The sequence below is a fragment of the Rutidosis leptorrhynchoides genome, chromosome 2 (genome assembly GCF_046630445.1).
Source record: "Rutidosis leptorrhynchoides isolate AG116_Rl617_1_P2 chromosome 2, CSIRO_AGI_Rlap_v1, whole genome shotgun sequence".
Classification (NCBI taxonomy): domain Eukaryota; kingdom Viridiplantae; phylum Streptophyta; class Magnoliopsida; order Asterales; family Asteraceae; genus Rutidosis; species Rutidosis leptorrhynchoides.
In genome coordinates, this window is record NC_092334.1 from 97,353,733 (window position 1) to 97,425,821 (window position 72,089).

Genomic DNA, 72,089 nt, shown 5'->3' on the forward strand with positions numbered 1-72,089 from the left:
ACTTTTCTTCACCATTCTTGGAACTTAGAAATTTCAAAATATCATCATAAATATCTTCGATATTTTTTGAGGATATTTTCATAAATATTCTTGTCCGAAATTATCTACCTCTTCGTGCTTTCTGTATGCCATTATATTGGAAACTTCCGTAAAATCTAAGTATAAAAAAAATGAATGAATTTTGGAGAAGTGTTAGGAATTGAAGCATGGGTTAGTATAATATAATGACGCCCGGCCAACGTGATTATATTACAGTAAGTCATGCTGAGTTTCTAATGGAACGTGATGATTCACAGATCATAACGACATCATGTGCCATGTTACATAACTCTTTCATTCTACTTAATTTCTGAACATATCAAGAAAATGTATTCTTGATAGTTTATTTTCTGTAATTTTGATAAATTTGAAAATCAAATCGTGCTATCACGTTCCACCCTGCTTAGAACATTATAATCATTCGAAACTCTATATCTACGAATTCTGGACCATTATTCGTTTGACTTGAAGTCGGGAAGAGAAAACAAAAGCATAGAGCTTCGAAATATAAGGGAGAATATAAAGCCCGATAACAACGCATAAATTACAAACCGTGTATGTCAATGTTTATCGCAACATAAATACACGGGAAAATGAAAAACACTATAACCCCAAGGAAATAGTAGAAGTTAACAGATTCCTCCGGTAGTAGATGAAAAAGGAGGAAGACAGAAGCGATTGTCAGGAGAAGGACAAGGATCAGTACTGGATTAAGCATTTTTACAATCATTAGAAGTATGGTTAAAGAAGAAAGTATAGGAATGGTGAAAATAATAAAACGGAAAAGGTAAATTTATGATGGAAATATCCGACAGAGCAATCGAGGTAGATGATCACATTTAAAGCGGATCCTAATTTCCTTGATTATCGAAGAATCAAATCTTATTACTAAGATTCTCTCCAAATCTCTTGAACCTGGAAATCAATCCTATCTACTTCAAAAGATATGACGAATCTACACCTACTCACTTCACTCTTTTGTGATAGCTTCACTCGTACTCTTCACAAAATTAAATGGTTTTATCCATATTACTCAATGCTGATAAAACTCTATTTATCAACTCATATTCGTCATGAAAACATTTTTATTGTTAGTTATGACAACCTCACTCAAATTTCGGGACGAAATTTCTTTAACGGGTAGGTACTGTCACGACCCGGAAAATTTCGACTAATTTTAAACCAAACTCTCGACACGATCTAATATTTTCAACACGATATGCAAAGTCTGTAATGTTGAGTCTCAAAAGGTTTGAACTGTTTCATATATTCAATTGACCTTAGACTGCTCCCGACGATTCACGAACAATTGTGTGTAAATAAATAAATATATATATAATTAATAAAAATAAATAAATAAATAAATAAATAAATAAATAAATAAATAAATAAATAAATAAATAAATAAATAAATAATAAGCATGTATAATAATTTGAAATAATAAGATACAATATAATTATTAGTATTATTTTGATATTGTTATTATTATTAATAATATTATTATTATTTCTATTATCATTACTATTATTAGTATTTATTATTATTAATAATAATATTAACAATATTTTATCTTGTAACATAATTATATCTATTAATCAATATTAGATGTAATGAATCAAATATATATACAAATTCTGTTATCAATCACCTTTCACTTTATTTATTTTTTTAATTCTTTTCTTCACTGATTGAAACATGTCAATCAATCTTTACTACAAAACAATTGAAATCGAATATGGTACTGTGTCTAATTGAAATTGGGTGTACTAATTCTTTTGTTTCATTCACTTTCTGTTTAACATCATTTTCACCAATAAAGATTTCATATTACATATTATGTATATACAATTACATATGCTTATAGGAAAGGAAAATCCCATTGAACTCTTTCCCTTTGCTACTTTATTTGTTTCCTGCTTCTCTGGCCGATATTGAACACAAGCATACATACAACACACTATCATTCTTCCTTTTACTTCTACTCAAACGTAAATATGAAACCCAACACCATCTGATTTCCTTTTCATACTTCAACCATAAGCTATCACCACTTCTTGATTCACTTTCCTTTTCTTCTTCCCCGGAACACACAAACTTAACCCATCACTATTCAACAATCACCTTTGAGCTCTCTAAAAACCGATCAAGATTTGGTTTTGTTAGCCGAGACAACTAACAACACAAACCACCATCTTGTTTCAATCCTTATCTACGATCACCTTTATCCTTTTCACGACAACCTTCCACGACCACCTTCCTGAATCGGGTTAAAACTCCATCTTGAACAAACACCACTTCGATCACCATTAGAACCATCAAGACCCGTCACCATTTCTTCCATTATGTTTGCATTTGAACCATCAATCTTAGAACCACAAACACCATCCTCTTCATCTTGTTCGCTCAACCACCATCCTCTCTACACCACTGTAATCACAACACCCTCATAGCCACTGTTCACTATCATTTAGATAAATAGCCATTCTAGTTTCTAATCAAAACACCAACTTACTGTTCTCCTTTAAACAAACATCACCCATTCGCCATTTTTTTACGGGCCACCTTAACTTCCATCACCGCCTCTAACACCGAAAACTACCACCACCTTCTATCTCTATAGCGTCTCTCTCTTCTGTTATAATTCGAATAACCGCAACACCACCTTTCTTAATGAAACTCACAAACCATCAAAATCGATCACCACTTCACCACCTTATCACCACCACAACAATCGTTAAACGTTTGTTGAAGCTCCTGCTCGCCACCCAAGAACACCACCTGCAACCTTCAATATCATCACTTCTATTGTTACTCCTGCTGTTCCTATCCTACTGCCCAAAAACCAAAGTTAAAGCAACAAAAAAAAACGCTATTCTTTTCTGTTTCTGTTCGAAATAAACAAAGATGATGTAAGGAGAAGAACATGACATGATTTATGATTGAGAAAAAGATAAAGTAGGATATATTTAAATCCCAACCTTTAATTATATGTCGGGAATGTGGCTATTAATTAAACGACCCACTTGTGATTTCTTCTTGATATTCTTGTCATAAACGGCCCCACCATCAAATCAACCGACGATTTCTATCTAACCTATTTGTATTTCTGCTCGTCCCTTTTCGCTTTTAATATGGTTGGGCTGTAGCTAGCTGTCGAATGGGGTAAACGAAGGCCAAGCCCACTAAAGAAATAACTGGACTGACGTGTCGTTGGGCTTCCAGTGTATAATCCTGGCCTTTGATTAAATGGGCTATAATGGGGCTGCAAATAAATCGAGATGATCATGAAGTATGAAGATAATAATTAACGAAAATAATTAAGATGATGATACAAAATATGTTTTGTTAATAATAAAGGGTTATCATGATGAGAAAGACTATGGATAATTAAACAATGATGAAGATAAAATAATGGATGATGATTGTGTATTATTTCCTGCTTCTGTCGGTGTAAAACGAGAGGAAGAAAAAGACCCTAAATCCCAACTTTTGTTGTAAGCCGAGATTTTATTTATTTATTGTGGGTCGATTACTTTTATCAATTAACAACCTTGGGCCTATCAAGTATTAAACTAAGATATATGGACTGTGTGGAAAAGGATTGCATACGTCCCAATGATAAACAGACGTTGGGTTATAAGCTTTAAATCGTGACATAAAATAGAAAAATTTAACAGATCAGTTGGTTAGGTGTGTTGGGTGTGAACGAGGGGTCACGGGTTCAATCCTGGCTTTGGGCAGTTTCTTTTTAAAGAATTTCTTAAGGTAGTTTTTATTTCTAATTTTGATATTGTTATTATTATTATTATTATTATTATTATTATTATTATTATTATTATTATTATTATTATTATTATTATTATTATTATTATTGTTACTATTATTATTATTATTCATATAAATATTAGTATCATTATTTTTATAGTTATTATTATTAATATTCATTATTGTTAAAAATTAACATTTTTACTAAAAGTATCATTTTTATTAAAGTTATCATTTTTATTATTATTATTAAAAGTATCTTTATCTTTGTTTTTTTTTTAAATTTATCATTTTTATTACTATTATTATTATTTTTATCATTATTATTATTAGTATTATTAATATATCAAATAAAGATTTTCTATATAAAAATATATTATTTACATAAAACACAACTATATTAATATGTTTGTAATAAATATTAATTATCTATTTAATGTATATAAAAATAAATATAGTTAATTTACTTATTAATGAAACACATAATTAAAATAACAATTAATTCACTAATAATACATAAATTTGTTCAATTACAATTATGTGTATTAATATATATAAATGATATAGGTTCGTAAATCTAAGGCCAACCCTACATTTGTTCAATGACGTCATATGTATTTTTACTACAAAATACAGTATGGTGAGTTTCATTTGCTCCCCTTTTAATTGCTTTTGTAATATATATTTTTGGGCTGAGAATACATGCGCTGCTTTTATAAATGTTTACAAAATAGACACAAGTACTTAAAAATATATTCTACGTTGAGTTGTACCACTGGCATATTTCCCTGTAGCTTGGTAACTACTATTTACATGGGTATTGTAAACGCGAATCCTGTTGATAGATCTATCGGGCCTGACAACCCCAACCGGACTGGACGACCAGTATTCAACGGTTGCACAGTACTTCGTTTCGGTGACTACACTTGGTACGGTGTAGTGAGATTTCATAATAAAGGGAATATGCGACGTGATTAAATGTTAAGTATGGTTATCAAGTGCTCAACCACTTAGAATGCTTTACATACACTTGCGAGTGTATTATGTTTATGATTATGAAATCTTGTGGTCTATTAAAATATTTAAATGTTTGTTATGATAAACCTATGAACTCACCAACCTTTTGGTTGACACTTTAAAGCATGTTTATTCTCAGGTACGAATTAAGTCTTCCGCTGTGCATCTGCTCAATTTAAGGACATTACTTGGAGTCGATCATCGCAATGGGACCAAATGTTGATGACTTCGTCCAGGTGGATAAGGACGGGTCGTTACACCAATCATCCCGGAATAGTAGAAGAAGTCAACGAGCTTCGCGCTCGAGTGGTGGCTCTGGAGAATATGGTGTGAATTCTACAAGCATCAGCAGCACCAGCAGCATAACCAGCACCACCAGTATCAGCAATACCGCCAACATCACCAAAACCGCAAGCACTGAAAGCACCAGCAGCAACACAAGCTCCGCAAACTCTGAAACTACTAAAGACAGCAACACCATAAATACCAAGGAATATTATTAATAATGAGTTAAGATGTATTGACTCATTCTTCCTAAAGAATTATATATGTATACCTTATATATATATATATATATATATATATATATATATATATATATATATATATATATATATATATATATATATATATATATATATAGTTTGAAACAATAATAAATATTTTCGTACCAAGCTATTACGTGTAAATCTTAACTAATATATACTACTTGGTTAATTCATATCACTAATATGCTATGATGTACATCTTTTGTTAATGACTTAGCAATCGTTAATCACTGCTTCAACACAATAAACTCCATTTCATAATAAACCAAGTGTATTACTCAAATACATGATTGATTGTATTCTTTCATTTTTGATATACTCGAAACTTTCTAGAAAACATCATTCGTGCCTTACGAATTTCACAAGAATTTCACGAGCATCAACATCATATACCGAGGTATATCAACAACAATGAATGATGAAGTATTGATTCATAACTTCATTAAAGAAATATTCCGCGATGATTATGTAATCTCTCAAGATTTGAAGATTATTTATTCTCGTTCCAAACCGCAAATCAAATGAGTTTAATATTATATTAACTCGTTAAATCTATATTATAGCTGAAGAATATATATATGAACGTATATCTTCATAAAGATTGTAATTAAAAATTCTTTTGTACAAACTGTTAATTGTGAAAATATTTTAACGGGTAGGTAATACCCTAGAAATATTTAAATTTCACATTAATATATTACACTGTACATCCTTCAATTTTGATTCAACAGTCGTTAACTATCATATTCAACTCCGCAGATATACGTATCCGTTCACCGAAGAACAACTATTTTCAGTCAAATTTAATTTCATATTTGAATTTTGACCGGTCATAATTCAAGTCAAGATTGCCACTTGATTTCATCTTAAAACATCCTTTATATCTTGACAAATACAATCAGCGTTTAATCATCTAAAAAAAATAAAATTTCTTGAAACACCTCAGATTGATAATCAATGATTCAGATTCGTTGTAAAAACCCAACCCGTTATCCAACCTTAAACGCGAAATATTTTTTTTTTACACAGATAAGGTGCGCGGCGTGCACCACCCATTGTGCGCGGCGCGCACAAGGCCTGATCAGTTCTGTCCGGTTTTATCATTTTTTGATTAAAGATCTCCCACTTCCCGACACTTTTAGACAAAATGCTTTTCGCAATATTTTATAATATGTAAAACTAACACGTTTCAATAATAAAACAAGATTTATGACACCCGGCCTACATCGGCCGTTTTACGACCTTCGTACAAAATACAAGTTTTCGACTACAAGAGTTTAAGTTCCAAACATAACCACGAGCATGATGTTTGGGGATAAACTACCCAATCCTAAGTCGAAACCAAAAGTAATCCAAACAAGCATCAAAAGGGGAAATCATCTAATCCCGAGCATACTCTTGCCACGTCCGCCTCTGAACCTAAAAATGTAAACAATGAGAGGGTAAGCTAATGCTTAGTGAATGCAATACTTATACGCATACATACATAATCCAATTACTTGCATACACCTACACAAATAACACAATAATCATTAGCAAACCGCAATAAACGTATAATCGTACGTACAACAAGTCAATAACATTAGCATAGAGATCTCAACAATAATACGTACAATACCAGCGAAACATACACACCCCAACATACACAATGTCGACATTCGACTCGATGGTGGCCGACGAAGAGCGGTAGGTCAAAATCGTTAACCACTCACCACCCATCGCAACGCGTACGTGCCCGACGAAGAGCGGTAGATCAAATACGTTAACCACTCACCACTACGCACCATGAGGCCGACGAAAAGTGCAACCGAAACGTTAACACTTACCTCAATCACAAGGATGACCGACGAAAATCGGAACCGCTTACCATCCCACGATAAGTGGCCAACGAAGAGCAGATCCCCAAACGGATAACGCACACCACTTACCCAAACACACATGTGGCCGATGAAGAGCGATAGGTCAAACATTAATCACTCACCACATAACCAAATTCTTACGTGTGACCGATGAAGAGCGATAGGTCAAACGTTAATCACTTGTCCCATGCTCACCTCCAATTGTGGTCGACAAAGAGTCATTCCTTTCGGATATCACTCACCACATTCCAAACACACACATACACACGTGGCCGACAAAGAGCGATAGGTCAAACGTTAATCGCTCGTCACATAAACAAACCGAATATAGCCAACGAAGAGCTATCCACACGGATATCACTCACTATATTTTCCCAACTCAATTATGGTCCACGAAAAGTGAATCCTAACGGATGTCACTTACCACTTTGCATGCAAGCAACCAAATTATATACATAAGTGTATAAATATTCCACTCACCTCGATTACTTGAAAAGCAATCCCGCTTGAGCTCCTAATCGTCCAAATGTAAATTACCTAAGTAATTCACAACAAATAAGCCAAACAATCTAGCTTATAACCAAAATACTAATAAGTGCAATATTAACCCAATTGCACTTACTTCCAATTTGACTAAGTCAAATATCACCCGAAACACCCATAATCACAATCGACTAGTGATTATGTTCCAACAACCCATTTACTCAAAGGTTTCATCATCAAAACACATTACTTGCATCAATTTACACAAAACCCATTTTGACCTAATCTCAAGTCAAAACACCCATTTGCAAGTTTACACTAATAATCACTTATAACCTAAGTTAACAAGTGATTTTACATCCAAACATGATTATCAACTATTCAATTTCATCATCCAACCCAAAACCCACCAACAATGGTTATCAACACCATTTACTAACTCAATCACCCAATTATCAACTAATGGGTTTACTCAAGAACACCCAAATCAAAACCCCAATTATGAACACTAAATCAAACTATGAAAATGATATCGGCTAAAAAGTCACGTTTTTACCCCCGATATTGAGTCCCAAAAGCATAAAGTTCAAAGCTTTATCGGCAAAATAATCGCCTTTTCAGTTAAACTTGTAGGAAAAGTAATTACAAAGACGATGCAAAAAGAATCAAGAGAAACGGAGCTAAAACGAAGATTCTAGAGCGAAAACAGTGAAAGACAAGAAATCAAGTTACTATCTAGGAAATCAAGGCTGACCAGGAAGCCATACGGCCTGCCATACGGTCTGCCAGTATGGAAATGGCCTACCATATACGTGCCACCACACAAGCCACCATACGGCCTGCCTTGCATACGGCCTGCCAAAAACGGGCTGCCATACGCCCTGCCATACGCCCTGCCATACGCCCTGCCAGGCGTATGCTGGCAAATTTCAAGTCTATTTAATGGGTCTTTGTCATTCATTCCAACACACACCTCTCTTCACTCTCTCACTACAATACAATTTATCCCACTAGAGCTTTCAAGGCCTTCTCACCTCCGAGCGGGAAATTAAGTACCCGAAGGCGAACGCCGAAGATTGTAATAGGAGCGGGCTAGAGGTTGTCAGCACTTGTAATGGTCCAAATCTCGTCTGTAAACGATGAACACTTTCCTCAATTTAATAAAGTTATTATCTTGAGTTGCTTTCATCTTACATGATTATCTATCTGTTACAATTGTTTATTATGTGTTGAATATTTTATCTTAAACTTATCATATTGTTATGCTGAAACCTTGACGGTTTAGAAGTTTAATTTACGGATCACCCTTTCCGCTTATTCACGTGGCTATAACCTAGTATTAGGACCTGATCAACCCTAGGATATGAGGTAAGTAGTTATGTTTGCTTAACGTCACAATAGGGATATAGTACCTACGTATGAATAACCATTTGTTCATCATAGAAGAGCTGCCCATTTAGATTGTGGTTAGAGTTAGCAATAGAGAGTTCAGTGAACACTAGCTTACTCAGAAGCATGATTTGCGTCAGAAGCAATGTTCTTGAGATATTGTAAGATGATCCGTGGTTGAATAAGTGATCGCAAAAGGAGAGACTTCTATCCCAATTAGCAGTACCTTAGGATATCTAAGATTGCACATCTGTTAATGTTGAGGCATAGCATAGTGATTTAGTGGTAGGATATTGCTTTAGTCAGACCAACTAGGATTAAGAAAAGCTGAGACGTTCCTTTATTGGGTAAACCACTTTGTTCATATACCTAGGATTCCATCCATAAGGTCGTTCAAACCTTTCAGGTTAACATTGGGAGTAGGGATACCTGTCTTAGCCAGAATCTTCAAAGCCTAAACTCTTAGTGACAAATCAGTTAGGTTCACAGCCCAGCTGATTGAGGTTTAGTGTTTATCCTAGGAAGTTAAACTCTTGCGATAATTCCCCTTCAGAATTCTATTTTTCATACCTATCTTTACTTTTATTGTCTAATTACTATTTTATCTAGTTAATCTTAAATCTATCACCTCTTGTCACTAGGGTTAACTATATAGGCACTTTTGTCCCACATTACTGAACAAACATACAAAAATACGTACCTGAGTTATATTTACCACTTACTCGTTAAAAAGAAGACAAGTAGGTGAGTTATAGCTTGGAACCCCAGCTAAATATAAATGATAAAACAACCCACTACTTGCCCTCGTGGTAGCTGATTCCGACGTGCCGCGGCCTGACGACACCGCGGAAATAAAACCGTCCGTTTCGGCCATATCACGCGAGTAATTAGAGTTTTTGGCGCCGCTGCCGGGGACTTATTTTCTGTCTGTTAAGGTAATCGCTAATTCTATCAAGATATCTGAGATTCTTAAGTGGTGTATAAGAAAGACAATTATACACGGACTTGGTTATTGGATTTTCCGAATAGTCTCCAATTATATTGGAACCAAAAGGATCCTGCCTCTCCGCTGTCTGCCTGGCCTCTTGTTTCAAAAGATAAACTGACAAGAATCACACATGCTTAACGAGCAGAGAGTTTGTCGGTATAGAATTTAAAGTCGCCATTATAATGAACCCTTTTCAAATTATAAAAGCAAAAATATTAATTATGGTTTTAATTTCTGTAGTTTCCAGTTCGAACTTAACCGACTACGAAGAAAGTGCAAATGGCAGTTGCTCTCCCACAACTTCGGAAACCGGCGAAGTTTTTCTTTATAAACCTAAAACAAATCTAAATCCTGATGAATCTCATCAAGACTTAGCTCTTGATTCTTGTAGTCCAAGAAGCCGGATAATTTCATCTGACTTAGAGATTTCATTGCTTTTGGACAAGTTTTACTCAAATACACCAGGATTCGACCCTCTTCACGATCCAAAAGGGAGGCTCAGTCATAACGAACTCTTGATTAAGGAAGATGAGATAAGGGAAGAATATCCAACTATTTTAAACTATCCAGACTTGATCGAATTTAATCCTAAAGAGATACGGAACCCTGATAAAACAAAAGCTCCGTTTATTGGAAATCTGTTAAATCCTAGCAGAAGGTTAGACGTCTATAGAGAATTTGTTAGGCACCTCTATTCCTCAGACTTCCCATTTTCAACATTTCAAATCAATCTGTTAAAAGAGCTGGGTTCTCAGACTCGTTCTCTTCACAAACTGTTAAAAGAATGTGGGGATCACCTTTTCGTCAAGTATCGGGATGCAGAAATTAATTTCAAATTCAATTTAGAGTCATTCGTCGCTTTTCTCCCTCATTCCACCAATAAGGAAATTTCTCCAATTCTCATAAATCGTTATGTCTCGGCAATGATCTCTGAATTAGAATTCTGGATAGAAAGCAAGACACCTAACCCTATTTCAACCTACAGAAACCGAGATTTCTTTTACTTTGATCCAACCTCATTTCTCATCAAAAGATTAATTGAAGCTTTTTCGGATTCTACCGAGGAAAGAATACATCAGAATTTCTTCGCAAAAAGAAAGGAAGTATATTCGGAACTCGTGCAAATCCTCACTATGTCAAAATTTCCATTTACAACTCTGCAAAGAAAGATCATTCGAGAAATATCTTCAAACTTTAAATTTACTATCGGTGATCCTGACTGCGCGGAAGATCTTTTATTTCAAGACACAATGGCAAAACTTCTTTTTGAACTAAATTATAGAGATACTGGGCCAAGGGACGGAATTTCAAACACTAAGAAAGTAAAAAGGGCTTTGGTTAAACTTATGGACGATATCGGAGATTTACAGAAGCGCGAGTGTAAAATGTTAAGTGATTTCGAAATATCCTCAATACACTCCGCTGATTTACTCTGGATGGTCAAAGAAGCTTTAAACTTGTCTTTCTTTCCGCGTCATTTCTGGAATTTAGTTGTAGAACCTGTGTAATTTGTGTTTTTAATAAAAATAAAATATTTTAATTTTTAGTTGTCTTTTCTTTTCTTTTCTTATTTTAGTTAGTAATATATCTTAGAAAATATAAAAACAATATAATATAAAAATAACCGGATCAAAATTCGAGGTTTTATTTTATTTATCTTCTCTTAAAACCCTTTAAATTTTAAAATCATAAAAACTTAAAAATTGTGCAAGTCGGGTCGGGGAAATAAGCCCGCGAGCCACACGGGCCACTTCTTTTTCCTTTCTTCTTTCCTTTCTTCCTCTTTTCTCTTTTATTTTTTTGTGCTTCTTCTTCCCTCTGTCCCCTTCACCGTCGCACACCACCACCACCTTACACACTCAATTTTCAACCAAATCCAACGAATCAAAGCTTGAAACTTGTTCTCTCTAGTCTCCTAAATGCGATTCCACTATCAATTTCGCACAAAAGGTACTCTTTCTTGATGAAAACTCAAATTTTCTCCTAGGGTCAAATTTTTGACTTTTTAGAAAAACTTTGTTTTTGACTCAATTTTGGATTCCTTTATGCTTAGATAGATAATGTGATTACTTTGTGTTAGTTTTTAGGCTTGATTGAGATATTTTGGATAGTTTTTGGCTCTAGACTAGTTACTTGAGGTTTTAGGGTGAAATTTGGTAAAATTCTTGGAAATTTGATGTTTTGCTAGCTTAGTTAGGCTTAGTGATTCATTAGGAATGTTTAGAAACTGAATTTGGAACAAAGAAGGCTTGTTTGCTTAAATTTGATATTTTGGTCAAACTACACGAAATTAGGACTTCGGTTTTTCCTATAGTTAAAACGTTTTTAAAACTTAGGATTGCCTTAAAACTAGTTCAAATGACGAAATCATTGATTTTCTCGTGAAAATGTAGCTTAATCCTTGATTTTCCTTATTTTGTACGTTTTGAACAAAATGAATATTTTTCGGTTAAACGGCTCTAATCTTTGACTGTAATATGTTATAGACCAAGTTTGATGTTTAAAAATATTTAAGGTAATTAAAAATGGTTGTTAGGATCATTGTATGCTTAAAAATCATCACATTTAGTTAAAAATTGCTTATTACGACTAAATGACTATAATTATTATTTATTGCATTATTTATTGTAATCACGGGTACACTTTGAATTTTGCTCAAAAGTAAGATTGTAGTTCATTTAAATGTTGTTTGTGGTAATTTTGGCTATATTTGACTATAACAGGATTTTGGAAAACCCCAATTTTAAAGCCCTCATTTCGAATTTTTTTCGAAAAATATAGGCATTTTTGGACTCTAAGTCTTAATTTTTGGAGCATAACCTATTTTACTTGATTTTTGCAGATGGCCAATCGTCGAAATGATGTCGAGTTGCCCCATTCTCTTCGTGGGCAGGATAACCCGGAGGAAAATGAGCCCTTTATGAGAGTTTGGGTTAACCGAGATAAAGCGGGTAATAAGTACATAAATTGGACGATATTGGAACAGTGTGGTTGGGATGCTGATCTTAGAAGAATGTTGACTTTCCAAGCCGAAGGTAGAACGCACTGGGCCTGGAACATGTTGTTTGAGTTAAACGAAACAACATATAACGAGCCATATGCAGAGTTCATGGTTACCTGGAGTTTTGATTCAATGGTTGATCTGGCGGATTATAATAATCAAGAATGCATCCATTTTCGACATCAAAACCGAATGTATCACTTGACTCTCGCACGGTTTGCGAGACACCTAGAGTTGTACAAATCATCACAACTCACCCGACCAATATTCAGGGATGGATTGACCACCTTGAATTACATGGATCATCAGACTTTCTGGCAAGAGCACACCACAGATAACGGGCCATGGTAGTCAAGTAAAAAGGCGTCAAAATTTGCCAACCCCGTACTTCGAATCCTCCACCACCTAATCACCAAAACCCTCCATCCTAAAGCCAGATTCGGCGGTGTTGTTACGATCAGAGATATGCGCCTGATGCACACCATAATGAACAACCAGAATCTACAGGTGGCGCATCTCCTAGCTCAGGCTATCACCAGCGAGAAGAATTCGACAAGCATGGTTGTGCCGGTTTTAGGGGGTGTTGTGACTAAGTTGCTCAAGAGCATGCGTGTTTTAGGGGATGTTGAACGGTTTAACTATACGATTGGGGCCGTATCAGAGGAAATTGGGTATAAGTTGTTGAGCTACTGGAAATATATTCGCGTTGAGGGTGAGCAGTTGATCATCCAGGCGAACCCAGAGATACCCTATTCCGAAGAGCGGACGGTACCAGGGGTGAGAGTTCAGGGATTCAGACCTGATACTCGGACACGGGATGGTAGTAGGAGACGAGGTTCCCAGGAACCTGTGGATGAGGATGACCCCACAGCCCATGGACGGCCCACTGACACTCGCTGTCACTCATCAGTTGGCGAGGGTGATCGTCCACTATATCCACCGTACGGCTACCAGTACCATATGGGAGATCTACCTGGGCATGAGAGTTGGTTTTCCCAGCACGCGATCCTTGAGAATTTGGATCACTTTGCGCATTATGCGAGGAGGCAGTTCGACATCCCACCATACCCACATGAGTATCCAGTAATGCAGGCCCACCGTGATCCTAGGGGAGCAGGCCCGAGCCATCAATTTTCAGGACCTACACCTCCACCTACTCATCACTACACGCAGCGTACAGTTATCGCACCTACACTGCCACCTCCACAGACTACAGGGCCCGAGAATTTTGTTGAAGAGTTGTTCAACGTTAACACGTCTACTGTTGGTCAGGACCCTAGGTGGGAACAGGCGTTGGAGCAACGTACGACTGCAGGGGTTGCGCAAGGTATCGATAGTGTGGATGTGAACCAGCAGTGGGGAAGAGGTAGAGATTTACAGGATAGTATGGGATGGCAGGTAGGGCCTATGGTTCATACGAGCACGTCATCGTTAACTGGGTTAATCGCTAGATCAGATGAGATAGAATTTAGAATATCCTCGGGTATGAATACAGCAGAGTTGGCAGACCAGTTTACCACAGATGAGGAGATGACCAGCGAGGGTCAATCTAGATTGAGGAACCCAACCAGGGCCCGTACCAGCGTGATCTACTCTCCCCCATATTCAGCACCTCAGCCGTAATCATGATTATCTTTTGGAACATTCGTACCTTTTATTACTGATGCTACATTACATTACATTATCTTATATTTCTGTACGCCCGGTTTCGGGCATAACTACTTTTATGTTTTAGTATGTATGGTTGCTTTTAGAATAAATATTGCATGAATAAACGTCACAAAGCAAACGACGATCGAGACCGTACGAAGTGGATACTGGAGCAAAGACAACTTGAACAAGGATGACGCCGGCACGAGAATTGAAGAATCCATAATCAACGCGCCATCCGATTGCACGTCTTGAAACCATAGGGGAGTACTACGTCTTAATCTTTTCAATAGAATATATGCAAATTAACTATACCACTTTAAAAAAACTAAGTGTGGGATTGGCAACCTCACCAACATAAACTTTTAATAACACAACGCCTCTTTTTTTTAAAAGTGTAGGATACTCCGTATCCTTAACATTGAGGACAATGCTATTTTAAAGTGTGGGATAGCAAATGTTGCACATAACGATTCTTGTAAAATCCTCAAGTTTTTCACAAAATTTAAAACTTTTCGAATTATAAAACGCTAAGGATGATAAAATTCTATAAAAGATCAAAAAGTTTTTGTTACAAAATAGACAAAAAGGGTAAAACAAGGTTGAAAACTTTTTGCGAAAAATCAAAATCAATTCTCCCAATAGAGCATTGCATAACAAAAGGCACAATTCGACCTGCTATAATTGTTGTGAGGCACCCCCAAATAAGGCTTTATAAGCACTCATTTTTAGTGCTTCACTATATTTCCGTTGAGCGCGCCAATGTTAACATCTCGGAATCAGAACTTGCTCTTGATCTACATTTCGGAATCACACATTTTGACGAGGATGACTAAGTGAAAACCTCAGCTATTCCTGAAGACAAAAACAACCCCCGCTACACACCTTCGTTTTTATTTTCGCTCCACAAATCCATTTCACCTTTTTCTTTTTACTTACTCTATCCGCTTCATAAATAAATAAATCCCAACTAAATCACTCTTTTTCGGGAAATCCTCCAAAATTGCACTAGAAAAATGCAAGCATCCAAGCCAAATATCAAAGAAGATCGCCTAAAAGGAGACCTCGAAGAGAAAAGCAAAAGATGCTTTCAAAAAAAAAAAAAAAAAAAAAACTAGAGCAAAGTCTCTACGAATAAAGCTCTGAGAAAGGGAGCAGAACCAGCAAAGATTCGAGAGAAGAACTCCTGGCAGTCAAAAAGAAGGATGCTCACCAAGAAATTCCTGACAAAAGCTGAAGGGATCGCCGAAATCAATCTTTCGAAAAAGTAACTCCTATCTATCAAAAAACCCTTCGCATTCTAGAAACTTTCGAACCCCCCCCCCCCATCTCTTCACAATTTAGGCTGAGTTAATAACCAAAAATTCTCGCAAATAAGTGATGGAGATTTGAGTCTCGATCAAGCCTATGACGAAGAATGTAAGCATGACTGGCTAAGAGTGAATTCATTTCTTAGAACTTTAGGACACCCTAAACACTTTAGTGAAATGAGTGTCCCGAGTGAGATAGCCTCAGTTATGTAACCTCATCTCATGCTTGCGGGAAAAGATTTGAGAACAGCAAAAAGAATAAAAACCAAGTTTCTGCCCTTCCATCTTGCAGAACAAAACAGCTTGATCACTACGAATAAAAGTCCTCACTGTTTTGGGTTCAGAAGTTTGCTTGAGGACAAGCAAAGTCTAAGTGTGGGATATTTGATATCGGCTAAAAAGTCATGTTTTTACCCCCGATATTGAGTCCCAAAAGCATAAAGTTCAAAGCTTTGTCGGCAAAATAATCGCTTTTTTGGTTAAACTTGTAGGCAAAGTAATTACAAAGTCGATGCAAAAAGAATCAAGAGAAACGGAGCTAAAACGAAGATTATAGAGCGAAAATGGTGAAAGACAAGAAATCAAGTTACGATCAAGGAAATCAAGGCTGACCAGCAAGCCATACGGCCTGCCATACGGCCTTCCATACAGCCTGCCAGTATGGAAACGGCCTGCCATATACGTGCCACCACACGAGCCACCATACGACCTGCCTTGCATACGGCCTGCCAAAAACGGGCTGCCATACGCCCTGCCATACGCCCTGCCATACGCCCTGCCAGGCGTATGCTGGCAAATTTCAAGTCTATTTAATGGTTCTTTGTCATTCATTCCAACACACACCTCTTTTCACTCTCTCACTACAATACACTTTCTCCCACTAGAGCTTTCAAGGCCTTCTCACCTCCGAAACGGGAAATTAAGTACCCGGAGGCGAACGCCGAAGATTGTAATAGGAGCGGGCTAGAGGTTGTCAGCACTTGTAATGGTCCAGATCTCATCTGTAAACGGTGAACGCTTTCCTTAATTTAATAAAGTTATTATCTTGAGTTGCTTTCATCTTACATGATTATCTATATGTTACAATTGTTTATTATGTGTTGAATATTTTATCTGAAACTTATCATATTGTTATGCTGAAACCTTGACAGTTTAGAAGTTTAATTTACGGATCACCCTTTCTGCTTATTCACGTGGCTATAACCTAGTATTAGGACCTGATCAACCCTAGGATACGAGGTAAGTAATTATGTGTGCTTAACGTCACAATAGGGATATAGTACCTACGTATGAATAACCATTTGTTCATCATAGAAGAGCTGTCCATTTAGATTGTGGTTAGAGTTAGCAATAGAGAGTTCAGTGAACACTAGCTTACTCAGAAGCATGATTCGCGTCAGAAGCAATGTTCTTGAGATATTGTAAGATGATCCGGGGTTGAATAAGTGATCGCAAAAGGAGAGACTTCTATCCCAATTAGCAGTACCTTAGGATATCTAAGATTTCACATCTGTTAATGTTGAGGCATAGCATAGTGATTTAGTGGTAGGATATTGCTTTAGTCAGACCAACTAGGATTAAGAAAAGCTGAGACGTTCCTTTATTGGGTAAACCACTTTGTTCATATACCTAGGATTCCATCCATAATGTCGTTCAAACCTTTCAGGTTAACGTTGGGAGTAGGGATACCTGTCTTAGCCAGAATCTTCAAAGCCTAAACTCTTAGTGACAAATCAGTTAGGTTCACAGCCCAGCTTATTGAGGTTTAGTGTTTATCCTAGGAAGTTAAACTCTTGCGATAATTCCCCTTCAGAATTCTATTCTTCATACCTATCTTTACTTTTATTGTCTAATTACTATTTTATCTAGTTAATCTTAAATGTATCACCTCTTGTCACTAGGGTTAACTATATAGGCACTTTTGTCCCACATTATTGAACAAACATACAAAAATACGTACCTGAGTTATATTTACCACTTACTCGTTAAAAGGAAGACAAGTAGGTGAGTTATAGCTTGGAACCCCAGCTAAATATAAATGATAAAACAACTCACTACTTGCCCTCGTGGTAGCTGATTCTGACGTGCCGCGGCCTGACGACACCGCGAAAATAAAACTGTCCGTTTCGGCCATATCAGAAAACTCGGAGTTAGAACTTACCAATACTACCACAACGTAGCCAAGAGCGATATGAACAACCTTAACACTTGAGCTTTTGATCGATTCAAGCTCCTTCTTCTCCAAATCACCAAATCTCTCTCTAGAAATCTCTCTCTCTCTAAGAATGAAATGAGAGTGCTTGTGGATTTGAAATATGGTCCAAAACTAGATCTAAAACTGATAATATGGCTACACATCCGGCCTCAAGTGAAAAGACCAAAATGCCCTTCATTTAAATCAAAACATCAAAAACAGAATTATGTCGCAGAGGCAGTGCGCGACGCGCTCACTTAGATGTGTGCGGCGTGCACCATGGTCTGAGCAGTCTGTCTGTTTCAGTTTAACTCCAGTTTGATTATACAATGTTCATGTACTCAAGTACACTTGGGTTTAGGGTCTTACACCTTGTGCGCGGCGCGCACCTTATCTCTATAAAAAAAATATTTCGCGTTTAAGGTTGGATAACGGGTTGGGTTGTTACATTCGTTAACCTTGAGAATACTGACGAAGCAGCAAAAGCTATAGATGGTCTTAATGGCCAAAAGTTTGATGATAAAGAATGACGTATTGAAAAAGCTCAGATTTGGAACTGAAAAATGGATTGAGCTAACCATGAAGGAGACCAAGGACAAATACAAGGACCAAACCCTATATTCAAAGAATCCAGGTAATTCTGGATCCTATGAAATCTTTAGAGAATATCTTACTCCGAAGTCATGTTAAAAGCTAGCGGAAAATTTTTCTTCATCAACTTTTGAACTTAGAAATTCCAAAATATCATCATAAATATCTTCGATATTTCTGAAGATATTTTCATAAATATTCTCGTCCGAAATTATATACCTCTTCGTGCTACCTGTATTACATTATATTGAAAACTTCTGTAAAACCTAAGTATAAGTTATGAATGAATTTTGAAGAAGTGGTGGGAATTGAAGCATGAGTTAGTATAATATAATGGCGTCAGGCCAACGTAATTATATTACAATAAGTCATGCAAAATTTTTAATGGAAGATGATGATTCATAGACTTTATAATCATCATTTGCCATGTTACATGACGCTTACATTCTACTTAAATCTCTAAACATATCAAGAACATATTTTCTTGATAGTTCTATCTTTTCCGGATATTCTGGTAATTTGACAAATCAAATCGTGCTATTACCTTTCCTTCTGCTTTGTATATTATGATCATTCGAAACTCCCTACCTATTAATTCTGGACCATTATTCGCTTGACTTGAAACCGGGAATGAAAAACAAAAGCATGGAGCTCCTAAATATAAAGGAAAATATAAAGCCCGATAACAACACCGAAATTACAAATCGTGTATATCAATGCGGGAGAACTAAAAATACTATAAATCCAAGAGCATAGTAGAAGTAAACAGATTTCTTTGATGGTAAATGAAAAAGAAGAATGACTGTATATATGGTCAATATAATAACAAGGATCAATACAGGATTAAGCATTTCCTTAATCTTTTAGTATGATTTGAGGAAGAAATTATAGAAGTGGTGAAGATAATGAAATGGAAGAAGCTAATTTATAGTGAAATTCCAGACACAGCAATCAAGGCAATTCACCGTATTTAATTAAAGAAAATCCTAATTTCCTTAATTACCGGAGAATCAAATCTTATAAAGATTTCGAAGATTTTCTTTAAATCCCTTAATTTCCGAAAATCAACTTTAACCATGTCAAAAGTTAAAGCAAACAGATGTAACACCTCGTTTTCCCCGTATATGATTTATAGGTGTATTGTGTATGTATGATAGGCGTATGAAGGGTTCGGGACATGTTCGGGTGTTGAGGTCTTGTATGCAAGAAAATGACTCAGATCACGCTGTGTGTCGCGGCGCGACAAATGAGGCCGCGGCGCGGCATTTAACTGGAATCCAGATCAGAAGCTTGACAAAAAATGATCCCAGACCTAGGCAAATGTCGCGGCGCGACAATTAAGGCCGTGGCGCGGCAATGTGGGCGAACTGGTTCCTGTTTTTGCAATATTTAGGTAAAGTGAGGGGCATTTTGGTCTTTTCACATTTGAGCCATATTTGAGGCTTTAACCTCATCCACTCACTCATTTTCTTTATTTTCTTTTTCTTTTTCTTTCCTATTTTCCTCTCAAAACTTAAAATCCTCAAGTGATTCAAGTGGGATTTTGGAAAGGAAGAAGCGGGTTTTGATCTTTGGCGTAGTTGACAAGTTTGTTCTCCTCGTTCTTGGCTACACGGTGATACTAGTGGTAAGCTCTAACTCTAAATTTTATTTTCGTGTTCATCATTCAAATTTGGGGCTTTTGATTGTATGATTCATAGATGGAACCCATTTAGTTGTTAATTGGAGATTAACACCAAGATTTGGATTTATAAATGTTAAAGGCGGGTTTTGGGTTGGTTAATGATTTAACCATGTTTAAGACTTGTAAATGGTGTACAATCACTAGCATTAGTGATTATTGGTGTTTTGGAGACTTTTAGGGTTTTCGTGGTTGACTAATTTTGACTAGAGTCAAAATTAGGGTTTGTTGAGGATTATGACCCGAATGTCGATTTGATGCGGTTTGTAAACTTAAAATGGATTAAGTTGAAGTATAAAACCGAGTTAAACATGTTTTGGTGTCAAAACTTGTAAATGGTGAGATTTTGACCTTATGGGTTAAAATTAGGGTTTATGGGCGATTTTGAGAACGATAAGTGTTTAACACTTGTGTTCGGGTTTAATTGGCATATTAGGACCATTATCACTTGTTTTAGTGATTATTGGTTAGTTTGGGCGCGGTTTGTCCTTAGAAGTACATTTGGGTCAAAATTGCACTAAGTGTCGAATTGGGTTGGTTTGTAGATCCAATCTAAGTGTGTTGTTGAATTTGTGATAATGGATTAGGTACTTTCCATTGACGAGTTGCTGATTACTGGGAAGTATTTCTTCAAGGTGACAAGGTGAGTGTTAATATCCTATGCGCATATGTATGTGTAGGATGGGTGCGGGTCGGGTGAAGTGGTTCTCTGTTATAGAACTCACTTCACATATAGGTGGATTTGATGGACTTGTGTATGGGTCCAATTGGAACAGTTGTGTGTTTTGGTTGACCACCTTTGGCGAAGTACACACTTTGGGTGTACGTTATCACACGTGGTTGTGAGTGGAATAATTATACATGTGTGTATGTAATGTACTTACTTGTACGAAATGCGATGTGGGTTTTAAGTTTGGGCGATCGATACCACATTGTACTTTTCATGTAATAAGGGTTTAAAGTTCGAGCGTCGATACCTTATTATCATGAGTAATGTGTAGGATACGGGTTTTAAGTTCGGGCGTTCGATACCATATCCTCGTGTGTGTGTGTGGCGTGAAATGTGGGTTTTAAGTTCGGGCGATTGATACCACATTGAGCGTAACGGGTGGTCTTAAGTTCGGGCGTCGATACCACTCAAGGGGCTAGTGATGCATACTAGCGGCGTCTGCGTGGCTAACGGTTCATTCGCGAGAATCGTTCCCTTTGAATTTCGGTTAACCATGATTACGCGTTGTAGTGTAGCATGTTAAATTTCGGGTTATATTAATGTATTTTTGTGATGTAGCTAACCCTCCGGGTGTAGCTTATTGGCATTGTTCACATCGTCGTTGGTTACTTACTTTATGGTTGTTGTTACTAGCTTGCTGCTTAGTGATTATATGGTATGCCTAGCTTAGCTTGCCTTTATGCTTGGATGCTCCGGTATGCAGTATTTGATTATTGGTGTGGTGTGCCCATTTTATGCATATATATGTATGTAGTATATTTTCACACACTAAGCGTTAGCTTACCCTCTCGTTGTTTACATTTTTATAGGTTTGCATGCTTGGCGGATCGGGTAAGCTTGGGGATTAGAGATCTTGGCTAGGTTGCTTAGAAGATATTGCTTTTGTATTCTATTAGGATTTGGGTAGCGTAGTCCCAAATCACCATGCTCGGTTTTGGTTAGAAACTAAACTAGTCGGGTCGTGTATGTCCGTTTGGATAATGAATCAATGTATTAAATGTTCTAAGGTTTATTAAACCTTCTATTGTATTAAAGATGTTTATGGAAACACAATTGGGACCTAAAGTGTTATTTAAAGCGTATTAAAAGAAAAAAAATTTATGAGCCGGTTTTTAATACGGGTTGGGTCGATACAAGTGGTATCAGAGCATGGTCTAAGGGATTTAGGCGACTTAAGATAGGTGCCTAGACTTAGACTTTTGTGTGTGCTTATTGGTTGCGGGACTTGTAGGTGAACGGGTCGGAACGGGTTATAGTTAGTGCCTTGTCTGTAGGTGGACTAACTAGGATTTTTGGCTTGTGTTGTGATGCTATTCCCTTGCGTGTGTTTATATCGCGTGGAATCGTTGTTGTGTTGGTTATATCATCGAGCGAGGCGGTCGTTGTACTAACGAGTTGAGACGACGTGTGTGCGTAATAAGGACTTGCAAACCTTATTACGGGTGCAAATCGTGTCTAACAAGTGATGTACGACGAGTGTTGAGCAAGATGGGGTGGTGTTATGCGTGTTATTTTATACGTTTGTGGACTAATCGTTTTGCATTCTTTAGAATGACGACGCGAAACGAGATCGAGACGAATGACGAGGAGTTTAACTCTAGAGTTGCGGCCGCCGTTGCGGAGCAAATGAGTGCGTTTCGAGAAGAAATGGATAGGAAGTATTCCGAATTTCGGGGTAGTAGTGAAATGGAGCGTTGTCTTAAGAGCTTCATGAGGACTAAACCCCCGATGTATGACGGGAAACCGGATCCTTTGGTAAGCACAACTTGGATCTCAGATGTCGAAGGGTGTTTTTGTACTATTGAATGCCCTCAGGAGAGGAAGACGAGACTCGCTACTAATTTGTTGCGGGGTAGGGCAAAGGATTGGTTGGATGGTAAGATTGATCTTGTCGGTGGTGAACCGTTTATGGCGTTATCATGGGAGGAGTTTAAGAAGGAATTCTTTGAGGAATTCCGAACTTCAGCCGATTTGTCGGAAATGCGTAATGAGTTGCGAAATTTACAACAAGGTTCTATGGATTTGAATACTCTCGAGACGACCTTTATGGCGAAGGCTCGTTTTTGCCCGGAGTATTTGGGGAATGATCATTTGTTGATGCAGGATTTCTATCGAACCTTGAATGATGACTTGAAGAGTAAGATTAGCAGAGTTCAGGCAAAATTGTTTGCGGAGTTATTCGCCGCGGCTAGAGGTTTCGAGTTGTATTCGCGATCGAAGGTTGGTGAACCTTCAAGTGAGAGAAGGGTTGTTTCTTATGGTGCTCCAAGTAAGAGGACTAAGGGTCCGAACGTGAGCACGGGTGGTACGCGGACGAGTATGTTAGATTCTAGTATGTCTAGATGTTACAATTGTGGCGTGAGGGGTCACAAGTCTTGGGAATGTTCGGTGCCAAAGGGTGATGGTATGGTGTGCTTCAATTGCCAAGAAGAAGGACATCGTAAGTCGGAATGTCCTAAGTTAGCGGGACGGGTGGGGCAAGGAGACGTTAAGGTACGTTTCGTTTTAATAAATATGTCCTTTGATTATTTATTAAGTGCCGTTGAATTTGAGTTTATTAAAAGCATTGTGTTGTGCATGTTGTTGTTATGGGTGACGTTCCTAATGGAAGTACCCTATGGTGACGTTTGATTGTCGGGCGAAGGGCGTAAGACTTGGTGCAACCAAGCATTCCTTAGTATTTGGGAAATGTTTCTACCAAGCCATGGAAATGGGTTTTGGTGTTCGATTGTTAAGCGCGTGTTTGCTTGTGTGTTGGAGTTGATGAACCATGAGGTTCGACGGGTGGGATGAAACCCTTGAAATCGAGTTTTTTGGATCTCGATGTACGTTGGTAAAGGAGTCTACGTGACGCGACATTAGGTGCCTCTTTTATACCTACTAGCGTGGTGTTCGACTCCGATTGTGTTGCGGTTACATTGTACTTAGGGTACCGAAGTGAAACCCTTAAGTACATGAGTGATTGGGTGAAGTTTGACAAGCTATAGCAATTTGATGATTGCGAGGGTAGAGTTATGTAATTTGCGGTACACTTTTCGTTCGAAGTGTTAAGGATTGGTTGAAATCCTTCATGTGCTGAAGATTGGAGAAAGATGTAGTGATGGGTCGTGTGAACCCAATTGTTGGTAAAGTCTACCTTTGGTAGCAATGTACGGTTGTACAAAATGCGGTTATGGAACGTAGTTCCAAGTGGGGGAGTTACACTCCCGCACGAAGAAATTTTAGTGTGAGATTGCGGATGATGCTTTTGATAGATCCAGAATTCGTGTCGGGACCTAGTTTTGGTCGATTTGTAGTAGAGTACAATTTTGGTTAAATTGTACTTATGAATTTGGATTTGAAATATCACCGGGGGTGGTAATGTGGTGAATCTCGTTGGGAGATAATGGGCGTATTTGACGAGCAAGGTGAAATCCCTCGGTTAAGGGATGTGTGTGTCGGGTTCTCTTCTAAGAGAAATATTGTTTTGTGCCTATGGGCGTGATAGGTGGTTCTTGCTCGATCTTGTTAGCAATGTTTTATGCCTACGTATGGTTCGTGTGCGGGAGATTCCAAGTTGAGTGGAATGATTCTATGTATGCGTATATACTTAGTTTGCTTGTTGTATTGTGGCAAGTGCTATCCAATGGCGAGGATTCACTTTTCGTTGACCACAGTTGGAATGTGATAAGTAGTAAGTGTTATCCGTTAGGATTCGCTTTTCGTTGGCTACTTGTTGGTATGTGGAATGCGTTTTCCGTTAGGAATCGCTTTGGTTTGGCCATGTGTGAGGCATGTGACGAGTGATTAATGTTTGACTTATCGCTCTTCGTCGGTCACATGTAGGTAGTTGGTTATGTGGCGAGTGATTAACGTTTGACCTACCGCTCTTCGTCGACCAACATCGAGTCGAATGTCGACATTGCGTATTGTTGTTGATGTGTGATCTATTGGGTGTTTTATACGCCAATGGTGGGGTCGTGAGGACCATGATGTATGATTAGTGATGCGATAGCCGTGTTTCGCTCACCTGTTGCTACGGGTGTGACGATAGTCGATTTTGTACACCTTGGGTTAGCGTTGCCATGGTCGTTTTGGGCGCTAACGGTTTTAGCCGTTGCTTGTGATGTTGTACGGTAGTTGCGTATTGGTTGTATTGCACATTACAAGGGATGTTTAGTGATTGGTGTTGTCCGTAAGGATTCGTTTGGTTCGGTCTTCATCGTTTTGGGTTGTTGACCTTAGGTTTAGACTGGTTGCTTTTAGCGTTGTACTCGGTAAGGGTACGCTAAGGGATCGATATCTTAGTAAGAGATTGGTTGAGTTTCCCGATGTGAGGGATTGAGCAAGTTTTAGTGCTCGGATTGTGGAATTGATAAATCGCGGGTGACGATTTAGTTGGTAAAGGCAATTCATTGGGAAGAATTGCTTAGGAAAGTCGGTTGGGACTTATGTTTGAGGACCGTGAAGTGTGGTCCGTTTGGGTTCGTGACTAGGATCACGAGGACGTGATCGAATCTAAGTGGGGGAGAGTTGTAACACCCCGTTTTCCCCGTATATGATTTATAGGTGTATTGTGTATGTACGATAGGCGTATGAAGGGTTCGGGACATGTTCGGGTGTTGAGGTCTTGTATGCAAGAAAATGACTCAGATCACGCTGTGTGTCGCGACGCGACAAATGAGGCCGCGGCGCGGCATTTAACTGGAATCCAGATCAGAAGCTTGACAAAAAATGATCCCAGACCTAGGCAAATGTCGCGGCGCGACATTTAAGGCCGTGGCACGGCAATGTGGACGAACTGGTTCCTGTTTTTGCAATATTTAGGTAAAGTGAGGGGCATTTTGGTCTTTTCACATTTGAGCCAGATTTGAGGCTTTAACCTCATCCACTCACTCATTTTCTTTATTTTCTTTTTCTTTTTCTTTCCTATTTTCCTCTCAAAACTTAAAATCCTCAAGTGATTCAAGTGGGATTTTGGAAAGGAAGAAGCGGGTTTTGATCTTTGGCGTAGTTGACAAGTTTGTTCTCCTCGTTCTTGGCTACACGGTGATACTAGTGGTAAGCTATAACTCCGAATTTTATTTTCGTGTTCATCATTCAAATTTGGGGCTTTTGATTGTATGATTCATAGATGGAACCCATTTAGTTGTTAATTGGAGATTAACACCAAGATTCGGGTTTATAAGTGTTAAAGGCGGGTTTTGGGTTGGTTAATGATTTAACCATGTTTAAGACTTGTAAATGGTGTACAACCACTAGCATTAGTGATTATTGGTGTTTTGGAGACTTTTAGGGTTTTCGTGGTTGACTAATTTTGACTAGAGTCAAAATTAGGGTTTGTTGAGGATTATGACCCGAATGTCGATTCGATGTGGTTTGTAAACTTAAAATGGATTAAGTTGAAGTATAAAACCGAGTTAAACATGTTTTGGTGTCAAAACTTGTAAATGGTGAGATTTTGACCTTATGGGTCAAAATTAGGGTTTATGGGCGATTTTGAGAACGATAAGTGTTTAACACTTGTGTTCGGGTTTAATTGGCATATTAGGACCATTATCACTTGTGTTAGTGATTATTGGTTAGTTTGGGCGCGGTTTGTCCTTAGAAGTGCATTTGGGTCGAAATTGCACTAAGTGTCGAATTGGGTTGGTTTGTAGATCCAATCTAAGTGTGTTGTTGAATTTGTGATAATGGATTAGGTACTTTCCATTGACGAGTTACGGATTACTGGGAAGCATTTCTTTAAGGCGACAAGGTGAGTGTTAATATCCTATGTGCATATGTATGTGTAGGATGGGTGCGGGTCGGGTGAAGTGGTTCTCGGTTATAGAACTCACTTCACATATAGGTGGATTTGATGGACTTGTGTATGGGTCCAATCGGCACGGTTGTGCGTTTTAGTTGACCACCTTTGGCGAAGTACACACTTTGGGTGTACGTTATCACACGTGGTTGTGAGTGGAATAATTATACATGTGTGTATGTAATGTACTTACTTGTACGAAATGCGATGTGGGTTTTAAGTTCGGGCGATCGATACCACATTGTACTTTTGAAAGGACCCGTTCATATACATTATAAACGATTCACAATAGTTGATTACATCGCGAGGTATTTGACCTCTATATGATACATTTTACAAACATTGCATTCGTTTTTAAAAGACAAACTTTCTTTACAACGAAAGTTGACGGCATGCACACCATTTCATAATACATCCAACTATAATTGGCTTAATAATAATCTTGATGAACTCAATGACTCGAATACAACGTCTTTCAAAATATGCCATGAATGACTCCAAGTAATATCCTTAAAATGAGCTAATGCACAGCGGAAGATTTCTTTAATACCTGAGAATAAACATGCTTTAAAGTGTCAACCAAAAGGTTGGTGAGTTCATAGGTTTATCATAACAATCATTTTAATATATTAATTGACCACAAGATTTCCGTTTATAAATATATGTACACTCGCAAGTGTATAAAAGTATTCTATAAGTTGTAGGCACCCGGTAACAAGCCTTAACGTTCATGTTTTACCCTCTGAAGTACACCAGATCAGGTGTGTTTAAAATAACCTCGAAGTACTAAAGCATCCCATAGTCAGGATGGGGTTTGTCAGGCCCAATAAATCTATCTTTAGGATTCGCGCCTACCGTACATAGACAAGTAGTTTAATGTTACCAAGCTAAGGGTATATTTCTGGTTTAAACCCACGTAGAATTAGTTTTAGTACTTGTGCCTATTTCGTAAAACATTTATAAAAACAGCGCATGTATTCTCAGTCCCAAAAATATATATAAAAGGGAGCAAATGAAACTCACCATATTGTATTTCGTAGTAAAAATACATATAACGTCATTTAACAAGTGCAAGGTTGGCCTCGGATTAACGAACCTATATTAATTATATATATTTATATGTTGGTCAATATTTGTCTAACAATTTTTGGTCAAGTCATAGTGTACCACAATCCTAATGCTCGAGACTAATATGCAAAAGTCAACAAAAGTCAACTTGACCCAAAATGACTTCTAAAATTTATACGTGTTTATTATATAACTTAGCTATAGTCGTTTTATATATTTAAATATATTTATTAGATTTTATAATAATAAAAGTCATTTATTAATAAAAATTTATATTAACGTTTATATATGATAAAATATACTTTTATATATCTTAAGTAGTAAAATTTATAAAGTTCACTTAATATCGTAAAACTATAGTGGTAAGTATTATTAATGTAATTATATTACGCGTGGTGAAAAATATCTTTGTATCCCCTATTTATTTGATAAAATAATATTGATCATAATAATAATAAGTAAAAGTTGTATTATTTTGTAATAATAATTATTATTATTCTATAAAAAAAATAACAATATTTATATTTACTAAAAATGTTATTATGATAAAATGATAATACTAACATAATAGTAATAATGATATTTTATAATAACAATGATATTTCTATTAAAATAATAACGACGATAGTAATAATAATCATTTTAACAATAATACTAAAATTCAGTTGACTTTAACTTCATATCCGTTCATCGAAACCATTCGATATCTAAATGAAAAGTTCTTAATTTTTCGCTAGCTTTCCAATGACATGCATATCATATACCCTATCTCAGTAGCATATGTATCTAATTCAGGATTCAACAAACCTATCTAAGGACAATATCGAATGTACAAGCATGCATAATCCTATATACTCGAGCACTAGTCAGGGATACACTATTGATATATAAAAGTTAAGTTATGAGTGCTCACGTATCAATATTGAGATTCAATATTGCAGGAAAGTACGTAGACGCAACGGAGATGATAAACACTAGATTGACCTCACGAGCATACCCATGAACCATACCCATCACCTCCATAGCTATAACCCATAATTTCCTTAGCTTGGACTCATTCAAAAACACTATTTTGAAATCACTCGGACATCACTCCGTCGTAATATTCTATGTATACTAATAATATCTTGAAATAATATAGAGCAAATATATATATATATATATATATATATATATATATATATATATATATATATATATATATATATATATATATATGTAAATCGATTGAGAGAGTTTAGAGAAATATATTTTCAAGTTTCTATGAAATAATGAAACCTATTGAATTCTATTTATAATAGATTTTTGAATTATTAAAGTGAATTATTAAAGTATGAATTATTAAAGTGAATTATTAAAGTATTAATTATTAAAGTATTAATTATTAAAGTATGAATTATTAAAGTGAATTATTAAAGTATGAATTATTAAAGTGAATTATTAAAGTATGAATTATTAAAGTGAATTATTAAAGTATAAATTATTAAAGTGAATTATTAAAGTATGAATTATTAAAGTGAATTATTAAAGTTAAAGTAAAGTAAAAGTAAAGTAAAGGTAAAGTTAAAGTATAGTAAAAATATAAAAACTATGTATGTATAATACGTGTATAAATATATATAATATTAATTTAAATCGTTATATATATATTTAATGAAATAAAATATAAATATCGTTATATTTATTATACTGGTTAAGTAATGAGTTGTCAAAAGTGATTCTAGATATTTATAAAAGTTATATACGTTTTAATAATAAAGTTCTTTTTAAACTGAAAACGTTTTTGTACGTTTGAAAATAGATTAATAGAATATTATGGAAACCAATTCTCCAATAGCTTTTGTCTAACTTTCGTAAATGACACTTTTTATTTTTATTTATAAATAGCTTTACAAATTATTCTGAATATCGTTAAGAGGAATAGATTTCTCAAATCATAGTGGACCTCTCAACAGAGACTTGTAATCATAATTCAATGTTTCTGATAATTCAATCATTTAATATATATATATATATATATATATATATATATATATATATATATATATATATATATATATATATATATATATATATATATATATATATATTTTAATTTCGTCGATAATCATATTGAAACAAATACATTCATATAAAGCATTATACTTTTAAATACTTTGTTGACATTTTCAATTTATAACATATACACATATACATACATATTCATATATGTTCATTTAATGGTTCGTGAATCATTGGAATTTGGTCGAGGTTTAAATGAATGTATAAAAAAAGTTTAAAATTCTTGAGATTTAACTTAACAAACATTGCTTATCGTGTCAGAATAATATAAAGATAAAGTTTAAATTTAGTCGGAAATTTCCGGGTCGTCACAGTACCTACCCGTTAAAGAAATTTCGTCCCCGAAATTTGATAGAGGTCGTTATGGCTAACAATGAGAATGTTATTATGACGATTATGAAGTTTTATCATGTCTAAAAAGTATGGATAAAATAATTCGATTACTCAAAGCGTATGAGGGAAGTTATCGTAAATGAAGGAAATAAGATTATAGTGATTCGTCATATCTTTTGACGTCATCACAATTGATCTCCGAATTTAAAGAAAATCTTTGTAATCTATGTTGGATTTGATGCTTCGGTGATTAAGGAGATTATGATCCGCTTCGATTTAATGCGATGATTCATCTCGATTTTTCTGTCGGATATTTCACTATAAATCCACCTCCTTCGTTTCCTTTTAATTCACATCTTCTATTCTTTCTCCCTCAATTCATATTTTAAAGTATTTGTCAATATGCTTCATCCAGTACTGATTCTCGATATACTCCTCACTTTCATATCTGTCGTTCTTCTTTTTCATCTGCCTTCGGAAGAATCTATTTATTACTACTATACTCTCGGTTTTATAGTGTTTTTAGTTCTTCCGTGTCTTTATATTGCTATATGCATCGATATATACGATTTATAATTTTTGGGTGGTTGTTGTTGTTTTTTTTTTATCTTCCCTTATATTTCAAAGCCCCTGCTTTTGTCTTCTATAATCATTGACATCCAAGTTAATGCTCCCTTCTATTTGCTGCGATTTATACTCCAATTTCTATTTTGGAGTTTTATCCTTTCGTTTCTTCTTCTTGCGATTAAGCAACGTTTGTAATGGTCCAGTATTCGCAGATATGAATTTCAGAATGAACATAGTTAATGTTCTAAGAAGGAAATGGTAATGGCACGATCTTGATTTGTTAATTTACCAGAATACCCTGAAAAGACCGAATCATCAAGAAAATATATTCTTGATATTTTTAGAGATTAAATAGAATACAAGAGTCGTGTAACATGGAACATGATGACGGCATGGTCTGTGAATCGTCATGTCCCATTAGAAACTCAGCATGACTTACTGTAATATAATCACGTTGATCAAGTGTCATTATATTATACTAACTCATGCTTCAGTTCCCAACACTACTTCAAAAACATTCCTATTTTAAATTCGAATTTTTTTTTCTTCATAATTTAGAAACTAACACAGTTTCTTTTTATGTTGTAACGCAGATATTGCGAAGAGATAAAAGATTTCGGATAAGAATAGTTGTGAAAATATCTTCAGGAATATCGAAGATATTTATAATGAAAGATATGATAATATCTTAGAATTTCTAATATTGATGGATGATGATGAAGATTTGTCTGTAAAGGTTTAGAATAAAGAGTAAGGTATTCGTTAATGACTTTAGCAGGCACTGAATCATTTGGATTCTTTGAAGACAGATTTAGTCTTTGTGATTTGTCCACAGCCTCCTTCATAGTCTGTTCAATCCGTTTTCCAGTTCCAAACCTTCTCTTTTTCTCAGCTTTACCACCTTACTATTCTTTGTCATCAAACTTTTTACTGTTAAGATCATTTACAGTTTTTGATGCTTCGTCAGCATTTCAAGAACTAGTTTGCAGTTCAGAATATTTTTCAGAACTTCACATTCAAAGTATGTAAGTCCAGGAGATAGACGTTTTACGTACACATATAACTGTTGGCGTAGACATGCTGCGAGATTTCAAAATACTGGTTACTGTTTTTCGATGATTCGTATGACAATTCTCGTTACAAGATGCGAATGAGTAAATGATGTGATTTCAATAAATATAATGATTTTTCGAAAAGTCAAAGATAATTGAAGTTGTTGGTAAGTTTATTACTAAGGTGGCGAGATATGAAAGGTCCCCAGTAACGATGATGAAAGGGCAACGTATCTATCGAGATTATAATAAGACTAGTCCGACTGAAAAGTCGAAGTTGACTTGCTGGAGCTGTGACAAAACTGTCTACTTCGAAAAGGAATTGAAAAGTCATTTTAGCTAATAAATGCCAAAGGGTCTGACACGGATACGCGTCGAACTATGACTTTGGCTTCGAGAGCTTTTTAGGTACATAAATGTGGGTAATATGTGGTTGGATCATCATCTCGATTGTTCATTGTTTGAAGTGTCTTCGAAAACTTCGGAGAGTTTGAACACAGTTTGTAATCGTTAATATACATATGATGTTCTAACACGGTTTTGAAGTCAAAGTATAGCTTTGAAAGATGTAGGAATCTAAAAGTGATGTCTTCTGTTAAATCATGACTTGGATTTTGATTTGTCAAAATCAGAATGCGTAATCAAATTTGAGTGAGAATGGTTGTTTTGATTTCTATACAAGAATGTATATTGTTGTGAGATTTTGGGAGTATAGTTGATGATTTGCTTAATCAGATTCGAAAAATGTAATATATTAATTGTGAATTTATATATCTCTCGGGTATTACCTACCCGTTAAAAAAAATTTCACAATTAATATTTTGTACAACAGAATTTTATTACAGTCTTTATGAAAATATATATGTGCATATTTTCTTCAGATGTAATATAGATTTAATGAGTTAATATTAAATTAAACTCATTTTATTTACGGTTGAAACTAGAACTGAATAATCCCTAAAGACTTTAGAAATTACATAACTTTTACGGAGTATTTATTCAATAAAATTGAAATTATGAATTAATACTTCGTTATTTGTTGGTGTTTGTAACCCTTGCACCATATTCTCTAAAGCCACTACTCGAGCGCGAAGCTCGTTGACTTTTTCTATTACATCGGGGTGATTGTCGGTTCGGACGAACGGATAAATAAAATCTAGAATTTGATGTAGTATATAATCGTGACGAGATACTCTGAAAATGAGAGAGAAAATAGTGTTTCGGACCGGTTCGCCGGTAAGTGCTTCAGGTTCATCGCCAAGAGGGCAATGTGGTGGATGGAAGGGATCACCTTCTTCTTGTCTCAAATTATTGAGGAGGCTACGAACCTATCCCCAATTCATTCATAATAGATGATGGCTAATTGGTTAATCCATTCCGGTCACACTGCTTTCGGAGCTTGAGTGGGATTCCATATCGGAATTCGAGGGACTTGAACTAATGACGAATTCCATTTCATTCGATTGAATAAAGAATTTTTCGATATGAAATGATTTTTCGGCTATCGGGTGGTATTCTAATTACATAGAATATCTATATATATAGCGCAAAAGATTTCGTAGATTACGGAGGAAATTACAGGATATGTCAGGCAAAGTTTACAGTAACAGATACGCTAAAATATGGATTAGCAGATACGCTAAGATATGAATTTTGTCTATACACTATTCATGCAATCAATGCAGTAAGACGTGTCTAGACTAAGAATGATAAGCAGGCAATTTCTGACAAAAATGATAAGCAAAACTTTTGACATGCAGACACGGTCAAAGTCCAGGCTCATTAATGCATCCTAACGACTATCAGTCAGACACACTAATGCAGACCTGGTTCGCTAAGACCACCGCTCTGATACCAACTGAAAGGACCCGTTCATATACATTATAAACGATTCACAATAGTTGATTACATCGCGAGGTATTTGACCTCTATATGATACATTTTACAAACATTGCATTCGTTTTTAAAAGACAAACTTTCTTTACAACGAAAGTTGATGGCATGCACACCATTTCATAATACATCCAACTATAATTGGCTTAATAATAATCTTGATGAACTCAATGACTCGAATGCAACGTCTTTCAAAATATGCCATGAATGACTCCAAGTAATATCCTTAAAATGAGCTAATGCACAGCGGAAGATTTTTTTAATACCTGAGAATAAACATGCTTTAAAGTGTCAACCAAAAGGTTGGTGAGTTCATAGGTTTATCATAACAATCATTTTAATATATTAATAGACCACAAGATTTCCGTTTATAAATATATGTACACTCGCAAGTGTATAAAAGTATTCTATAAGTTGTAGGCACCCGGTAACAAGCCTTAACGTTCATGTTTTACCCTCTGAAGTACACCAGATCAGGTGTGTTTAAAATAACCTCGAAGTACTAAAGCATCCCATAGTCAGGATGGGGTTTTTCAGGCCCAATAGATCTATCTTTAGGATTCGCGCCTACCGTACATAGACAAGTAGTTTAATGTTACCAAGCTAAGGGTATATTTCTGGTTTAAACCCACGTAGAATTAGTTTTAGTACTTGTGCCTATTTCGTAAAACATTTATAAAAACAGCGCATGTATTCTCAGTCCCAAAAATATATATAAAAGGGAGCAAATGAAACTCACCATACTGTATTTCGTAGTAAAAATACATATAACGTCATTTAACAAGTGCAAGGTTGGCCTCGGATTCACGAACCTATATTAATTATATATATTTATATGTTGGTCAATATTTGTCTAACAATTTTTGGTCAAGTCATAGTGTACCACAATCCTAATGCTCGAGACTAATATGCAAAAGTCAACAAAAGTCAACTTGACCCAAAATGACTTCTAAAATTTATACGTGTTTATTATATAACTTAGCTATAGTCGTTTTATATATTTAAATATATTTATTAGATTTTATAATAATAAAAGTCATTTATTAATAAAAATTTATATTAACGTTTATATATGATAAAATATACTTTTATATATCTTAAGTAGTAAAATTTATAAAGTTCACTTAATATCGTAAAACTATAGTGGTAAGTATTATTAATGTAATTATATTACGCGTGGTGAAAAATATCTTTGTATCCCCTATTTATTTGATAAAATAATATTGATCATAATAATAATAAGTAAAAGTTGTATTATTTTGTAATAATAATTATTATTATTCTATAAAAAAAATAACAATATTTATATTTACTAAAAATGTTATTATGATAAAATGATAATACTAACATAATAGTAATAATGATATTTTATAATAACAATGATATTTCTATTAAAATAATAACGACGATAGTAATAATAATCATTTTAACAATAATACTAAAATTCAGTTGACTTTAACTTCATATCCGTTCATCGAAACCATTCGATATCTAAATGAAAAGTTCTTAATTTTTCGCTAGCTTTCCAATGACATGCATATCATATACCCTATCTCAGTAGCATATGTATCTAATTCAGGATTCAACAAACCTATCTAAGGACAATATCGAATGTACAAGCATGCATAATCCTATATACTCGAGCACTAGTCAGGGATACACTATTGATATATAAAAGTTAAGTTATGAGTGCTCACATATCAATATTGAGATTCAATATTGCAGGAAAGTACGTAGACGTAACGGAGATGATAAACACTAGATTGACCTCACGAGCATACCCATGAACCATACCCATCACCTCCATAGCTATAACCCATAATTTCCTTAGCTTGGACTCATTCAAAAACACTATTTTGAAATCACTCGGACATCACTCCGTCGTAATATTTTATGTATACTAATAATATCTTGAAATAATATAGAGCAAATATATATATATATATATATATATATATATATATATATATATATATATATATATATATATATATATATATATGTAAATCGATTGAGAGAGTTTAGAGAAATATATTTTCAAGTTTCTATGAAATAATGAAACCTATTGAATTCTATTTATAATAGATTTTTGAATTATTAAAGTGAATTATTAAAGTATGAATTATTAAAGTGAATTATTAAAGTATTAATTATTAAAGTTAATTATTAAAGTATGAATTATTAAAGTGAATTATTAAAGTATGAATTATTAAAGTGAATTATTAAAGTATGAATTATTAAAGTGAATTATTAAAGTATGAATTATTAAAGTGAATTATTAAAGTTAAAGTAAAGTAAAAGTAAAGTAAAGGTAAAGTTAAAGTATAGTAAAAATATAAAAACTATGTATGTATAATACGTGTATAAATATATATAATATTAATTTAAATCGTTATATATATATTTAATGAAATAAAATATAAATATCGTTATATTTATTATACTGGTTAAGTAATGAGTTGTCAAAAGTGATTCTAGATATTTATAAAAGTTATATACGTTTTAATAATAAAGTTCTTTTTAAACTAAAAACGTTTTTGTACGTTTGAAAATAGATTAATAGAATATTATGGAAACCAATTCTCCAATAGCTTTTGTCTAACTTTCGTAAATGACACTTTTTATTTTTATTTATAAATAGCTTTACAAATTATTCCGAATATCGTTAAGAGGAATAGATTTCTCAAATCATAGTGGACCTCTCAACAGAGACTTGTAATCATAATTCAATGTTTCTGATAATTCAATCATTTAATATATATATATATATATATATATATATATATATATATATATATATATATATATATATATATATATATATATATATATATATATATTTTTAATTTCGTCGATAATCATATTGAAACAAATACATTCATATAAAGCATTATACTTTTAAATACTTTGTTGACATTTTCAATTTATAACATATACACATATACATACATATTCATATATGTTCATTTAATGGTTCGTGAATCATTGGAATTTGGTCGAGGTTTAAATGAATGTATAAACATAGTTTAAAATCCTTGAGATTTAACTTAACAAACATTGCTTATCGTGTCAGAATAATATAAAGATAAAGTTTAAATTTAGTCGGAAATTTCCGGGTCGTCACAACTTTTCATGTAATAAGGGTTTAAAGTTCGAGCGTCGATACCTTATTATCATGAGTAATGTGTAGGATACGGGTTTTAAGTTCAGGCGTTCGATACCATATCCTCGTGTGTGTGTGTGGCATGAAATGTGGGTTTTAAGTTCAGGAAATCGATACCAGATTGAGCGTAACGGGTGGTCTTAAGTTCGGGCGTCGATACCACTCAAGGGGCTAGTGATGCATACTAGCGGTGTCTGCGTGGCTAACGGTTCACTCGCGAGAATCGTTCCCTTTGAATTTCGGTTAACCATGATTACGCGTTGTAGTGTAGCATGTTAAATTTTGGGTTATATTAATGTATTATTGTGATGTAGCTAACCCTCCGGGTGTAGCTTATTGGCGTTGTTCACATCGTCGTTGGTGACTTACTTTATGGTTGTTGTTGTTACTAGCTTGCTGCTTAGTGATTATATGGTATGCTTAGCTTAGCTTGCCTTTATGCTTGGATGCTCCGGTATGCAGTATTTGATTATTGGTGTGGCGTGTCCATTTTATGCATATATATGTATGTAGTATATTTTCACTCACTAAGCGTTAGCTTACCCTCTCGTTGTTTACATTTTTATAGGTTTGCATGCTTGGCGGCTCGGGTAAGCTTGGGGATTAGAGATCTTGGCTAGGTTGCTTAGAAGATCTTGCTTTTGTATTCAATTAGGATTTGGGTAGCGTAGTCCCAAATCACCATGCTCGGTTTTGGTTGCAAACTAAACTAGTCGGGTCGTGTATGTCCGTTTGGACAATGAATCAATGTATTAAATGTTTTAAGGTTTATTAAACCTTCTATTGTATTAAAGTTGTTTATGGAAACACAATTGGGACCTAAAGTGTTATTTAAAGCGTATTAAAAGGAAAAAAATTTATGGGCCGGTTTTTAATACGGGTTGGGTCGTTACAACAGATATTACATCATTTCACTATTTTGTGATAGCTTCGTTTATACTCTTCCTATAATTGAGTCGTTTTATCCATATTATTCAAAATTGATACAACTCTATTTTTTAACTCATATTCATCATTCTAATATTCTTATTATCAACAATAACGATCTCTATCAAATTTCATGACTATGATTTTCATGAACTCCTCTCTATTTTGTCTACTCTAATATTGTGGCATAAACGATCAAGGTTTAAATAAGCTCACTATTATTCATAATCCATTTCATGTGTATTGAAATGCTTGTATAATGTCATCATTCTCTTTCTGAGAAAACCTAATCAATGATACTCTTGTTAAATCCTTTAGATAACCTCCGCATTAATAATGAAATGCACTTCGTAGAATTTATGGATCGTAAGATTTAAACTCTTGAAACAAAACAATATTCTATCCGTTGAAATTCACGCAAGGCCCCGAGCATACATGGGAACGTGAAAACCAAATAAAACAAAAATATCCTCACCTGTTTATAAACAACGCCGACTGGTGGCAACAACTAAATTTTGAGACTGAATTTCTATTAACAGGGGGATACTGTGATAACCCGAAAATTTCTGACAAAATTTAACCTTGACTAATTACGACGATTCACGAACAACCGGTTATAAAAAGATATGTAAATATATATGTGTGTGTATATACATCATTTACAATCATTATTATTATCAGTAATTTAATTATTATTATTATTAATTATCATTATCATTAATATATTACTAATATATTATTAATATTATTAGTATTAGTACTTAACATTAATATGAAAATAATGAAATATCATTATTATTATTATTATTATTATTATTAATATTATTATTATTATCACTTATACTAAAAGTGATAAGACTATTATAAATATCATTATTATTAATACAACTTATTATTAATAATAGTATTATTATTAATAGTATTATTAACATGTTATAATGATTATAATCATTAATAATTAAAATTATCATTTTTATTATTAATATTATCATATTAATATTATTATCATTATTTTTATTATTATCTATTATCATTATTATTATTATTATTATTATTATTATTATTATTATAATTATAGTTATTATTAATATAATTATTATTAGTATTATTATTAATGTATTTATTTAATAATAATAACTAAAAATAAAATGAAAGAGATGTATACCTAAATTAGGTAACTGCTTTTATTTTTTTATTTCAAATCTGCATTTGATTTTAAAAATTGATCGTGATATCTGCTTTTAATTTTTTTAGCCATCGTGATTATTATTTTTCTGCTTTATATCTACTACTTATATTTTTATTTATTTTTTATTATATCCCTCATGTTCTTGACTGGAAGATGATTCATGTCGACACCTTTATGAGCTATAAAAACAATCATTGAAGAATCATTCAGTATTCATCATCTATATCTATTCTATCTGCATTAATATAAAACATAAGTATATTTTTTTATAAAACCGATACCTCTGTTATTGTTCATATTTTCAAAAACCCCGAAATCGAATCCAATTTCAAATTCTATAAACGTAGTCGTGTTTGGAATCCTCTAAACAAACTTCCTGTAAAATCCCAAAACCCAATTCGTTATATCGTGTTCGAATTTACGAGTCAAACTTAAATTTTTAAAAGTCAACCGAATTGTTCATAGCAAAATTCGAGTTCGTTTTGATGTTTTAGATCCAATTGATGATTGGGAACGTTTATAAAAGTGATTTACAATGTATTTCATGTTGGAACTTTGATCAAAAACTGTCTAAATTTTAAAATTCGCGTATTGAGTTCTTGTGTTCTTTACGATGGCTGCTGCTGCAAATTATTTTTTTTTTTTCTGTCAAGCAAGAAGAATCACATTTGATTGATTCGGTTTCATTATCACATTAAAAAAACAACTCTTTAATTCCTGTTATGGTTATCAAATGATCTCTGGTCGATTTAATGTTAGAGAGAAGAAGAAGAAGATGAAACAGAAACATAAATACATTTAAATAAAATAAATATCGAATATAATTCAGAAAAATAGAATGGATTGGATGGTTAAGGGGTGTTTCGTGTTAGCCAGAGGTCAAGGGTTCGAGTCCATGCCCTGGTATTTTTTTTTAAGCCTTTTAGAGGTAGTCTTCTTTATCAAAATTTTTATTTTTATTATTATTATTATTATTATTATTATTATTATTATTATTATTATTATTATTATTATTATTATTATTGTTGTTATTATTATTAGAATTATAATTATTATCATTATTATTATTATTATTTTAATTATTATTATTATTATTAGTATTATAACTATTATAATTATTATTATTACTAATAAAAGTTACCATGTATTATTATTAACATATTTAAAATTATAATTATAATTACTATTATTTTTATTACTACTAAAATTATTATTATTACTAGTATTATTAGTAAGTATTATTATTTTTTATTATTATTATGAGTATCATTATTAATGAACTATTATTAAAATTATTATCATTAATAGTGAAATGGTTATTTTATAGTTATTATTATTGGTATTATTGTTGACATCAGTAATACTAAAAGTATCAGTATTTTGAAATCTATCAATTTATTTAATATTATCATTAAGAATATTATTAGTAGTATCATTATTATTATTTTTATGAATATTACCATTATCATTATGAATATTATTATTATTACAAAATAATACAACTCTTTATTTATTATCATTATTAAAATTCATTTTTATCAAACAAATACTTAAATATAGAATATATATATATATATATATATATATATATATATATATATATATATATATATATATATATATATATATATATATATATATATATATATATATATATATATATATATATATATATATATAGAAATATATAACAAGTGAAATAATATATATAAACTTATTCGATTACAAGTATATGTGTTAATATATATACTTGATATAGGTTCGTGAATCCGAGGTCAACTCTGTACTTGTTCAGTGCCATCCTATGTATTTTTACTACAAAATACAGTATCGTGAGTTTTCATAGCTCCCTTTTTATATATATTTTTGGGCTGAGAATACGTGCGCAACTTTTATAACTATTTTATGTTTAGACACAAGTACTCAATTATTATTTATGCTATATACGTGCTTTGTCATGCTAAATCCCTGTCGTAATATCGTTAATTTATGAAGTATAAGATGCAAGCTTAGTTATTGTGAGTAGCGCTACTGAGAGTGACGTCTCTAGTCAGTTGACGGTTGGTCTTTGACTACATAATAATGATTCAATGACATGAATCACAAGTGTCACTGGGTAACTTTGTTTAGTCGCGATATTACAAACAACAACTCTTTCGATTGATATATTTGGTATCAATTAACTTTAAACTGAAATCTTGTGGTCTAATGCTATACTGAACTATTGATTTATGATAAACCTATGAACTCACTCAACCTCGTGTTGACTTTTTAAGCATGTTTATTCTCAGGTCATACATAATGCTTCCGCTGTGTATTTGCTAATTGAAAGCAACATTTCAACGAGTCATTCATGGATAATTTGAAGGACTTGCATTTGCTAATTTGATGACGATTGCTTGCTATGCTTGGAGTCTTCATTACATATCATATCAATTAAAGACATTTAATGTGTTGTTTATTAAATAAAATGTAATCTATTTATCTTCCACTGCAAAACTCAATAAAATGTCTCATATAGAGTCGTTCTCATTTATACAACTGTGATTTGATATAATTAGTCACAAATACCTCAGGCCCTATTTGGGGGTGTGACACCACAAAGTAGTCATCAGCAGAGATGTTGTCTTTACAGAAGACAAAGATCTTGAAGATGTTAGCACTTCAAAAGAAACTATACCGATACAGGTAGGTAATGAATTTCATAAAGATTCTTCTGAAGCAGTACCAGAGCACGATGAAAATCAAGTAGTCGTTGATGAAGCTCCAGCGACTCGTATTTCTAATCGGGAAAGGAAACGTCCGGGGTGGCACTCCGATTATATTATGAAAAGCAATGTTGCATATTGTCTTCTAAAAGAGGAAGGAGAGCCAAAAACTCTTCGCGAGGCACTAAATCATTCAGATGCACCTCAGTGGATGACGGCTATGCAGGAAGAAATTGAAGCTCTTCATAAAAATAAAACATGGGAACTTGTGCCATTGCCAAAAGGTAGAAAACCTATTGAAAATAAATGGGTGTATAAGATCAAGCGAAATGGCGGTGATCAAGTGGAGCGGTATCGTGCAAGACTGGTGGTTAAAGGATATGCTCAGAAAGAAGGTACGAACTTTAATGAAATTTTTTCTCCTGTGGTTCGACTTACAACAATTCGAGTTGTTCTAGCGATGTGTGCTACATTTGATTTGCATCTAGAGCAGCTAGATGTGAAAACTGCATTTCTTCATGGAAATCTTGAAGAAGAAATTTATATGCTTCAACCATAAGGTTTTGAACTACAAGGAAAAAAGAACTTGGTTTGCAGGTTAAAGAAATCTCTGTATGGTCTCAAACAGGCGCCGAAATATTGGTACAAGAGATTTGATTCTTTCATAATGAGCCTTGAATATAACAGACTTTATGCAGACCCTTGTGCATATTTCAAGAGGTTTGGGGACAATGATTTTGTCATTTTGTTGTTATATGTAGACGAAATGTTGGTTGCAGGCCCCAACAAAGATCGTATTAATAAGCTGAAGGCTCAATTCGCTAGGGAGTTTGAAACGAAAGACTTGGGTGCCGCAAACAAGATTCTAGGGATGCAAATTCACCGAGACAGAAATAATAGGAAGATTTGGCTTTCTCAAAAGAATTATTTGAGGAAAATCTTGGAGCGTTTCAATATGCAAGATAGTAAGCCAATCTCAACCCCACTTCCATCTAATCTCAAGTTATCCTCCGTTATGTGTCCTAGTAGTGAATACGAAAGGAAGGAGATGTCTCGAGTACCGTATGCATCAGCAGTGGGAAGTTTAATGTTCGCAATGATATGTACAAGACCAGACATTGCACATGCAATGAGAGTAGTTAGTCGGTACTTGGCGAATCCTGGTAAAGTGCATTGGAATGCGGTAAAGAGGATCCTTAAATACATCAAGGGAACCTTAGATGTTGCATTATGTTATGGGGAACCGAAATTTATTGTCAAAGGGTATGTTGATTCAGATTATGCAGGTGATATCGATAAAAGTAAATCTACCACTGCATATGTTTTCACACTTTGTGGTGGAATAGTAAGCTGGGTTTCAAAACTGCAGTCAGTTGTGGCGACATCAACAACAGAAGCAGAATATGTAGCAGCTACTCACGCTACTAAAGAGGCAGTATGGTTGAAGATGTTGTTGGAGGAACTCGGGCATAAACAAGAGAATATCACTCTATTTTATGACAACCAGAGTGCCTTGCATCTTGCAAGGAATCCAGCATTTTTGTGACACCGCTATATTTTTTTTAAATATGTATACTTGGTGGAAGCATTTAATAATTGATTACCATTTACACGAACCAGTGTCACGTGACAACATACAAAATACATGTTTTAAATGGACGAGACGTAATTACATTCGATTTATAAAAAACACAGTTTATATGATAAAAGACTCCATCAGAGTTAAACACAGTCAAACATAACATTGGCATGCCCGTCTTCTCCCATGAACAATATCTACAAAGCTACAACCTGCAGGGAGGAGATGGAGGGGAATTAGCACGAAGCTAAGTGAGTACGACTAACTACAGGCCATAGCATACAGAAGTGTTATACTACTCATGTCACATAGTCTAACACACAACCATCACCCAGTAGTGCAGTCTACAGAGACTCCGGCGGTTCGGCCAAACCATTAACCACCAGTTGATCGGGCTGGGGATTACCGGAAGTTCCTCCTATATACCGTGCTGCATAAATCATCCACACGCGACGAACGCGTCATTCAAACATATTGTAGTGACCCGAACTTTTCCATGTTTATATATATTAATTGAGATTGATATTTACATGATTAAATGTTTCCAACATGTTAAGCAATCAAACTTATTAAGACTTGATTAATTGAAATATGTTTCATATAGACAATTGACCACCCAAGTTGACCGGTGATTCACGAACGTTAAAACTTGTAAAAACTATATTATGACATATATATGGATATATATATAGTTAACATGATACTATGATAAGTAAACATATCATTAAGTATATTAACAATGAACTACATATGTAAAAACAAGACTACTAACTTAATGATTTTTAAACGAGACATATATGTAACGATTATCGTTGTAAAGACATTTAATGTATATATATCATATTAATAGATATTCATACATGATAATATCATGATAATATAATAATTTAAAATCTCATTTGATATTATAAACATTGGGTTAACAACATTTAACAAGATCGTTAACCTAAAGGTTTCAAAACAACACTTACATGTAACGACTAACGATGACTTAACGACTCAGTTAAAATGTATATACATGTAGTGTTTTAATATGTATTTATACACTTTTGAAAGACTTCAATACACTTATCAAAATACTTCTACTTAACAAAAATGCTTACAATTACATCCTCGTTCAGTTTCATCAACAATTCTACTCGTATGCACCCGTATTCGTACTCGTACAATACACAGCTTTTAGATGTATGTACTATTGGTATATACACTCCAATGATCAGCTCTTAGCAGCCCATGTGAGTCACCTAACACATGTGGGAACCATCATTTGGCAACTAGCATGAAATATCTCATAAAATTACAAAAATATGAGTAATCATTCATGACTTATTTACATGAAAACAAAATTACATATCCTTTATATCTAATCCATACACCAACGACCAAAAACACCTACAAACACTTTCATTCTTCAATTTTCTTCATCTAATTGATCTCTCTCAAGTTCTATCTTCAAGTTCTAAGTGTTCTTCATAAATTCTACAAGTTCTAGTTACATAAAATCAAGAATACTTTCAAGTTTGCTAGCTCACTTCCAATCTTGTAAGGTGATATCCAGCCTCAAGAAATCTTTGTTTCTTACAGTAGGTTATCATTCTAATACAAGGTAATAATCATATTCAAACTTTGGTTCAATTTCTATAACTATAACAATCTTATTTCAAGTGATGATCTTACTTGAACTTGTTTTCGTGTCATGATTCTGCTTCAAGAACTTCGAGCCATCCAAAGATCCATTGAAGCTAGATCCATTTTTCTCTTTTCCAGTAGGTTTATCCAAGGAACTTAAGGTAGTAATGATGTTCATAACATCATTCGATTCATACATATAAAGCTATCTTATTCGAAGGTTTAAACTTGTAATCACTAGAACATAGTTTAGTTAATTCTAAACTTGTTCGCAAACAAAAGTTAATCCTTCTAACTTGACTTTTAAAATCAACTAAACACATGTTCTATATCTATATGATATGCTAACTTAATGATTTAAAACCTGGAAACACGAAAAACACCGTAAAACCGGATTTACGCCGTCGTAGTAACACCGCAGGCTGTTTTGGGTTAGTTAATTAAAAACTATGATAAACTTTGATTTAAAAGTTTTTATTCTGAGAAAATGATTTTTATTATGAACATGAAACTATATCCAAAAATTATGGTTAAACTCAAAGTGGAAGTATGTTTTCTAAAATGGTCATCTAGACGTCGTTCTTTCGACTGAAATGACTACCTTTACAAAAATGACTTGTAACTTATTTTTCTGACTATAAACCTATACTTTTTCTGTTTAGATTCATAAAATAGAGTTCAATATGAAACCATAGCAATTTGATTCACTCAAAACGGATTTAAAATGAAGAAGTTATGGGTAAAACAAGATTGGATAATTTTTCTCATTTTAGCTACGTGAAAATTGGTAACAAATCTATTCCAACCATAACTTAATCAACTTGTATTGTATATTATGTAATCTTGAGAAACCATAGACACGTATACAATGTTTTGACCTATCATGTCGACACATCTATATATATTTCGGAACAACCATAGACACTCTATATGTGAATGTTGGAGTTAGCTATACAGGGTTGAGGTTGATTCCAAAATATATATAGTTTGAGTTGTGATCAATACTGAGATACGTATACACTGGGTCATGGATTGATTCAAGATAATATTTATCGATTTATTTCTGTACATCTAACTGTGGACAACTAGTTGTAGGTTACTAACGAGGACAGCTGACTTAATAAACTTAAAACATCAAAATATATTAAAAGTGTTGTAAATATATTTTGAACATACTTTGATATATATGTATATATTGTTATAGGTTCGTGAATCAACCAGTGGCCAAGTCTTACTTCCCGACGAAGTAAAAATCTGTGAAAGTGAGTTATAGTCCCACTTTTAAAATCTAATATTTTTGGGATGAGAATACATGCAGGTTTTATAAATGATTTATAAAATAGACACAAGTACGTGAAACTACATTCTATGGTTGAATTATCGAAATCGAATATGCCCCTTTTTATTAAGTCTGGTAATCTAAGAATAAGGGAACAGACACCCTAATTGACGCGAATCCTAAAGATAGATCTATTGGGCCTAACAAACCCCATCCAAAGTACCGGATGCTTTAGTACTTCGAAATTTATATCATATCCGAAGGGTGTCCCGGAATGATGGGGATATTCTTATATATGCATCTTGTTAATGTCGGTTACCAGGTGTTCACCATATGAATGATTTTTATCTCTACGTATGGGATATGTATTGAAATATGAAATCTTGTGGTCTATTATTATGATTTGATATATATAGGTTAAACCTATAACTCACCAACATTTTTGTTGACGTTTTAAGCATGTTTATTCTCAGGTGATTATTAAGAGCTTCCGCTGTCGCATACTTAAATAAGGACGAGATTTGGAGTCCATGCTTGTATGATATTGTGTAAAAACTGCATTCAAGAAACTTATTTTGTTGTAACATATTTGTATTGTAAACCATTATGTAATGGTCGTGTGTAAACAGGATATTTTAGATTATCATTATTTGATAATCTACGTAAAGCTTTTTAAACCTTTATTGATGAAATAAAGGTTATGGTTTGTTTTAAAATGAATGCAGTCTTTGAAAAATGTCTCATATAGAGGTCAAAACCTCGCAACGAAATCAATTAATATGGAACGTTTTTAATCAATAAGAACGGGACATTTCAGTTGGTATCCGAGCGTTGGTCTTAGAGAACCAGAATTTTGCATTAGTGTGTCTTATTGAGTTTGTTAGGATGCATTAGTGAGTCTGGACTTCGACCGTGTTTACTTGAAAAATGATTGCTTAACAAATTTTGTTGGAAACTATATATTTTTAACATGTGAATATTATGTGATATATTAATCTCTTAACGCGTTTGATATTATGTGATAGATGTCTACCTCTAGAACAAGTCCCATTGACTCACCTAATAATAATGAAGAGTCAAATGTAAATTGGAATGATTCGTGGACTGATTCACAAGTTCCCGAAGAGGAACCGGAAGAAGAGTCGGAACCGGAAGAAGAATCAGAACCGGAAGAAGAATCAGAACCGGAAGAAGAATCGGAACCGGAAGAAGAATTGGAACCGGATGAAGAAATAGAACCGGTGGGGGAAATAATAAAACGGTTAAGTAAAAGAAAATCCTCAACCAATCGACCAAGGTTAATTATGGTCAATGGTGTTTCCGCCAAGGAAGCAAAATATTGGGAGGATTACCAATTCTCCGATGAATCGGATTCCGACGAGAATTCCGATGATGTTATAGAAATTACCCTAACTGAATTTAAAAAGACAAAAGAAAATAATAAGGGAAAGGGCATAAAAATAGAGAAATATAATTCCAACCCCGATGAACTTTATATGTATCGTCAACCCCCGAAGTCCTTAAGTTGTAACAATGACCCGGGAACCTCTAAACCACCAGGTTTTTCTAAACCGATGTGGAAAACTACGGCTCGTATTAGGGGAACATCATATATCCCTAGAAACTTGGCAAAACGAACTAAAACCGAAGAAGAAGAAACAAGCGAGTCGGAATAAGATAGTTGTATTCGTGTGGTGTGATATATGTAATATAGTGTGCTTATGCTTTATGATATATGTAAAAATTGCTTGTATTAATAAGTATTTTTTTTATGAATCTAACTCTTGTCTATTTTATAGTATAAAAACACAAAATGGATAGACAACCCAATATTTTAAGAGACCTACCCGGAGACATGATTGATGAAATCTTGTCTAGAGTCGGTCAGAATTCTTCGGCACAACTATTTAAGGCGAGATCAGTTTGTAAGACATTCGAAGAACGTTCCAAGAATGCATTGGTTTATAAAAGGCTTTCGTTCGAAAGATGGGGGATATCACATTGGGAAATCCATAAGTTACGATGTGTTTACTTTGACGCATATATTGCGGGGAACCCAAATGCTATTTTACGCAATGGGTTAAGAAATTATTTTGACTCAATATATCCGAATATTGGACTTCGTGATTTAGAAAAAGCGGCTAACATGCAACATAAAGAAGCATGTTATGCTTACGGATTAGTAATGTTCGCTTCTCACCAAAGTGAGAACAAGAACATCGGGCTACAACTATTAAACAAAATGTTCCCACAAGTGACGGAGTCGGTAATTGGGGTAAGAAATGAGGTTTTTAGATTGTTACGGGACTGTTGGACATTATGTAACCCTCGTCCCTTTGACGACGTTACAACACGCTATCTTATCAATGGCCATAATGGTTATGTTCCACAAGACCAAGGATGGGAAGTAATCCTAGTAAAACCAGAATGCATGACTTGTTTCTGGACGTATGAATTATGTGTCTTTATTGCCTTTGCTGAACGACTTGTGTACTAGCTAGAATTATCTTCACAACCATCTTGTATTAAATTTATTGTGTGCTATATTTCATGCTATATGTAAAATAAGCGGTATTGTAAGTTTGTAAAATATTGTGTAAAAGTTTGAACGCGAAATATTATTATAATCAGTTTTTCATATAGAATTGTAGTAGTTGAATTGTATATTAGCTACTAAGTATGAACTTAACGGGTAGGTACTACCCGAATTTAAACTTATAAAACGCTAATATGAAGAAAAAGCTTTTATAAATGAGTTCATATTATGCTACGAAATACTATTAACTACTCTTAATATTCTGTATGATTAACTTGTTCCATTTGACTATTTTGAAGGAAATGGCACCGACTACTCGACACACCGTGAATATGAATCAAGAGGAATTCCGTACTTTTCTAGCTTCAAACATAGCCGCAGTACAGGCTGCGCTACATACCAACAATATTCTTGGATCTAGCAGTACAGGAAATCGTGTAGGATGCAGCTACAAAGAATTCACTGCCTGCAAACCTTTGGAATTTAATGGAACCGAAGGACCGATCGGATTGAAACGGTGGACCGAGAAGGTCGAATCGGTGTTTGCCATAAGTAAGTGTACTGAAGAGGACAAAGTGAAGTACGCTACGCATACCTTCACAGGTTCTGCATTAACATGGTGGAATACCTATCTAGAGCAAGTGGGACAAGACGATGCGTACGCACTACCGTGGTCAGCATTCAAGCACTTGAAGAACGAGAAGTACCGTCCCAGAACCGAGGTCAATAAGCTCAAGACAGAACTTAGAGGGTTAGGAACCCAAGGATTTGATATTACCACGTACGAAAGACGATTTACAGAATTGTGCCTATTGTGTCCGGGAGCATTCGAAGATGAGGAAGAGAAGATCGACGCGTTTGTGAAAGGATTACCGGAAAGAATCCAAGAAGATATAAGTTCACACGAGCCCGCCTCCATACAACAGGCATGTAGAATGGCTCACAAACTAGTGAACCAGATTGAAGAAAGAATTAAAGAACAGACTGCTGAAGAGGCCAATGTGAAGCAAGTCAAAAGAAAGTGGGAGGAAAACGGTGATAAGAATCACCAATACAACAACAACAGCAATTACAACAATAATCGCAACAATTATCCCAACAATCGTAACATCAATCGCAACTACAACAAACGGCCCAACAACAACAACAACAACAATAACAACAGCAACTACAACAATCATCCCAACAACACTAATAACCGCAACAACAACAATAATCAGAAGCAGCTATGCCAAAGGTGTGAAAAGTATCACTCGGGGTTCTGCACCAAATTTTGCAACAAGTGTAAAAGAAATGGTCATAGAGCGGCGAAGTGTGAGGTCTACGGACCAGGGGTTAATAGAACGAAAGGAACAAATGGTGTCAGAACGAGTAATGGCGGAGCAAGTAGTGTCGGAGCAAGTTATGCCAATGTAGTTTGTTATAAATGTGGAAAACCGGGCCACATTATTAGAAATTGCCCGAACCAGGAGAACACGAATGGACAAGGCCACGGAAGAGTTTTCAATATTAATGCGGCAGAGGCACAGGAAGACCCGGAGCTTGTTACGGGTACGTTTCTTATTGACAATAAATCTGCTTACGTTTTATTTGATTCGGGTGCGGATAGAAGCTATATGAGTAGAGATTTTTGTGCTAAATTAAGTTGTCCATTGACTCCTTTGGATAGTAAATTTTTACTCGAATTAGCAAATGGTAAATTAATTTCAGCAGATAATATATGTCGGAATCAAGAAATTAAACTGGTTAGCGAAACATTTAAGATTGATTTGATACCAGTAGAGTTAGGGAGTTTTGATGTGATAATCGGTATGGACTTGTTGAAAGAAGTGAAAGCAGAGATCGTTTGTTACAAAAATGCAATTCGCATTATACGAGAAAAAGGAAAACCCTTAATGGTGTACGGAGAAAAGGGCAACACGAAGCTACATCTTATTAGTAATTTGAAGGCACAAAAACTAATAAGAAAAGGTTGCTATGCTGTTCTAGCACACGTCGAGAAAGTACAAACTGAAAAAAAGAGCATCAATGATGTTCCCATTGCAAAAGAATTTCCCGATGTATTTCCGAAAGAATTACCGGGATTACCCCCACATCGATCCGTTGAATTTCAAATAGATCTTGTACCAGGAGCTGCACCAATAGCTCGTGCTCCTTACAGACTCGCACCCAGCGAGATGAAAGAACTGCAAAGCCAATTACAAGAACTTTTAGAGCGTGGTTTCATTCGACCAAGCACATCACCGTGGGGAGCTCCTGTTGTAAGACCTGAATATTTATTTTGTATACTTGTTTATTAAAGGCATATGAGATCGGGCTTCGTTGAATACTTATATATATTAAAATTGGAAAAGAGCTGAATCTGTCAATCTGCGCGCCGCGCAAAGCGGCCGCGCGCCGCGCAAACGCGCTGACAGAACCTATCTTGTTTTATTTATTTTAAATGAAGGGTATTTGGGTAATTTCACATGGGGCCGGATTTGTGGGCATTATCAGTTGGTTTAGATCCAACTTTGGATCATTTCACATCCATTCATCATCCTCATCCATTCTTAGAGAGAGAGGGAGGTTTAGAGAGAGATTGGAGGTTTTGGTGAAGAAGAAGCTCGAATCGTTCAAAGTCTCGGGTTTTAAAGTTGTTCCTTTCGTTATCGGCTACGCGGTGATAGTATTGGTAAGCTCAAACTCCGAATTTCATCTATTTAATTTGATATTCAAGTTAGGGTTTTGAGTTAATTTGTTGTAATACCCTTTTAGGTGATGAAATGGGTTTAGTGATGCTAGTAATCGGGTTTATTGTTAATTGTTGGTGGATTTTGGGTTGGTGAACAAATTGGCCATGTTTAGAACTTGAAATTTAGTTTAATCACTTTAGTTAGCGATTATGGAAGTATTGGAACCCATTGGAGGTTGTTTGGTTGACTAACTTTGACTTTGGGTCAAATTAGGGTTTGGTGGTGACTATGACCCGATTGGCGATTTAATGAGGTTTATAAACTTAAAATGGATTAAGTTGAAGTATAGAACCGAGTTAAATGTGTTTTGGTGTCAAAACTTGTAAAGGATGAGATTTTGACCTTTATGGGTCAAAATTAGGGTTTAAGTGTCAAAATGGGTATGACACGTGTTTGGCACTTGTGTTCGGGTTTAATTGGCATATTAGGACCATTCTCACTTGTGTTAGTGATTATTGGTTAGTTTGGGTACGGTTTGTGCTTGGAAGTGCATTTGGGTCGAAATGGCACTAAGTGACGAATTGGGTTAATTTGTGAATCCAATCTAATTGTGTTGTGGTATTTGTGATAATGGAATAGGTATTTTCCATCGGCGAGTTGCGGTTTACTTGGAAGCTTTCTTCAAGACTTCAAGGTGAGTGATAATATCCTATATGCATATGTATGTGTAGGATGGGTGCGGGTTGGGTGAAGTGATTCTCGGTTATAGAGCTCACTTCACATATAGGTGGATTTGAAGGACTTGTGTATGAGTCCAATTGGCACGTTTGTGCGTCTTGGTTGACCATCTTTGGCGAAGTACACGTTTGTGTGCACGTTATCACACTTGGTTGTGATTTGGTTGTTATAACCCTAATGGCGAAGGGTTGATATGGTTGTGTGGTGGATTTTATAATCCTGTGACCGTGGGTTTTAGTATTGTGAAATGAATCTCGGGTAGTGCGGATTCATGGTGACTCGGGTTGTTCGGTCACCTTATTTGAGGTAGTGAATCTCGGGTAGTGCGGATTCACGATGACTCGGGTTGTTCGGTCATCTTATGGTTGAGAAGTGAATTTCGGGTTGTGCGAATTCACAAGGCTCGGGTTGTTCGGCCAATGTTCGTGTGATTGAGGTTAAGGGGTTAACCTTGTGTATTATTATTATTGTATTATATTAATGTGTTGTTGTGTTGTAGCTAACCCTCCGGGTGTAGCTATTTGGCGATGTTTACTTTGTCGTTGGCGGACTATCTTTTGTGTTGTATCATTAGCTCGTTGCTTAGATCGTACGGTATGCTTAGTGTAGATGCTTTATACTTGGATGCTTCGGTATGCGGTATTTGTTTTGTGTGGCGTATTCATTTTATACATATATATGTATGTAGTATGTTATCATTCACTAAGCATTAGCTTACCCTCTCGTTGTTGACTCTTTTTATAGATACGATGCGGACGGTGGCTCGGGTAAGCGCGAGGACTAGAAGACTTGCATAGTTGCTTTAGTGACTTGCTTTTGGATCGTTTAGGATTGGGTAGTGTATCCCCAATCGCCATGCTCGGCTTTGTTTGTATTAAAAGTCTTTTGGTCAAATGTTGTATTTCGGTACTTAAGGTGGCAAAATGGGTCAATGTGGGACCCACTTCGTAAACTTAATTTTATTAATTAAACGTGCTAGTTTTATATATATGAATTCATGGTTAAAAGCGTTTTGGCTAAAGACATCGGGAACGGGTCAAACATTTTGGCATTTTAAGTAAAACGGGACAGCGGGCTACCAGACAGGTTCTGCGCGCCGCGCAACCTGTTGGCGCGCCGCGCAACTGGGTCAGTCAGCAAAATTTTTTTTTGTTGTAAAATTTAACGGGAATTGTCGTGGTTTGGTTTGGGTTGTTACAAGTGGTATCAGAGCATGGTCTAAGGGATTTAGGTGACTTGAGATAGGTGCCTAGACTTAGACTTTTGTGTGTGCTTAATTTGTTGCGGGACTTGTAGGATTACAGGTCGGAATGGGTTTAGTTAGTGTAGTGACCCGAACTTTTCCATGTTTATATATATTAATTGAGATTGATATTTACATGATTAAATGTTTCCAACATGTTAAGCAATCAAACTTGTTAAGACTTGATTAATTGAAATAGGTTTCATATAGACAATTGACCACCCAAGTTGACCGGTGATTCACGAACGTTAAAACTTGTAAAAACTATATGATGACATATATATGGATATATATATAGTTAACATGATACTATGATAAGTAAACATATCATTAAGTATATTAACAATGAACTACATATGTAAAAACAAGACTACTAACTTAATGATTTTTAAACGAGACATATATGTAACGATTATCGTTGTAAAGACATTTAATGTATATATATCATATTAAGAGATATTCATACATGATAATATCATGATAATATAATAATTTAAAATCTCATTTGATATTATAAACATTGGGTTAACAACATTTAACAAGATCGTTAACCTAAAGGTTTCAAAACAACACTTACATGTAACGACTAACGATGACTTAACGACTCAGTTAAAATGTATATACATGTAGTGTTTTAATATGTATTTATACACTTTTGAAAGACTTCAATACACTTATCAAAATACTTCTACTTAACAAAAATGCTTACAATTACATTCTCGTTCAGTTTCATCAACAATTCTACTCGTATGCACCCGTATTCGTACTCGTACAATACACAGCTTTTAGATGTATGTACTATTGGTATATACACTCCAATGATCAGCTCTTAGCAGCCCATGTGAGTCACCTAACACATGTGGGAACCATCATTTGGCAACTAGCATGAAATATCTCATAAAATTACAAAAATATGAGTAATCATTCATGACTTATTTACATGAAAACAAAATAACATATCCTTTATATCTAATCCATACACCAACGACCAAAAACACCTACAAACACTTTCATTCTTCAATTTTCTTCATCTAATTGATCTCTCTCAAGTTCTATCTTCAAGTTCTAAGTGTTCTTCATAAATTCCAAAAGTTCTAGTTTCATAAAATCAAGAATACTTTCAAGTTTGCTAGCTCACTTCCAATCTTGTAAGGTGATCATCCAACCTCAAGAAATCTTTGTTTCTTACAGTAGGTTATCATTCTAATACAAGGTAATAATCATATTCAAACTTTGGTTCAATTTCTATAACTATAACAATCTTATTTCAAGTGATGATCTTACTTGAACTTGTTTTCGTGTCATGATTCTGCTTCAAGAACTTCGAGCCATCCAAGGATCCGTTGAAGCTAGATCCATTTTTCTCTTTTCCAGTAGGTTTATCCAAGGAACATAAGGTAGTAATGATGTTCATAACATCATTCGATTCATACATATAAAGCTATCTTATTCGAAGGTTTAAACTTGTAATCACTAGAACATAGTTTAGTTAATTCTAAACTTGTTCGCAAACAAAAGTTAATCCTTCTAACTTGACTTTTAAAATCAACTAAACACATGTTCTATATCTATATGATATGCTAACTTAATGATTTAAAACCTGGAAACACGAAAAACACCGTAAAATCGGATTTACGCCGTCGTAGTAACACCGCGGGCTGTTTTGGGTTAGTTAATTAAAAACTATGATAAACTTTGATTTAAAAGTTGTTATTCTGAGAAAATTATTTTTATTATGAACATGAAACTATATCCAAAAATTATGGTTAAACTCAAAGTGGAAGTATGTTTTCTAAAATGGTCATCTAGACGTCGTTCTTTCGACTGAAATGACTACCTTTACAAAAACGACTTGTAACTTATTTTTCCGACTATAAAACTATACTTTTTCTTTTTAGATTCATAAAATAGAGTTCAATATGAAACCATAGCAATTTGATTCACTCAAAACGGATTTAAAATGAAGAAGTTATGGGTAAAACAAGATTGGATAATTTTTCTCATTTTAGCTACGTGAAAATTGGTAACAAATATATTCCAACCATAACTTAATCAACTTGTATTGTATATTATGTAATCTTGAGATACCATAGACACGTATACAATGTTTCGACCTATCATGTCGACACATCTATATATATTTCGGAACAACCATAGACACTCTATATGTGAATGTTGGAGTTAGCTATACAGGGTTGAGGTTGATTCCAAAATATGTATAGTTTGAGTTGTGATCAATACTGAGATACGTATACACTGGGTCGTGGATTGATTCAAGATAATATTTATCGATTTATTTCTGTATATCTAACTGTGGACAACTAGTTATAGGTTACTAACGAGGACAGCTGACTTAATAAACTTAAAACATCAAAATATATTAAAAGTGTTGTAAATATATTTTGAACATACTTTGATATATATGTATATATTGTTATAGGTTCGTGAATCAACCAGTGGCCAAGTCTTACTTCCCGACGAAGTAAAAATCTGTGAAAGTGAGTTATAGTCCCACTTTTAAAATCTAATATTTTTGGGATGAGAATACATGCAGGTTTTATAAATGATTTACAAAATAGACACAAGTACGTGAAACTACATTCTATGGTTGAATTATCGAAATCGAATATGCCCCTTTTTATTAAGTCTGGTAATCTAAGAATTAGGGAACAGACACCCTAATTGACGCGAATCCTAAAGATAGATCTATTGGGCCTAACAAACCCCATCCAAAGTACCGGATGCTTTAGTACTTCGAAATTTATATCATATCCGAAGGGTGTCCCGGAATGATGGGGATATTCTTATATATGCATCTTGTTATTGTCGGTTACCAGGTGTTCACCATATGAATGATTTTTATCTCTATGTATGGGATGTGTATTGAAATATGAAATCTTGTGGTCTATTGTTACGATTTGATATATATAGGTTAAACCTATAACTCACCAACATTTTTGTTGACGTTTTAAGCATGTTTATTCTCAGGTGATTATTAAGAGCTTCCGCTGTCGCATACTTAAATAAGGACAAGATTTGGAGTCCATGCTTGTATGATATTGTGTAAAAACTGCATTCAAGAAACTTATTTTGTTGTAACATATTTGTATTGTAAACCATTATGTAATGGTCGTGTGTAAACAGGATATTTTAGATTATCATTATTTGATAATCTACGTAAAGCTTTTTAAACCTTTATTGATGAAATAAAGGTTATGGTTTGTTTAAAAATGAATGCAGTCTTTGAAAAACGTCTCATATAGAGGTCAAAACCTCGCAACGAAATCAATTAATATGGAACGTTTTTAATCAATAAGAACAGGACATTTCAGTTAGTGCCTTGTTTATAGGTTGACTAACGTTTATATTAGTAATGCGGATATTATTAATATGCTCTTGTGTTGTGATAGTAATTCTCGCGTGTGTTTGTACCGCGTAGAATTTTGGTTGTGTTTGTTTATATCATCGAGCGAGGCGGTCGTTGTACTAACAAGTCGATGCGGCGTGTGTGCGTAATAAGAACTTGCAGACCTTATTACGGGTGCAAATCGTGTCTAACAAGTGATGTACGATGAGTGTTTAGCAAAATGGGGTGGTGTTGTGCGTGTCGTTTTATACGTACGTGGACTAATCGTTTTGCATTCTTTAGAATGACGACGCGAAACTAGACCGAGACGAATGACACGGAATTTAACGCTAGAGTTACGGCCGCCGTTGCGGAGCAAATGAGAGCGTTTCGAGAAGAAATGGATGGGAAGTATTCCGAATTCCAAAATAGGGGTGAAATGGAGCGTTGTCTTAAGAGCTTCATGAGGACTAGACCCCCGATGTATGATGGGAAACCGGATCCTTTGGTGAGTACGACTTGGGTTTCGGATGTCGAAGGGTGTTTTCGTACTATGGAATGCCCTCCCGAGAAAAAGACGAGACTCGCTACTAGTTTGTTGCGGGGTAGGGCGAAGGATTGGTTGGATGGCAAGATTGATCTTGTCGGTGGTGAAACGTTTATGACGTTATCGTGGGGCGAATTTAAGGAGGAATTCTTCGAGGAGTTCCGAACTTCAGCCGATTTATCGGAATTGCGTTGTGAGTTGCGAAATTTGCAACAGGGTTCTATGGACTTGAATACTTTAAAGACGACTTTTATGTCGAAGGCTCGTTTTTGCCCGGAATATTTGGGGAATGATCGTTTGTTGATGGAGGATTTCTATCGAACCTTGAATGATGACTTGAAAGGTAAGATTAGCAGGGGCTACGCGAAATCGTTTGCAGAATTATTTGCGGTGGCTAGAGGTTTCGAGTCTTATACGCGATCGAAAAAGGGCGAACCTTCAAGTGAGGGAAGGGTTGTTTCTTATGGTGCTCCGAGTAAGAGGACTAAGGGTCCGAGTGCGGGTACGAGTAAAGTGGTAAAGGGCGCGGTGGAATCTCGTGCGCCTAGATGTTTCAATTGTGGCGTTAGGGGTCACAAGTTGTGGGAATGCACGATGCCGAGAAGTGAAGGCGGAATGTGCTACTATTGTCATAAAGAGGGACATCGCAAGCCGGATTGTCCCGAGTTGGCGGCGGCGAATGCCGCAAGGAGACGTTGAGGTACGTTTCGTTTTGATAAATATGTCTTTGAATATTTATTTATGTGGCGTTTATGTTCGGACTTGTTAATTGCATAGTGATTTGCATGTTATGGTTCAGGGTGACGTTCCTAACGGAAGTACCCTATGGTGATGTTTGGTTGTTGGACGAAGGGCGTAAGACTTGGTGTAACCAAGCATTCCTTAGTATTTGGGGAATGTTACTACCAAGCCACGGAAATGGTTTTGGTGTTCGATTGTTTAGCGCGTGTTCGCTTTTGGTGTTGAAGTGATGAACCATGAGGTTCGTCGGGTGATTGGAACCTTTGAGGCCGAGTGTTTAAAATCTCGATGTGTGTTGGTAATGGAGCCTTTATGACGCGACATTAGGTGCCTCTTTTATACCTACTAGCGTGGTGTCGACTCCGATTGTGTTGTGGTTACATTGTACTTAGGGTACCGGGAGAAACCCGTAGGTACATGAGTGACTAGGTGAAACTTGACAAACTAAAGCAATTGGATAATTGCGAGGGTATGGTTTGTGTAATCGTGGTACACTTTTCGTTCGAAGTGTTTAAGGATTGATTGAAATCCTTCGTGTGCTCAAGGTTAGAGCAAGGTGTGGTGATGGGTCGTGTGTACCCAATTGTTGGTAAAGTCTACCTTTGGTAGCATCGTACGGGTGTACGAGTTGTGATATAGGAACGTGTTTCCAAGTGGGGGAGTCGCACTCCTGCGCGAGGAAAGTGTTAGTGTGATATTTCGGATGATGATTTTGGTAGATCTGGAATTTTTACCGAGACCTAGTTTTGGGTCGATTCGTGGTAGAGTGCGATTTCGGATAAATTGTACTTATGGTTTGGATTGGAATCCCACCGAGGCGGTAATGTGGTAAATCTCGTTGAGAGATAATGGACGTGTTTGGTGAGCAAGGTGAAATCCTTCGGTTAAGGAAGGTGTGTGTCGGGTTCTCTTTTGGAGAATTCTTGTTCGGTACCTATGTTTGATATAGGTGGTTCTTGCTCGATTATGGTATGTAGTTGATGAAGCATGACCTTCGGGGTCCGCTGACTTCATCGTGGTATTGATGATTAATGAAGCATGACTTTCGGGGTCCGCTGACTTCATTATAGTATGGTTGCATGATGGAGCATGATCTTTAGGGTCCGCTGACTTCATCATGGGAGTACGTGATTGATGGAGCATGATCTTTAGGGTCCGCTGACTTCGTCATGAGCGTGGTGTTGAGATCGGTGAAGCATGATCTTCGGGTCCGCTGACTTCATCCGGTATTGAGATCGGTGAAGCATGATCTTCGGGTCCGCTGACTTCATCCGATAATGAGATTGGTGGAGCATGACCTTCGGGGTCCGCTGACTTCATCAAGAGGGTTGTGTTGTGGGACGTGAATATCGGGTTGTTCGTATTCACAATATTTCGGGTAGTACGAATGTCCCTGTTGGTTGGGCTCATAGTTTGAGGTAGTGAATGTCGGGTAGTTCGGATTCACTAAGGTTCGGGTTGTACGGCCATCCTCGGTTATACTATGTGGTGGTAGTAGTGAATATCGGTTTGCGCGTATTCACGATGACTCGGGTTGTGCGGTCATTTCGTTGTGAGATATATGGATTGGGTTGGTGGATTTCGGGTTGTGCGAATTCACTAAGGTTCGGGTTGTTTCGACCATCCTCCATATGTGTTTTGGCTCGGGTTGTTTCATCCATGTTGAGTTGTAATCTATTGGTTGTTTGATACACCAATGGTGGGGTCGTAAGGACCATGTTGTGGGAACTATCGGTCGTTTTATGCGTCGATGGTGGGGTCGTGAAGACCACGTGGTATGATTAGTGATGCGATAGCCGTGTTTTGCTCACATGTTTGTTACGGGTGTGACGATGGACGATTTCGTACACCTTGGGATTTGTGTTCCCATAGCCGCTTTGGACGCTATCGGTTTCTAACCGTGGATTGTGTTGTTACGGTAGTTGCGTATTGGTCGTATTGCGCACTACAAGGGATGTTTAATGATTAGGTGATATCCGTAAGGATTCGTTTGGTTCGGTTTCATCGTTTCGGGTTGTTGACCTTAGGTTGAGACTTGGTTGCTTTTAGCGTTGTACTCGGTAATAGTACGCTAAGGGAGTTATATCTCGGTACGAGATTGGTTGAGTTTTCCCGATGTTAGGGAAGGGGCATGGTTGTAGTGCTCGGATTGTGGTTTTGATAAATCGCGGGTGACGATTTAGTTGTGGAAGGCGATTCGTTGGGAAAAATTGCTTAGGAAAGTCGGATTGGACTTATGTTGAGGACCGTAAAGTGGAGTCCGTTTGGTCAAGTGATGAGGATCACGAGGACGTGATCGAGTTTAAGTGGGGGAGAGTTGTAAGACCCGAATATTTATTTTGTATACTTGTTTATTAAAGGCATATGAGATCGGGCTTCGTTGAATACTTATATATATTAAAATTGGAAAAGAGCTGAATCTGTCAATCTGCGCGCCGCGCAAAGCGGCCGCGCGCCGCGCAAACGCGCTGACAGAACCTATCTTGTTTTATTTATTTTAAATGAAGGGTATTTGGGTAATTTCACATGGGGCCGGATTTGTGGGCATTATCAGTTGGTTTAGATCCAACTTTGGATCATTTCACATCCATTCATCATCCTCATCCATTCTTAGAGAGAGAGGGAGGTTTAGAGAGAGATTGGAGGTTTTGGTGAAGAAGAAGCTCGAATCGTTCAAAGTCTCGGGTTTTAAAGTTGTTCCTTTCGTTCTCGGCTACGCGGTGATAGTATTGGTAAGCTCAAACTCCGAATTTCATCTATTTAATTTGATATTCAAGTTAGGGTTTTGAGTTAATTTGTTGTAATACCCTTTTAGGTGATGAAATGGGTTTAGTGATGCTAGTAATCGGGTTTATTGTTAATTGTTGGTGGATTTTGGGTTGGTGAACAAATTGGCCATGTTTAGAACTTGAAATTTAGTTTAATCACTTTAGTTAGCGATTATGGAAGTATTGGAACCCATTGGAGGTTGTTTGGTTGACTAACTTTGACTTTGGGTCAAATTAGGGTTTGGTGGTGACTATGACCCGATTGGCGATTTAATGAGGTTTATAAACTTAAAATGGATTAAGTTGAAGTATAGAACCGAGTTAAATGTGTTTTGGTGTCAAAACTTGTAAAGGATGAGATTTTGACCTTTATGGGTCAAAATTAGGGTTTAAGTGTCAAAATGGGTATGACACGTGTTTGGCACTTGTGTTCGGGTTTAATTGGCATATTAGGACCATTCTCACTTGTGTTAGTGATTATTGGTTAGTTTGGGTACGGTTTGTGCTTGGAAGTGCATTTGGGTCGAAATGGCACTAAGTGACGAATTGGGTTAATTTGTGAATCCAATCTAATTGTGTTGTGGTATTTGTGATAATGGAATAGGTATTTTCCATCGGCGAGTTGCGGTTTACTTGGAAGCTTTCTTCAAGACTTCAAGGTGAGTGATAATATCCTATATGCATATGTATGTGTAGGATGGGTGCGGGTCGGGTGAAGTGATTCTCGGTTATAGAGCTCACTTCACATATAGGTGGATTTGAAGGACTTGTGTATGAGTCCAATTGGCACGTTTGTGCGTCTTGGTTGACCATCTTTGGCGAAGTACACGTTTGTGTGCACGTTATCACACTTGGTTGTGATTTGGTTGTTATAACCCTAATGGCGAAGGGTTGATATGGTTGTGTGGTGGATTTTATAATCCCGTGACCGTGGGTTTTAGTATTGTGAAATGAATCTCGGGTAGTGCGGATTCATGGTGACTCGGGTTGTTCGGTCACCTTATTTGAGGTAGTGAATCTCGGGTAGTGCGGATTCACGATGACTCGGGTTGTTCGGTCATCTTATGGTTGAGAAGTGAATTTCGGGTTGTGCGAATTCACAAGGCTCGGGTTGTTCGGCCAATGTTCGTGTGATTGAGGTTAAGGGGTTAACCTTGTGTATTATTATTATTGTATTATATTAATGTGTTGTTGTGTTGTAGCTAACCCTCCGGGTGTAGCTATTTGGCGATGTTTACTTTGTCGTTGGCGGACTATCTTTTGTGTTGTATCATTAGCTCGTTGCTTAGATCGTACGGTATGCTTAGTGTAGATGCTTTATACTTGGATGCTTCGGTATGCGGTATTTGTTTTGTGTGGCGTATTCATTTTATACATATATATGTATGTAGTATGTTATCATTCACTAAGCATTAGCTTACCCTCTCGTTGTTGACTCTTTTTATAGATACGATGCGGACGGTGGCTCGGGTAAGCGCGAGGACTAGAAGACTTGCATAGTTGCTTTAGTGACTTGCTTTTGGATCGTTTAGGATTGGGTAGTGTATCCCCAATCGCCATGCTCGGCTTTGTTTGTATTAAAAGTCTTTTGGTCAAATGTTGTATTTCGGTACTTAAGGTGGCAAAATGGGTCAATGTGGGACCCACTTCGTAAACTTAATTTTATTAATTAAACGTGCTAGTTTTATATATATGAATTCATGGTTAAAAGCGTTTTGGCTAAAGACATCGGGAACGGGTCAAACATTTTGGCATTTTAAGTAAAACGGGACAGCGGGCTGCCAGACAGGTTCTGCGCGCCGCGCAACCTGTTGGCGCGCCGCGCAACTGGGTCAGTCAGCAAAAAATTTTTTTGTTGTAAAATTTAACGGGAATTGTCGTGGTTTGGTTTGGGTTGTTACACCTGTTTTGTTTGTCAAGAAGAAAGATGGTACATTCAGGTTGTGTATCGACTACCGAGAGTTGAACAAACTTACCATCAAGAACCGCTACCCACTACCGAGAATCGACGACTTATTTGATCAACTACAAGGCTCGTCTGTTTATTCAAAGATTGACTTACGTTCCGGGTATCATCAAATGCGGGTGAAAGAAGATGATATTCCAAAGACTGCTTTCAGAACACGTTACGGTCATTACGAGTTTATGGTCATGCCATTTGGTTTAACTAATGCACCAGCTGTGTTCATGGACCTTATGAACCGAGTGTGTGGACCATACCTTGACAAGTTTGTCATTGTTTTCATTGATGACATACTTATTTACTCAAAGAATGACCAAGAACACGGTGAACATTTGAGAAAGGTGTTAGAAGTATTGAGGAAGGAAGAATTGTACGCTAAGTTTTCAAAGTGTGCATTTTGGTTGGAAGAAGTTCAATTCCTCGGTCACATAGTGAACAAAGAAGGTATTAAGGTGGATCCGGCAAAGATAGAAACTGTTGAAAAGTGGGAAACCCCGAAAACTCCGAAACACATACGCCAGTTTTTAGGACTAGTTGGTTACTACAGAAGGTTCATCCAAGACTTTTCCAGAATAGCAAAACCCTTGACTGCATTAACGCATAAAGGGAAGAAATTTGAATGGAATGATGAACAAGAGAAATCGTTTCAGTTATTGAAGAAAAAGCTAACTACGGCACCTATATTGTCATTGCCTGAAGGGAATGATGATTTTGTGATTTATTGTGATGCATCAAAGCAAGGTCTCGGTTGTGTATTAATGCAACGAACGAAGGTGATTGCTTATGCGTCTAGACAATTGAAGATTCACGAACAAAATTATACGACGCATGATTTGGAATTAGGCGCGGTTGTTTTTGCATTAAAGACTTGGAGGCACTACTTATATGGGGTCAAAAGTATTATATATACCGACCACAAAAGTATTCAACACATATTTAATCAGAAACAACTGAATATGAGGCAGCGTAGGTGGATTGAATTGTTGAATGATTACGACTTTGAGATTCGTTACCACCCGGGGAAGGCAAATGTGGTAGCCGATGCCTTGAGCAGGAAGGACAGAGAACCCATTCGAGTAAAATCTATGAATATAATGATTCATAATAACCTTACTACTCAAATAAAGGAGGCGCAACAAGGAGTTTTAAAAGAGGGAAATTTAAAGGATGAAATACCCAAAGGATCGGAGAAGCATCTTAATATTCGGGAAGACGGAACCCGGTATAGGGCTGAAAGGATTTGGGTACCAAAATTTGGAGATATGAGAGAAATGGTACTTAGAGAAGCTCATAAAACCAGATACTCAATACATCCTGGAACGGGGAAGATGTACAAGGATCTCAAGAAACATTTTTGGTGGCCGGGTATGAAAGCCGATGTTGCTAAATATGTAGGAGAATGTTTGACGTGTTCTAAGGTCAAAGCTGAGCATCAGAAACCATCAGGTCTACTTCAACAACCCGAAATCCCAGAATGGAAATGGGAAAACATTACCATGGATTTCATCACTAAATTGCCAAGGACTGCAAGTGGTTTTGATACTATTTGGGTAATAGTTGATCGTCTCACCAAATCAGCACACTTCCTACCAATAAGAGAAGATGACAAGATGGAGAAGTTAGCACGACTGTATTTGAAAGAAGTCGTCTCCAGACATGGAATACCAATCTCTATTATCTCTGATAGGGATGGCAGATTTATTTCAAGATTCTGGCAGACATTACAGCAAGCATTAGGAACTCGTATAGACATGAGTACTGCCTATCATCCACAAACTGATGGGCAGAGCGAAAGGATGATACAAACGATTGAAGACATGCTACGAGCGTGTGTTATTGATTTCGGAAACAGTTGGGATCGACATCTACCGTTAGCAGAATTTTCCTACAACAACAGCTACCATTCAAGCATTGAGATGGCGCCGTTTGAAGCACTTTATGGTAGAAAGTGCAGGTCTCCGATTTGTTGGAGTGAAGTGGGGGATAGACAGATTACGGGTCCGGAGATTATACAAGAAACTACCGAGAAGATCATCCAAATTCAACAACGGTTGAAAACCGCCCAAAGTCGACAAAAAAGCTACGCTGACATTAAAAGAAAAGATATAGAATTTGAAATTGGAGAGATGGTCATGCTTAAAGTTGCACCTTGGAAAGGCGTTGTTCGATTTGGTAAACGAGGGAAATTAAATCCAAGGTATATTGGACCATTCAAGATTATTGATCGTGTCGGACCAGTAGCTTACCGACTTGAGTTACCTCAACAACTCGCGGATGTACATAACACTTTCCACGTATCAAATTTGAAGAAATGTTTTGCTAAAGAAGATCTCACTATTCCATTAGATGAAATCCAAATCAACGAAAAACTTCAATTCATCGAAGAACCCGTCGAAATAATGGATCGTGAGGTTAAAAGACTTAAACAAAACAAGATACCAATTGTTAAGGTTCGATGGAATGCTCGTAGAGGACCCGAGTTCACCTGGGAGCGTGAAGATTAGATGAAGAAGAAATACCCGCATCTATTTCCAGAAGATTCGTCAACACCTTCAACAGCTTAAAATTTCGGGACGAAATTTATTTAACGGGTAGGTACTGTAGTGACCCGAACTTTTCCATGTTTATATATATTAATTGAGATTGATATTTACATGATTAAATGTTTCCAACATGTTAAGCAATCAAACTTATTAAGACTTGATTAATTGAAATATGTTTCATATAGACAATTGACCACCCAAGTTGCCCGGTGATTCACGAACGTTAAAACTTGTAAAAACTATATGATGACATATATATGGATATATATATAGTTAACATGATACTATGATAAGTAAACATATCATTAAGTATATTAACAATGAACTACATATGTAAAAACAAGACTACTAACTTAATGATTTTTAAACGAGACATATATGTAACGATTATCGTTGTAAAGACATTTAATGTATATATATCATATTAAGAGATATTCATACATGATAATATCATGATAATATAATAATTTAAAATCTCATTTGATATTATAAACATTGGGTTAACAACATTTAACAAGATCGTTAACCTAAAGGTTTCAAAACAACACTTACATGTAACGACTAACGATGACTTAACGACTCAGTTAAAATGTATATACATGCAGTGTTTTAATATGTATTTATACACTTTTGAAAGACTTCAATACACTTATCAAAATACTTCTACTTAACAAAAATTCTTACAATTACATCCTCATTCAGTTTCATCAACAATTCTACTCGTATGCACCCGTATTCGTACTCGTACAATACACAGCTTTTAGATGTATGTACTATTGGTATATACACTCCAATGATCAGCTCTTAGCAGCCCATGTGAGTCACCTAACACATGTGGGAACCATCATTTGGCAACTAGCATGAAATATCTCATAAAATTACAAAAATATGAGTAATCATTCATGACTTATTTACATGAAAACAAAATTACATATCCTTTATATCTAATCCATACACCAACGACCAAAAACACCTACAAACACTTTCATTCTTCAATTTTCTTCATCTAATTGATCTCTCTCAAGTTCTATCTTCAAGTTCTAAGTGTTCTTCATAAATTCTACAAGTTCTAGTTACATAAAATCAAGAATACTTTCAAGTTTGCTAGCTCACTTCCAATCTTGTAAGGTGATATCCAACCTCAAGAAATCTTTGTTTCTTACAGTAGGTTATCATTCTAATACAAGGTAATAATCATATTCAAACTTTGGTTCAATTTCTATAACTATAACAATCTTATTTCAAGTGATGATCTTACTTGAACTTGTTTTCGTGTCATGATTCTGCTTCAAGAACTTCGAGCCATCCAAGGATCCATTGAAGCTAGATCCATTTTTCTCTTTTCCAGTAGGTTTATCCAAGGAACTTAAGGTAGTAATGATGTTCATAACATCATTCGATTCATACATATAAAGCTATCTTATTCGAAGGTTTAAACTTGTAATCACTAGAACATAGTTTAGTTAATTCTAAACTTGTTCGCAAACAAAAGTTAATCCTTCTAACTTGACTTTTAAAATCAACTAAACAAATGTTCTATATCTATATGATATGCTAACTTAATGATTTAAAACCTGGAAACACGAAAAACACCGTAAAACCGGATTTACGCCGTCGTAGTAACACCGCGGGCTGTTTTGGGTTAGTTAATTAAAAACTATGATAAACTTTGATTTAAAAGTTGTTATTCTGAGAAAATTATTTTTATTATGAACATGAAACTATATCCAAAAATTATGGTTAAACTCAAAGTGGAAGTATGTTTTCTAAAATGGTCATCTAGACGTCGTTCTTTCGACTGAAATGACTACCTTTACAAAAATGACTTGTAACTTATTTTTCCGACTATAAACCTATACTTTTTCTGTTTAGATTCATAAAATAGAGTTCAATATGAAACCATAGCAATTTGATTCACTCAAAACGGATTTAAAATGAAGAAGTTATGGGTAAAACAAGATTGGATAATTTTTCTCATTTTAGCTACGTGAAAATTGGTAACAAATCTATTCCAACCATAACTTAATCAACTTATATTGTATATTATGTAATCTTGAGATACCATAGACACGTATACAATGTTTCGACCTATCATGTCGACACATCTATATATATTTCGGAACAACCATAGACACTCTATATGTGAATGTTGGAGTTAGCTATACAGGGTTGAGGTTGATTCCAAAATATATATAGTTTGAGTTGTGATCAATACTGAGATACATATACACTGGGTTGTGGATTGATTCAAGATAATATTTATCAATTTATTTCTGTACATCTAACTGTGGACAACTAGTTGTAGGTTACTAACGAGGACAGCTGACTTAATAAACTTAAAACATCAAAATATATTAAAAGTGTTGTAAATATATTTTGAACATACTTTGATATATATGTATATATTGTTATAGGTTCGTGAATCAACCAGTGGCCAAGTCTTACTTCCCGACGAAGTAAAAATCTGTGAAAGTGAGTTATAGTCCCACTTTTAAAATCTAATATTTTTGGGATGAGAATACATGCAGGTTTTATAAATGATTTACAAAATAGACACAAGTACGTGAAACTACATTCTATGGTTGAATTATCGAAATCGAATATGCCCCTTTTTATTAAGTCTGGTAATCTAAGAATAAGGGAACAGAGACCCTAATTGACGCGAATCCTAAAGATAGATCTATTGGGCCTAACAAACCCCATCCAAAGTACCGGATGCTTTAGTACTTCGAAATTTATATCATATCCGAAGGGTGTCCCGGAATGATGGGGATATTCTTATATATGCATCTTGTTAATGTCGGTTACCAGGTGTTCACCATATGAATGATTTTTATCTCTATGTATGAGATATGTATTGAAATATGAAATCTCGTGGTCTATTATTATGATTTGATATATATAGGTTAAACCTATAACTCACCAACATTTTTGTTGACGTTTTAAGCATGTTTATTCTCAGGTGATTATTAAGAGCTTCCGCTGTCGCATACTTAAATAAGGACGAGATTTGGAGTCCATGCTTGTATGATATTGTGTAAAAACTGCATTCAGGAAACTTATTTTGTTGTAACATATTTGTATTGTAAACCATTATGTAATGGTCGTGTGTAAACAGGATATTTTAGATTATCATTATTTGATAATCTACGTAAAGCTTTTTAAACCTTTATTGATGAAATAAAGGTTATGGTTTGTTTTAAAATGAATGCAGTCTTTGAAAAACGTCTCATATAGAGGTCAAAACCTCGCAACGAAATCAATTAATATGGAACGTTTTTAATCAATAAGAACGGGACATTTCACATATACCACACGGATGCCAATAGACTACCACATGAGGAACCCAACCCGCAGGTTGATCTCTCCTATCGAATTAGGCTACCACAAGATAGGGACGCACTGAGTTCCAGCAGACAAGCATCAACCAACATGCAGTCATCACAAGGTACTAACTAATCACAACAATAAGTATATCTAACATGCATGGCAATCATAATATAACATTCTACTCTATACTATATTCTCCAGTTAGTCCCACTCACCGATTACCAGCTAAACTCGGTAGTCTAATGTCACTGAGTCTTCTCCTCGTCTGTATCACCTGAGAACAATACTCACAAGTTAGTAAATCATATCCTAATTACTAACAATACGACAATATTATCAATTTATACTATAAACTAGGTCATATCAATAAATACCAACACTTAAGCAATTTGACATGTCAACCGTACAAGTGACACTCATCCGCACGTCTGAGAAACCTCAATCGTGCAGTTGACACCTCACTCGTACGTTTGGTCCTTGGCCAAATATCTAATTACATAACAGTAGATCCATACGGTTGACCACACGAGTGACATATGACTCGTATGAGTCACATCTCAACCGTACGATCCAACTAGCAAATATAATAGTTCAAGTAACCACTCACTCGTGCGGTTCACCATGCGGTTGACCGCCTCAACCGTACGAGTGAAAGCTCACTCGTGCGAGTGAAGGCTCACTTGTGCGAGTGATAAGGAACATCAATAGCAACATGTAAAGATATTTTCCAATATATATTCATCATATATTCATTCATTCATAAGCCTATATCAAGAATTCAACCCATAATAACAGATTAACGCATGCACACTAGACACACACGCTAATACCTCTATTTCCGAACCAAATACATTTTGATATAGCTTCTAAAGAGTTTACCATTGGAAAGGATTTTTCATTATGATTCCAACGATACTTGATTCATCAAAAACAGAGTTACGGTTTGAAAGTTATGGCCAAAACAAGTTTCCACAAATCTGACCCTGTGCTCACACGTGTGACTGAGGCCTCACTCGTACGAGTGAGTCCTCACACGTGTGGTTGACCCTCAAAAGTGTGGTCACTCGTACGAGTGACCTATCAAAAGTGTGGGTGCTGATGAACACCTACAGCTCGCTGTTTTTCGTGTTTTTGACCCAAAAACTCGATTTTTGCAAGTTCTAACACCAAAACCACTTCAAATACATCATATAAACTATATAGCAACTATTTCTAACATTAATTAAGCATATCTAACACATTAAAGCAAGAATCAAACCCAAATTCACACTTTTTAACATAAGAATATAAAAACCCAATTTCTAACAATCAAAGCATGGATTCAACAAGACAAACCTGAGATGATGCTCACAATTATGCTAGATATCAGTTTCTAAAGTCTCTTAATCTAATTTCAAGTTTAGATCAATTAGGGTTTCAAGAGGAGAAAGAGTTAGATACCGGATGTTTTTAGAAGATTCAAGAAAATGAGATAAATGAGCTGGTTCTTGCTTTTATATTTAGGATAAATATAATACCCCATCACACACGGGTATTTACCAGTTATCTGATATCTTTTGTACATCATTTGGCAACACAAACGAAGTCCAAATTAAATAAACAAAACTGTTATGTGACCCTTGTCACAAACTGGTCCTAACCACATCATCAAATAATAATAAATATTAACTTAAAATTAAAATATATATTTAATCAACACGAACTTAAGGGTAAATTAGTCCATTTCAACTAGGCCCGATTCAAGGATGTTACAAATCTACCCCCTTAAAGAGATTCCGTCCTCGAAATCTGGTTTGTCATAGCCGTTGATGGTTATGGTAACAAATATCAACACAATCGGTCTCACTGGGAACTTCATCAAACACATGTTAAGATCACAAGCTTTACCAAGGTTCCTTCATATCTCAACTAACAACCCATTATCCAATTTAGTCATTTGAAAAACTCAGCGTCACGAAGTCAAATATTAACTTTCCCGTTACGACTACCAACAAATGTCCAAGTTTCATTATAAATTGTTCCACTAGTTCCAATTACACAACACAACACTGAGGTACTTCATCTTGCACTAGTCTAAGGAATCACTCTTACCGTTTGCAGACGAAATTAAGTACTGACAATCTGTCACTATCATTACTGAACAAGTCATATTCCATTCAAGTTCTAAGCTAAAAGGAGATCGATCAATTAATCCATCGCCCGTTACAATCTAAATTTCTATTAAATACAAAATAACTCATCAAAGACAAAACTGACCCGTCATCGATCTAATGGACTTCCACGAAATGAGTCATATCAAGGTTCTTGTCACCCTTTAAATCGTCAAAATATAGGTAACTGTCTATCTTTAGCACACCAAATTACACCAAAAATCTGGTTTCTATGGTTTTCCACGAAATGTTCCACGTTAAAATTGACTTTTCTAACTAAAATACGCAGATACTGATGGTAATCCACTTTTTAATCCGTCAAATCAAACCATTCTGTCAAATTTCGAGATTATCCATAAGATAACTTCATCGTATTTTCAAATTCAACTCATTGAATGTCACTAATATGTTGTCATCGTATCACATGAAAATACAGGCTCATTCACTTTCCACATTTACTTTATCGCAACGTCAATACTGATTTACTGAAATTACCCAAATCTGTACTTAAATACCCATTACCAACCCGATATTCATGAAATTTTATAAAAAATCCTCACAACCATGTCGTTACATATCTGATAATCCATCGACTAAAATATGTCTCTGATCATCTCGTCAACAATAAGAAGTATTATGAACTCAATTACCAACTCAATTTCAATCACATCATTAATAATTTCTAATAGCGGATATCAACTAATACAATTATGACACAATTATCACTACAATAGTTCCATCAAATAACATAGACACACAAATCGGACACCACACACACTACTTCAGAAAGGTCATCACTTGGTTAAAACTCCATCAAGATTCGCAATTTAAAAACGTTTAACCAATAATGGACCAACATCTAAATCCAGATCAACGATCATTACCGATTCTAAAAGTCAACTTCTGGTCAAAATCCTCTAAAATCGCAATAGACCGGCATTAAAAAGAAAATCCACTAATAAACATCAGTCATGATCCATCGAGTTTCTTTCTTTAAGGAGATTTCATATATACATAACCAAACTATAGT